Here is a 72,089-nt window from a genome sequence, read left to right on the forward strand (position 1 = left end):
GCAATGTAGAGTGTGGAAAAGAGGTGTAGAAAGTAGAAACGAGTGCAAGCAGGTTGGAATGGGTGGGGAAAAGTGTCAGGTGTGATGTGTGATAGGAAAGCATCAGCAAGGTGTACAAGACAGTGGTGAGACCAGCTATGTTGTATGGTTTAGAGACTGAGGAAAAGACAGGAAGCAGAGCTGGAGGTAGCAGAGACTAAAATGTTGAGGTTCTCTCTGGGAGAATCAATCAGGAACGAGTACATCAGAGGGACAGCGCATGTCAGAGGTTTTGGAGATAAGCCAGAGAGGCCAGACTGAGATGGTTTGGACACGTACAGAGGAGGGATAGTGAGTATATCGGTAGAAAGATGTTGAGGTTGGAACTGCCAGGCAGGAGGCCTAGAGGAAGGCCAAAGAGAGGATTCATGGATGTAGTGAAAGAGGACATGAAGTTAGTTGGTGTGAGAGAAGAGGAGACAGAGGACAGGGTGAGATGGAGGCAGATGATTCGCTGTGGCGACCCCTGAAGGGGAAAGCAGAAGGAAAAAGAAAAAGAGGGTGCTGCATTGCTGCTCGCTATTGGGCCTAGCTCTTTAGCCCGGCTGGTAACGTATGCGCCTTCCGGATACATGGGTCCCGGGTTCGCCTCCCGGCCTAGGATACATTGATGGCAGAGTTGTGAATAGTTTCCTCCGTTCGTTCCTACAGACCTAATGCAGCATACCTAGTCGACAGCACGTTACTTGCCTGGTTGTGGAGTTCCCCCCAGTCAGTCGAGCCTAGCTCCTGACTGGCGCGCATGGATGCGCTTCCAGGTAAGGGGGATGACTGACTGTTTCTAAAACGGTTAGTCCCAAATTTCCCAATACTTGATTCTGATTGGCTGGTTACCGTTGTAAATCTCACGATAATCCACACCTTCAATCACTTTATATCATTCCCAGCTGATCCCGCAACGCTGTAGCTGAACTGGGGAAGGGGAGCACTTGATTGCCTTACACACCCGGGCCGTGCGGGCGTCTAAGCATCAAGCGCCTCCTATTCCCCCGTCACAGAGACTGGCCGAGTGAAAACAAGGAAGTGTGGCTCGCTCTGGTGGGCGCAAAGCGTAGCTACTTTTGTGAATTTAATAGTTTTATGAGGTTAATATTGCTAAATGTTTGTAACCGTTTTAGAAAAGCAATAAGCCACGTGAGGTGACTGAGGTCCCAGCTTACCATGAATTTTATACCGGCTATTTTATAATGGCTGAGAGGCGTAGTGAGACCCGACGCATAGCAGCGACCCTCTCAGCCATTATAAAATAGCCGGTAACCTGACACCTCTTGTGGCTTAATTATTGCTTTAGTAGACTATAGGGTGCTACGTTTTTGCTCGCTACTGGGCCTGGCTCTTTAGCCAACTGGTATCGTATGTGCCTTTCGGATACATGGGTTGCGCTCGTCCTCCCGGCCGAGGCTACAATATAATTCATCAATACACAACCATACCGTAATTAATGGCCAGACACTAACAGGAGTTGTAAAATCCTAATCAATACTGAAATCAGTTTGCACCACTCATATAAGGATAATCTTAATATAAGATTATCTTCTCTATCATCTTAAACATGCACACACTATAATTTTTTAAATAATAGTGCATCACACATATACTGGATTTAATTAAGATTATCGTGCCTGGCTGAACAACCACCTCACATGATCTCATATGATCACATGCGTGAAGCAGATGTCAACAATGAAGCTGATTAAACTTGCTGTTGTAACAATAGTAATTGTGATAGTATCTAAGTCTAACATTTTGTCGTTCTTGCCCCTTATTGACAAGCCTCAGCAGCTATCGGTCGACATGTCAAAAGTCATTTATTTCATGTGTACACTTCTTTCCCTTGGCCGCGTAAGACCAAGGCTTCTGCCGTCCCACTCAGACAGTATTGTAATCATCAAGATAGATATCATGGCAATAACATAACATGTTAGAATGATCTGTGCGGCCCCAGGTGTCTGTGAGCCCGACTCAGAGGTTTAAGATTGGATCTTTGGGGGGGTGGTAAGTCAGTGGACCAACACCATGCAGATAAGGTCCCCAAACTACGGCCCGCGGGCCGTATACGGCCTGCCATGTCATTTTATGTGGCCCGCCTGCCTCAAGCAAAAAAAATTGAATAGCTGCTCATTTTTATTCGTGGAGTTAGCGCAAACTTTGAGATGTGCGAGGAGCTGGCAGGCCTCCAAAGTCTCAAAGGGACTACGACGGGGGAGGATATTTTCGGCAAAGTATGCCAAACAATGGAAGAGTTGGACCTGGACTGGTCAAAGCTGGCCGGCATCACGAATGACGGGGCTCCTAGTATGGTGGGCGCGTCTTGGGGTCTAATAGGACGCATGAAAGGGAAAATGGAAGAACGTGGTCTCACCGCCCCGCCCACTGTCCACCCAGAGAGGGTTATTTGGTTATTATTTATTTCATAAATAGTGTTATTATATATTTCCTGACTTTATTTTCTCTGTGAAGAACCCAGAGAGGGTTATTTGGTTATTATTTATTTCACAAATAGTGTTGTTTATTTCCTGACTTTTTTCTGTGAAGAAGTACGTGCACTATGCAGCCCTGTAGTGCTGCATGTACAGTACAAGCACTATGCAGCCCTGTAGTGCTGCATGTACAGTACAAGCACTATGCAGCCCTGTAGTGCTGCATGTACAGTACAAGCACTATGCAGCCCTGTAGTGCTGCATGTACAGTACGTGCACTGGTTATTAATATTTGGTTATGTGTGGCTTTCTGGGAAAAAAATAATGTTTACGTTTAGGCACCCCTGCGATCGTCACACTTTTTCTGTTACAAACTGACCCCGGCCCCCATCAGAGAAGGGAAAAGTTATGTGGCCCTCACAGGAAAAAGTTTGGGGACCCCTGGCCTAAATCATCACTGTGTTTGGTCATGTCCAGAGTCTCAACACAACCATCTATTATGATATTTTACAGCACTGTGTGCCTCCGTACATTGACAAGCTTTATGTTGATGCTGATTTTCCTTTTCCAGCAGCACTTGGCACCTGCCCACAGAGCCAAAACTACACAGTGATGATTTAGGCCATGTTATGTGCATGGTGTTGGTCCACTGACAGTGAAAAGTTAACAACGTTTTCAACACAGCCACCTTTCTTAGTACATTGTGCTTCAGTATGTTGACAAGCTTCATGGAGATGCTAATTTTCCTTTCCAGCTCGGAGAGCCCACAGAGCCAAAACTACTAGTAACTGGTGTACTGGCCATGGTATTACTGTACTTAACTGACCAGCCAACTGGCCTGACCTGAACCCCACAGAGAATCTAGGTTGTATTGTCAAGAGGAAAGTGTGAGACATAAGACTGAACAATACAAATTAATTTACGGCTGTTATCAAAGCAAACCTGGGCTTCCATAACACCTCAACAGTGCCACAGACTGATCACCTCCATGCCACGCCCCATTGATGAAATAATTTCATCAAAAGTAGCCCAGACCAAGTATTAACTGCATACATTAATATACTTTTCAGATGGTCGACATTTCTCTAAAAAAACATTTTTTTAGTGGTCTCGTAAAATATTCTACTTCATTGAGATAGGATTTTTTGATTTTCATGAGCTGTACGCCATGCATAATCATCAAGATTAGAGCACTTTTTGAATTATATTACAGAAGAAAATGAACTTTTACAAAATATTCTAATTCAGTGAGATGGAGCTGTATATAAGAAAGCTAGATGGCTCACCCGCGCTCTGGCCAATGGAGAGCGGCGTTGCTGCGTGGCGGCCATCTTACCGAGGGGCAGCATAACATTGTGTCTATGGGCATGTACTAATAACCATAACTTGCTCAATTTTCAACCGATTTTCATTTTATACATTCATATAAAAAACTAAATTATGGTATGGCTATCCCATATCTTGCAAGTATGATCGAAACCTATACAAACCCTCCCGCGCACTCAGATCAGCCAACGCAGGGAAGCTGGAAGTACCCTCACTAAAAACACCGGGACAACGCTCCACACGTCCCAAACTCTTCTCCCTTCTGGCTCCAAAACTTTACAATCAGAACTGCAGCCTCACTCCCAATCTTCCGCCTCCATCATGGCCCGTATAGCACTGACTTAGATAGCATTTGATACAGACTTATATAGCATGTTATGTAGACAGCACTAGAATTGCATTGTATGTAAGTCATAGCACTTCATAGTACATAATTATGTATAGCATAGTATAGTATATATGTATAAATGGTAAATGGTAAATGGTGCATTTATATAGCGCCTTTATCCAAGGCGCTTTACAGAGATTGTGCATTACATTCACCCATTCATACACCGATGGCAGCGGAAACCATGCAAGGCACCAACTAGCACATCGGGAGCAATTAGGGGTTCAGTGTCTTGCTCAAGGACACTTCGACAGTAACTTTGGGGGAGCCCGGGTTCGAACTGGCAACCTTACGGTTACCATCCAGGCACTCTACCCCTGAGCCACCGCCACCGCCGCCGCCGTATAGTTTATATGTATAGTATATTATTTACATATTCCACTGTTACGTTCTTAGCTTACGCATGTTTCATGATAACTACTTTTTATACATGTATTGCCATGCTTTTTGTTCTTGCTTAACAACTCTGGATTAAGAGCGTCTGCTAAATGCCTAAATTGTAATTGTAAAACTATATTTAAACAATAAACACTAATACTATAGATTTGATTTGAGCACTCATAAAATGCTATCTATACACGTGTACATTTAAGTATTGACCTCAAATCCACACACATACACTGAATTTATAGTCACACAAATAATAAAAGGAAATAGGGCAGACAGACAGACACCTCTAGGGCCCTCACGTACTCTAGGATCATCCATACTAGGCTATTTTATATTTTAATAATATAATTGGTCGAAACAGTAAACCGTTTTCTGCTGTTTATATCCCCATAGTAGTTCAGCGGTAGCGCCAGGATGTGGAATGTCCACTTTTAAACGGTTGCAAAGGGATTATGTTGCAAGTGGTTGCAAGAACCAACTGGTTGCATCAGGAATCATTGGTGTGTGTGTGTGGACTTTCAAGGCTCTGTTCCACTGGAAAGGCTCTGCAACAGAGCCTTTTCAGCGAGTCAACATGAATAACTGCGCGCTGCGGCACCCTGACTCTGTTTGACCTAACTGAAACAGAGCCTTAATTAGTATCTCGATTAGTTGCTCGATTCAGTATTTAGATATTTGATGTTAATTTTATCAGACACAGACCCTTCCTATAGAAACCCATTCCCACTCCCACTCCATTGTAACTCCATTGTAAATAAACATTGTAACTCATTGTCATTAGTTCTGGTGACTAATACTATAAGTGAGGGGGACGTGTATGGGCATCGCGATATACAGGGTATATAACCTGTTGGATGTTTTCCCACAGATCACAGAATGGATGCTCTTTGGCCAGATGTGCATGGTCCAGACGCTGTCCAGTCTGGAGTGGGACTGTGGGACTGTGGGACCCTGTGGGCCACTGTGAGGCTTCCTCACTCCTTTTGCAGATTACACTCTTTAAGTCCCTGGTCTAGTTGAGGATTGCGTCTCACCTGTTCTCTCTGATCTGTCCAGCACCAGAGGTGATCTGTAGGCACAGCCTCAGTTGTCTCTTAGAATGGTCTGGCTTATCTTTTATTTTCTGCGGATGCAGTCTTGCCAAGTGAGTAGTGTACCTGAGGGGAGCATTTCTCCAGCAGCTTTGTTACAGCTGTACTGCAGGCCGTGCTTTATCTAGAGGTTCACCAGTCCTTATGCCGTTTATGCTCATGATATCTCTCTGTGTCCGTCAGTCCTTTTATGCCCATACATGGAGATCAACGGCATCAGTATGCCCATATGGGCATGCACCCGTTTGCCTAATTCTCACCTCAAATGTTTTCAGGAATATAATTTGTTCAGCTCTGAAATGAGATTGTGTATTACAATGTCACAATGACAGTTACAGCGAAACAAGAATGAAGCATACTGCGCTACGAGGCATACATAACTGCGATACAGCAGATATTTTTGATGTGAACCAACAAGCCTGACAACAAACACTGTGAAGTTTCAGGTAACAGTATGTTTACTGGCCTGGGCCATGGCTCAGTTTATGGTCCAGGCTTAAAATATAAAATAAAGGCGAAAGCCACAAAAAAACATAAAAAGAAAAAAAAATGTATATTTACTGGTAAACTCAGATTCATTTAGGCAGGCATAATGTCAAAACGAGATAAGAATTCGATCCATGGTCTGGTGAACAGGCAAGGGCTGTTCTGGAAAATCAGTGGACAGATTCTCTCTCTCTCTCTCTCTCTCTCTCTCTCCATGTATGTACGCACACGCACACACACAGAAAAGAGTTCACGCCCACCCATCTGGTGAGATCGGTGGTCCGTGTGCCTTTTCAAAGCACGTTTATCTTAATGATCAATCAGTCGATTTTGTTACGGCTTCTTTGCTGGATCAATGAACAACAGCATGTATGCCAATGAAAGACTCACTTGTCAAGGTTTTACATTTAAAAAAATACCGCAACATTTTTCTTTTACATCATTGAAAATAATGATAACAATTAGCATTACAATGTTACTGTTTTGTCAATTAGTTTTGGCCAACTTGCAGGTTGAGAACAGTGGTGGAAAAAGTACACGCAATTACTTCGTTATAAGTAAAAGTCCAGAATTCAAAATGGAGTAAAATTATAAAAGTATTGGCATAAAAATGTACTTAAAGTACTAACAGTAAAAGTACTCATTATGCAGAATGTCCCATTTCAAGTTTTCAAATGTATAAACATCTTTTGAAAATAGCAGATCTACAAGCTTGTCGATCAGCTATTTTCAAATGGCCAAAATGTATATAGGATTGAAGTGCAACTGTATATTTTGTAATAATAATTGAAATCTACTATAGTAAACTATAGTAACTAAAGTGGTCCAATAGAGTAGAAGAAAAAGTACTGAAATGTTGACATACTCAAGTAAAGTACAAATAGAAATAACTCAAAATTGTAGTACAATGTAAGTACAGCACTTACATGCAAGTAAAAGTTACTCTCCACCACTGAGAACCGCTGCCCTAGACCAGGGATATTAACAATAATCACTGGAGGATTGACAGGGACAGATCAACAGGCCAGGCTAGAGGATCACCTCCCCTCCCCCAAGATAAATACGCAGAGATGTGGTCACACGCGTCATTAGCTGACACGGACTTCACTTTGGAACTGCAATGTCACGCACAGCTGCTTTTGTAGTGAAGTGCTGCTTTTTAACATTCTACATGAGATTCGTATAGAACAGCAGAAATTAAACAAACTATTTGAAAACAATTTTGGTTGACCTATAAAGTAGCCACACTGTAAAAAACGTGAGTACATCAAGTTGTGAAGCATTTTCATTGGCATGTAGTAAGATTTTACTCCAAGGCCAAAATACATTAAAAGTTGGAGTGCCACATAGCTAATTCCTCCTAAATAATCATCGTTTGGGTATTACTGTATATCCTGATTTTATTTTCTTCGTTTTTTAAATAGTTTTTTGGTAAGAATATATTAAGGTTGCTTCTATAATTACACTAGTAACAACTTGATCAGGGTCCCATAGGGCTCAAATACTTCTTTCGCTCCTTTGATCCACCAAATAATTTCCCCGAAAATAGCTGATCTACAAGCTCACAGCATGTCACAGGTAGCTTGTAGATCTGCTATATTTTGCCAAATGTTCAATCCAGAATATAGGGAGTAGTGAATAGGAGAGGATGTAGATCAGAAGTCCAGTCTGTTCCTCTCCACCCATTCATCAGACAAAGCTGGCAGCTTGTTGTGACACACAATACACAAGTGTTCTGAAAGAGTAATGCTGATTCCTTGAGCAAAATTCAAATAAAAATCAGAACTTGTCTGAAGTGAGTGGTGCAACAGCGCCCCCAGGTGGTACCCTAAACATAGGGACGGACGGACATTGCTGGTTCTAGGAGTGGTTGCACCACTCAAATAAATCACACCAGTGTGAAGTGAGGGGCGATCTTATCCTCATACAACATCATCATACAGTACATCATCTCATTCAGGCCAATGAGAATTAGCGTCCTCACCTTTGTCTTCAATGTTTGTGTTACACAATGTTTGTGTTTACACAAACACTCAAAATTGTTCATTCACTGTCAATGGGATTTAATGTTTGTGTAGGACAAAGTTTGTGTTAGCACATACACTGAAAGCTGGAAATAGGAGATGTCCCCTCACTCGTATGAAGTGAGGGGCGCTCTTATCATCAATTCATCTTACATCGTCATACATCATACATTCCATGCTCAGCCAAACAAATCATCACAAATGTCATTCCGGCCAATCACTTTTGGCGTCTTCACTTTTCTGCCCTCACTTTTTATCCTCAATATGTACTTTGCTCAGCCAATCTAATCATCGCTAAAATTGTGTAGTTGCACCAATAAAATGTGTTATTTATCAATATCCTAACACACAAGCATGCACACACTTCTACACACATGAAGAATGCAACCCACATATCACCATCCATGGTCAGTGGAAGAAAGAGACCCCGGCATAGACAGACAGATGGTTGTGATCTACACTCTCTCTCCATATTTCCCCTCTCTCTCTCTCTCTCTCTCTCTCAATGGGCTTTATTGACATGACAAAATATACATTTACATTGCCAAAGCAAAAACTCAATATAAAAAACACAATGTATGTATGATTGAAAGTCAGAATATCCATTTCTACGTATCAAGGTCAGATGGTGCAGTGATTCTCTCTCTCTCTCTCTCTCTCTCTCTCTCTCTCAGCAGCAAGCATGCAGCAAAGGGATATATGATACTATATGGATGGTTGGAAATTAACCTGCAGCAGTCCCTGAGGATCAGCACCATGAAGAGCATAAGGCAGTCCGATCAGCCTGGGCCTTAATCCATGGCTGAGGATTAACACATACAACAGGAAAAGCTTTTGAGTAAAATAAAGTATCACAATAATTGGAAAAAGGCTTCAAAGTGCACTTTGACTTAAGGGTGCTGCTGGAGTAAAAGGCAGCGGTCAACCATGGGTCCATGGCAATCCAGTGTATCCACCAATTACATTTGGTGATAATGTTGTGTGCATAAATGTTGGCCTAAGGGAGGTATACCGGAAAGGCCATGGGGTCATCAAAATCAATAGGGGTCAGCATGAAGGTGCGTAGATAATTCTGTGGCAGTCCGGACAGTGGTGTTCTATAGATATCTTGTTTGGGAGTCAAATGTGTGGCGTGCAAGTGGACATTTTGGCCTAATGGTGGCGCTACAGGAAAGGCCATACGCTAACCCTATGGGGAGCATGATGGAACCCTGCATGGCAATCTGGACAGAAATGTAAGAGAAATATTGTTTGGGAGTGACCAAAGTGTTGGATGGCCGAGCGACAACATCGTCTACATTATATATACGTAAATTATCCAGTCATTGTCAATGGCGTTTAACCCATTCTGACCGGGCACCCATTTTGGTGTTGGCATCATGTTATGCTTTAGCTATTGAAAAATAGCAGATCTACAAGCTCATATCGCGCCACCGAGTGGCGCGATACGAGCTGGTAGGTCTGCTATTTTTTGAAAAATCGAAGAACGACTGACATTTTTTAAATCTGATCTCAGGTCAGAATGGGTTCATCAGACCAGTGTGTGTCCAGTGGAAACCTCGTATGAATCTGATCTCAGGTCAGAATGGGTGAATGTTTGTGTTAGGACAAAACAGCCAGACAAATACAGTATGACGTAAGTTCTACATTCATTGTCAAAGGCATTCAATGTTTGTGTTAGGACAAAAATCTACACTATCACACTTGTGTGAAATGAGGGGCGCTCTTATCATCAAACATCATCATACATCACATTCTGTGATCAGCCAATCAAAATCAAATCATCTCAAATGTCATTCTAGCCAATCACTTTTGGCCTTTTCAATTTTCTGCCCTCACTTTTATCCTCAACATGTACTTTGCTCAGACAATTAAATCATCGCTGTGGGATGTCCAGCCAATCAAATCATTGTGTTTGTGCACATTGCACCTCAAAACATTTATAAAAACATGGGTCCTGAGTGATGATTTTGTGAAATATTCTTACTAAACTAATGCCACAGTGTGATATTGATACACAAACATGTTCCTGATCCTGTTGCTTTCAGATTATAGCAGCCAACATGAGGGAGAAAGCTCACAGCTTTACTATCAGTGGGGATTTATTCCTTAAATGTGGGTTACAAACAATTTACCTTTAGTATAGTTATAACTTACTTGCACCACACATTATGGAGATTTGTTGAGAGTGAAGTCCTGCATTTAATTTGACGTGTTTATTCTTAGTCTAACAAACACAGAATGCTCACTATAGTGCCAATTGATTAAAAATGAATTCTTGCTTCAGTGAACATGTTGTTGCAGTCCACTGCCTTGTTATGATTTCACTTGTAGAGTATAACCAGAACTTTATAGTCTCTTTGAAGCTCCGCAGGGTGCAAGCTAGCCCATGTTTGCTGCAGGACAAAGACAACATCACAGTAGAAGCATGTTAACCTAGCACTGTAAGTGTAAAATGTCAGCTCAAACTGGTTTGTGAAACGCTTAAAGCTCTGTATTGCATTCATTGCTATCTGTGTTTGTTCAGTAACATGGGCCAACCCATCTCTCTCATCAGCTCTTTAATAAACAGAAAATACACTCAGGTGGGTTGCCAATTTCAGTCAATCAGGAGAGAGAGTCCGTTTATCAGTTTCAATGTTCCAGTTCTAATTTGATCTCTTACAATTTCACTTGTTTATGCTGCATCCTATGAATTCTCTCTCCTGATTAGATAAAATTGGTATCCTGACCTGAAATTGAACAAACACTCCGTAGGCTCGCAATGATACTTTCATGATATAGATACATTTAACACTTATTTTATCCATGAAATATCATTTTACACTACCTTTACAATCAGGTGTTGGCCCATGCCTAATTTAATGTGCGTGAATCTGATCAGCGACTTGAAAACTTGAGGGCTGTACCTAGCAACCACCAAGTAGGCCCGGCACTTGAGCAGAAACCATATTTATATCCTCATGTTGTACCTGCCAAGCCAATACAAATGGAACAAAGAAGGTGGGTTGCAGAGCTTTGCTTTCTCGCTGTAGAAGACCACACAAGAGAGCCTGCAAGCTACATGCTGCTAGAGCGAACATTCATGGTAAACAATTCATGTGCAATTTGAGAGGTTTGAAGTGCCACAGGTGAAAGGAGTTGGCCTCATTAGGCCCACTGGCAGAGACTGACCAGAGCCTTTTGTGGTGGTTCTTGAGAACCGTGGGTCCGACCGACTCGATAACGGGCACTGCACTCCCCGTGGGGGTGTGGCACACGTGTGTCGAATGTGAAGTCGGTGGGTGAAACGGTTCTCGAGTTACGTGCATTACACACACACACACGCACGCAGAGACGTGGCACATTTATAGTAGGATTCAAACAGCGGCCATTTTGCTACCAAGTTAATTCTTCCGTGAGAGCAAAATGGCCACTATGTGTGAATATAGACAATTGCATGGTGCTATGTTAAGTTTAAGACCTTCACCCGACAAGCCACAATAAACATAAAGGTCCTTTTTGTGTGTGTTTAACCTACTGTAATATGATTATTAGATGTATTGAGGTGATGTGAATGGTAATGTGTGAAAAGGTAGTCCGTAGAACAAAACACTCCCTTGCAGTTATGCTTCACAAATGTTAGTGAGTCACATAATATAATATAATATAATATAATATAAGACACTGTTTCATTGTGTCAGTAAAGCTCAGGACTACAAAGGGGATTCTTCCCTCTCTGTAAAATTATTATAGCTTTAGCAATCACATATTACTTAAATCAATCCAATTTGTATGTGAAATAATTCATTAAGTATTTTATCTTCATATTTAATGAAATAAAAATAAATAGGCCTAATGATTGAATGTATCCATTATCTACTAGGCAGAACAGATTACCCACTGTGCTGCCTTTAATCAACATGCATAACTTGTTAGCTTACTGTTAAAACACCATGTGGGTGTAACTGTCAACTGTAATTTACTGCAGGTTATTATGAGACCCCAATAAAGTGTTTTCTCCTTTTTTTTTCCTTTCTTTTTTTTACCCTTGCTGGTTCAGGATGATTTATAGGTAATAGATGCCACAGAGGAAAACTGCAACATGTCTCAAAACTGAACATGAAATATAAAAACCAGAATGAGGCAAACTACAGTAAATGAAGTAAAACACCACTGAGACGTACACTGGATAGAACTAGTTGTTAATTTGTTAATATAAATTGATGCAAAGGTTAACATTGTCACATCCATATCTATATCCAACCTAAACGAATCCCATACCTATTTTGTTGTACAGTAAGGCACCAATGCATTGAAACAACACAACCAGAAGAAATTCTGACAGCCCTTCAGTATAATGGTTTATAGTGCAGTAAACCAGAGCAGTGTCCACGAGCACTGTTGCCTATACTGACCTGACAGATGCAGGCTTCTTTGACACTAATAGGCATCAAGTCAATATAAGGAAACATTATCTAAGTCCAAGTTCAAAACAAATAATTTGGTGGTTCAATCCTTTTCATATCAAATCCCATTATATATTCAGCATTTGAGCCACGGACCACCATTTGATGAGAGTTACCCTCTCAGACCCAAAACGAAATAATATTTTGTTGTTGTCGGATAAGATTGTGTCCACAATTCCATGCTGTATTGATGTTGGTACTACTAGGAGAGATAACAGGCAAACATTGATCAAAGTAACAATTCTTCTACATTCTCTAATTGTGTAGACTTATTCTTCGAATGCAGATGTTTAACAATAATGTAACTCTTGGGAGTGAAACCAGAGGCAAGGAAGCAACCAGGTGCTCAGGAGGTGTGCAGTTATACGAAATATAAGAAATATGAAAATAGTAAAAAGGTGCTCCTGAGATCCGGGCACACTTAATAGTTAAAAAGGAGGAAAACTTTATTGAACCGACATGTTTCGACCTATACGGTCTTCATCAGGGCGGAAACCAATTGGACCCATAAAGGTCTCCATTTGGTTTCATGTTACACTCTCAAGAGTTAAAGTTATATAAGGGTTAAATATCTAATAACCACCAGGAACCCCTCAAGGACCACTGGTGGTCAATGAGCCAGTCGTTAAGAAGAGAACCACTGATTTAAATTCAAATTAACTGGCAATTTATTCTAATAAAAACCTGTAGAGGATAGAGGGTGAAATAGCATCTATAGAGCGTCGCAGTCCCGCCCCCTTTCATGACGACGCTAGGCCCAGGAAATGAATCCCAATGCATTTTCCCCATAGTATTTATTTAAAGACCTTTTAAGCGTTGTACGAAGCCAACTCGATTCGTGACAAATCAGGACAACAAACACAATATTTTGGACCAAACAAATAATTACAAAGAAGAAAAACAACCTACTTTCTAATTCTTTGTTTGGCCCAAAACATTGTGTTTATTGTCATGATTTGTCACGACAAGAGTTGGCTTTGTCCGCGGCGTAAAACGTCTTTAAATACTTTCTGAAAAGTCTATGAGGAAAATGAACGGGGATTTCTTTTCCGGGTCTCTCGAGGGGGCGGGACTGCGACGCTCTATTGGAAATAAGAATGGACCCCAATGCTGTGGGCCTAAAAGCCATGGGATTGATCCTTAAGTGCATCCCCAACAAAATACAGGCCATCATTCAATTTGATCTACCTTATGCTGCTCACAGTATTCCACATTTATAAGCTATTTAAATGAACATAATTCCCAAACTGTGTGCTAAGAAAGGCATTCAGCCCGTTGTAGTTTGACAGCAGCTAGGTTTATGAATTCAATTCTGAGGGTTCTCAGGCAACAATTCTGCTCTAAACTTAGTGGATAGTGACATCAATGCTTATATTCCACACGGGCAGAGCAAAAAAGAGGCGCAATGAACCCTTAACCCTTAAGAATGATGAAATATTTATGTTTCATATATACTGCACCTTCAGAACAAGTTCAAAACCACCAGAAAATGAAATGCAATCAATCAACTTCAAAATTTGCTGATTGTTGTCAGCCTTCTTGCTGTGCTTGCAGACTACAGAGTGCCAGTGGTGTCCCCACTGGCTGAGGAGGGCTTCCAGTCCTGCACCAAGGACAGTGACCATTCAGCAGTGTGTTAACCACTTGAACCCCAGCTTCCCTATTCTGGGGAGAGCATTTGCCCCCAAAATAGCAGATCTACAATCTCACAACACGTCGCAAATGCCACGCCTTGTGATCTTGTAGATCGGCTATTTTTGGCAAAGAGTGAAAAAAGTGTTTCCAGTACAGTTGCAACTCAGGTTTCGCTAAGACAAAGGGGCTTTAAGTGGAAGGGCTCCAGCAGACTGTTGCCTCTCGCAATTTTCAAATGCTTCCGTCATACATTCGGAGAGTGTGGAATAGTTGTCTGTCTGGCTGACAGACAGACAGACAGACAGACAGACAGACAGAGACTATAGCACCACACAGACAGACAGACAGAGACCATTCAGTGGTGACCCCACTGCTAAGCAGTGGTGGAAAAAGTACTCACATTTCATACTTAAGTGAAAGTATCAATACTATGCTAATACTACTGTTACAAGTGAAAGTTCTCAAATGTATTGAGTAAAAGTACAAAGGTATTGTTCAACAAAATGTACAACAAAAGTACCAAAAGTCAAAGTACTCATTATGCAGAATGTCTCATTTCATGTATAAAGATCTTTTGAAAATAGCAGATCTGCAAGCTCACAATGCGTCGCATTGTGAATTTGTAGATCGGCTATTTTCAAATGGCCGAAATGAATATAGGGCAGAAGTGGGTAATGTATGTTTTGTACTGTAATAATAATCAAAATCTACAAAGTAACTAGTAAGTAAGGTTTCAAATCATTATAGTGGAGTAAAAGTACAATATTTGGATCCGAAATATAGTGGAACTAATGGAAATTGGAATCACTCAAGTAATGTACAAATACCTAAAAAATTTACAGTACTTAAGTAAATGTACTTAGTTACTTTCCCACCACTACTAAGGACTAAGGACTGACTCCAGCACCAAGGACAGTGACAATTCAGTAGTGTTCCCACTGGTTAAGGAGGGGCTTCAGCACCCCGGACAGAGACCTTTCAGTAGTGTGCTGCACACTGGTTAAAGCGGGGCTCCAGCACCATGGACAGCGACCATTCAATAGTGTCCTGAGTCACTCCAGACTGCTAAGGAGGGCCTTTTGCAGCAAGGACAGAGACCATTCAGTAGAGTTTCTCCACTGGCTAAGGAGGAGGAGGAGTTCCATGCAGCACCATTTAGCAGGATGCCACATTTCCTTTCTTTCCCCCAAATGTACTTTGAGTCTTAAAACTATAAGCCTCTTTTGTACAGTTTTGCGTGCAAACACTACAGTTACATTGTCGACTATATGAATTAGAAACATTATAGCGTGTTGGTCATTTGCTTAGTGATGACCAAATATATGAGCTATGTTAGGCCTTAGTCAGATAGATATTTATTTTAAGTAATAACTATAAATGTGTTTTTGTTCCTTTGTGACCTATAGCACGTGCATTGACCAGGAATCTGTAACTCCTAGTGGATGCCGTATGTGGCAGGATGTAAACTGGATTTTCAGCCTTGCTGCTCCGCCACAGCTGATAAGTTCAGTGTATCTAAACCTCTTCCATTCAATTACTGTGTCCCGCCAGGACATGACCTCTGCAAAATAAGCAGACTGCTGAGTACTGTTCTACAATAGCAGGTGTCAGCTCTTTGGCAGGTGCTGACCTGCTCTGGTGGGACTGGAAGTTGCTGGCCTGTCTTCTGGATTTCTTCATCTTTAACCTCCGATAGCTTTTCTCTCTTGCACCTATAGATAACTCTATATAATGTATTCTGCATTCTTTACCTCCACCAACAGAGTTATAGAATAAGGTGGACGGGGGTTTATGTTTTCATCCCATTCCGTTTCTTTGTCTGTTTGACTGACTTGCAGAAAACTTTGTGGAAAAGTTTTTGAAATTATGATCTACACTTACACACAAATCTACACTTTTTTACAATAGTATATTAATACATTGTAAAAATATCTATGTCTCTCTCTCTCTCTCTCTCTCTCTCTATATATATATATATATATATATATATATATATATATATATATATATATATGGACATCAACACACTGCCTTCTTGGCAGAGGTCTGTGCTCTATTGCACATATTCTATTTCAGTATAGCATATTCTCTTATTATGTCAATAAAGTGTGTATCATTACCTATAGCAGCATCCTGTTATAGTTTTTACTGAGATGCATAATCACAATAATTGCATCTGTTCTCTCGTGCAGGGTATTTTAATCAAATTCCAAGATTTTTCTCTAATTGTGCCCAAAGGCAGCAAGACAACCCCTCTAACCTACCCCCATTTACCGCTGCGCGCACACACACACACGCACACGAGCACACACGCACACGCACACGCACACACACACACACACACACACACACACACACACACACACACACACACACACACACACACACACACACACACACCCCAAATCCCTATATGCCACTTACAGTACGCATTGCCTCCCCAAATCTGTTCTGAATGTCCACATATTTTCTCACATTCCCCTGTCTGTGGCACAATGCCCCACTTCTTCCTCTCTCAGGGGTTTGGTTGATTAAAAGTGAAGAGCATGGATGGATGTCAAAAGAAGGACAGTGTTTGCCATGATGTTGATCCCATTTTTCTATGAGGCAGACAGTATAAGTCTGGTGTGGTCCATCACTCCCAGCGTGATGCCAAGCTCTGCACTCTGGGTGGCACAGTACACCATTTTTCATGACAGGAAAGATATTCTGTTGCATTGATGGCATAACATCTAGAATGTAAAAAGACTGATATTTGCAGAGAAAACAGATTAAAAACTCAGCAGGATAGCAAGCAACCTTCTGTAGTAATCCTGCTGTTTGAAAGCCTTAAAGTAGTTAAAGACCATGGGATTGATATCCTACGTGTGTGTGTGTGTGGGGGGGAGAGATAATCTCTTTTCTATATTTTTTTTATCCGTAAATGTGGTGTTTGTCCCCTTATCCCGGCCACTTAGTCTCTGCTTTGGGTAAGTGACGTTAAAATGCACTTAGACTGTGAAAAGCAGGTCAATATAACCACATGTGTTGCCCGTGGATAGCCTTGGGATTATTTCTCACAAAATGTCTTAATTCCTCTGTTCGCTAATGATCCCCAGAAAATGCCCTCTAATCTCCATTCCATTAATTAAAAAGAGCATGAGCCCACAGAAAGCCATCTGCTGCAGTTTCATTCCAGCAGACAGATTGTGTTTTCAGCTTTAAACAAGAAAAACTGGGTCTTTTGTTTTCTTCTCTCTCCCTCTCTCTCTCTCTCTCTCTCTCTCGGTCTCTCAAAGAGCAGACGTGTGAGTCGTGCATCAGAGGTGGACAACGAGACAAAACCACTATAGTATTTGCATCTCCATCCCATGTTTTATTTTCAGACATTAGACTTAGATTAGATTAGTGATGTGAGGTCTTTTGCATATAAATTATATTTCCTGGTCATTAGGCTACCTTCCATGATTGGCAATTTTATTAAAACAGGAACTATATGGCTCTCTTCAATAGTGGGAAATTGAGTTGCCATGTAGGCCAACACTCAGCTGTCAGTCTTAAATTGTGTAGCCCATCTGACACATGGTTTTGAGCCTTTCCTTTATTCGGGGAAAAGAAAGTACTTTACCTGGAATAAAATATTTCAGAATAGTCTCTATACACAAGTTTATTCTTTAACAACTTCATCAAATTCGTTCTAGGCAAGAGGAATTTGCATTAATATTCATTCAGATGCTGATCACTTTAGCTCAAGTCTGTCTATATTTTCACTATACAATTATTTTAATCCATTAATAAAAATGCATGTTCTGTTCGACTCTGGAGTGGACTCCAATGTGTTTTAATGTTTTTCTACTATATGAACTGTAAAAGGAGGTCCTTCAGAAATTAGGGATAGGTTGGGGGATTTTTCTACTAATAAAAAAGCATGATATTTCAACATTCACCAGAACAACCCATGTGTCAATCCTCCTGCTTTGGTTGGCTGTGTGGAGATCAAGTGACAAGACAAACCTTTGGCTATAATAGTAAACTAGTCCATTTCACCAACATTCTGAAAGTATATGACACACTTTAACTTGCTTCCATGCACCACCCCTTATTGTTGTTTTTTTTAGTTGACTTTGTAATGTGTGTCACCTCCCTTGTATAGGCTATTGTGTTTGCCTATTATTTTATCTGTAAAAAGGAAGGGGAAAAAAGCTCAAGTGTGGGAATTAAGAGCTTTGCTTTTATGTCTAAGCCCAGAGGCTGTAGCATGAATTTGATCGGGCTAGTAGGCAATGACAGATTATGGTGCATTGTGTTCAAATTGGAATTGGAGCAGATGTGGTTTTCTCCTATAGGAACAGTACGGGGCCAATAACAAGCTCGCGCGCGCACGCTGCCCACACCGCTAATCAGAGGAGTAGCCTTAACTCCTGTCCACACTCCGACCGACACACGCATAGCAGTGAGGCAGTGAGACAGTCACAGTCATGTTAACTTGTACAGACTATTGTTTTCTCAAAATCTTAACTTATAGCCTAGTTGAGGTTCGCTCAGTTTAGAAAAGGTCTGGCGTAAGGATAATATATATAGGCTATAATAGTTTTTAACTATTGTGGAACTGGTGCTTAAATGGATATACGAGGTGCGAAACGCGAACGGACGGGGAAATGGCAGGTAATCTGTCTGGCGTTTATTTCATGTTTGTTGGACATAGTTTGTGGACAGATCCGCTATTCAATCCCCGAGGAACTGGAACACGGGGCTTTTGTTGGGAACATTGCCGAGGATTTGGGTCTGGATGTGGACAGGCTCTCTGCGCGCAGATTCAGAATCGTGTCGGGCACAAAAAAGCAATACGTGGAGGTTAATTTGGAAAATGGCATTTTATTTGTCAACGAGAGGATCGACCGCGAGGAACTGTGCGAACAGAGTTTGTCCTGTTCTTTTCATTTGCAAGTGGTGATCGAAAACCCTTTGGAACTGTACAGAGTCGAGATGGAGATTTTAGACGTGAACGACAACTCGCCCAGTTTCCCGTGGACCGAATTCAACCTGGATATATCCGAGTCCGCCGTGCCGGGCTCTCGCTTCCCTTTGGAGAGCGCGCAGGACCTGGACATCGGCACCAACGCGCTGCGCTCCTACTTGCTGAGCGTAAACGAGCATTTCGTGTTGGACATACAGACGCGCAGTGACGGGAGTAAATTCGCAGAGCTGGTCCTGGAGAGTCCACTGGACAGGGAGCAGCAGAGCGCGCATCAGATGGTCCTCACGGCCGTGGACGGAGGCGCGCCGGAGAGGTCGGGCACGGCGCAGATCGACGTCACGGTGCTGGACGCCAACGACAACGCGCCCGTGTTCGACCAGTCGTTCTACAGGGTACGGCTCGTCGAGAACGCGCCCAAAGGCACGGTGGTGATTAGACTCAACGCGTCCGACTTGGACGAGGGCCCCAACGCCGACATCACCTACTCGTTCAGTGGCCACGCGCCCCTGAAAGTGCGCGAGCTTTTCAGCGTAGACTCTCGCACGGGAGAGATCAAAGTCAAAGGGCTGGTCGACTACGAGAGGGCCAGGATGCATGAGATCTATGTCCAGGCGAAAGACAAAGGGCCTTCCGCCGTGGCGGTGCACTGTAAGGTGTTGGTCAACGTGCTGGACAGCAACGACAACCTCCCAGATGTCATCCTGACCTCCGTGTCCACACCTGTCCAAGAGGACGCGGCCCCGGGCACCGTGATAGCCGTCATCAGCGTCATGGACCGGGACTCCGGGGAGAATGGCAACGTGGACTGTGAGATCCCACATCACGTGCCCTTTCAGCTCCACTCCTCTTTCAAGAACTACTACACGCTGGTAACTTCCGATTTTCTGGACAGGGAGGACGCGGCCGTGTACAACATCACTATCACAGCCAGGGACATGGGCTCTCCGCCCCTGTTCACCCGGAAAACTATTCTAGTCCATGTCTCTGACGTGAACGATAACGCGCCTCAGTTCAAACAGCCTTCCTATACTGTGTATTTGACGGAGAACAACGCGCCCGGCGCCTCCATTTGCTCGGTGACGGCACTGGACCCCGACTCGGGTCAAAATGCGTATCTGTCTTATTCCATTATGGAAGGCAGCATCCAAGGAATGGCGGTATCAACCTACGTGTCCATTAACTCGGATAACGGCAACCTTTACGCACTGAGATCATTCGACCACGAGCAGTTGAGAAACTTTCAAATCAAAGTTCAGGTTCAAGACGCAGGCTTTCCGCCCCTGAATAACAACGTCACTGTCAATATCTTTATTCTGGACCAAAATGACAATGCGCCAGTTATTGTATCGCCGGTGCCACACAACGGCACGGTGCCCACCGAAGTGGTCCCCAGGTCGGTAGACGCCGGTTACCTCGTTGCCAAAGTCACAGCCATGGACGCAGATGCGGGTCAAAACTCGCGTCTGTTTTACCAGATGCTCCAGGCAACAGACCCCACATTGTTCAGCATCGCGCTATACACAGGCGAAATCAGGACAATACGCCGACTGGTGGAAAGAGACCCCATAAGGCAGAGACTGGTCATTCTGGTCAAGGACAACGGTCAGCCACCCCTCTCGGCCACGGTTTCCATCATCCTGTCAGTTGTTGACAGCGCGCCAGAATTACAGCCTGATTTCGGCGACCTCGCACTGAGCCCACATTACAGCTCCAACTTCACTCTGTACTTAATAGTGTCCCTGGGCACAATCTCGTTCACGTTTCTAGTGGCTATTATTGTCCTGCTTGCAATAAAGAGTTTCAGGGGCAGACATTCAATCAGGGAATACAATTTCTCCGTCTGTGGCTGCTGCCGCTCACGGCCAGAGACATCTGCAGCTGATATTTTCAAAAAGTCTAACTTAAGTGTGCAATTACCCGCAGGCACTTCGAGTTGTGCCGAAGCAAATGGCAACGGCACTATCTCCCAGGTGTACTGTTATAAAATGTGCCTGACACCGGAATCATCCAAAAGTGATTTCATGTTCCTCAAGCCATGCAGCCCAATAATGGCCGTTCCACAGAATAATGCAAAGAGCACAGACTATCTGACATCTGGATGGAGCACACTAGACCGCAACGAGATCGTCAACAACAGAGCCACAACTCCAAATGAGGTATAACTAGAAAAAGTGCCCTTCTGGGCACAGGTCTCCACCAGGAGGATAGGAATATTTAGGAGTAATATAAACATGTTTTTTGTTTGTTTGTTCCAATCTTTGCCAATCAGGATGGAATATGGGAAATGGTGCAGATCCGTGTTGATGGCACGCATGCACAATCCACCTGTTGGTGGCGCTATAACAGGGCAATGTGAAATGGGTGGGCTATATTCCTCAGCCTAGTAGGAAAGTGCGTGAAAGATTTCACGTGAAATTGCACGCTGCGTTCATGATTTGAGGTTTTTTGTTCAAAACAGGCCAATCCTGCAAAATTTGAAAGCCAATGTTAAGCCAATTAGGATGGAATATGAAATATCAGACACATCCGTCTTGAGCACATGACTATGGAGATACTGTGTAACGATTTGCGGGATTTTTGGACAAAATCTGTAGGTGTACTGTGCACAAAACTTGTTTTGCACAAAGCGGCCTCCTGGTGGCGCTATAACAGGCCGTTCTGGAAATTTTGGGGCAGAGGTTCATCGTTGGCATCCAGGGAGTGTGTGTGCAAAATGTGGCATCGACCGGGTTAACGGTGGCCGAGATTAGCTTGTCACGGACGGACGGACGGACGGACACACGGACACACGGACGGACGGACGGAGTGCAAAACATACTCTCTCCCCATGCCTTCGGCCTGGTGGAGACAATTACGGGACAGAGACGAAACTAAAAATAAAACACCACTATAGGGTGGATAGGCAGGCACACACACACACACACACACACACACACACACACACACACACACACACACACACACACACACACACACACACACACACACACACACACACACACACACACACACACACACGTGTGTTTCCCAGGACAGTAGGCCTATACTAGGCTTATACAATATAGGCTTATTAGGCTTAGATTGCTATTTTGATTTTGTTTTTTATTGTTCAACTAGCACGTTGTGAGCTTGTAGATCGGCTATTTGTACTATTCTAAAATGTTTTTCAAAATAGTAAAAAGTTTATGGATAAGGGGTAAGGGGTGCCACAAGATATATAGGCCCTTGTCTACAAAATAGACGTGGCTGAATTTGCATATTTTGAAACATCTCTTGCATGTGCGAGGCACCTGACTATATGCACCAAGGCCAGCAAGCATGTACCATAAGATTGTAGCCTACTTTTATTTGATTATGCTCACTGAAATTCCTCATGTTTCAATTTTACAGCTTAAGAATGCAAACAGGGACTGGACTTTGACAAAGAACCAACGAAATCTGGAATACAAGAGGTGAATACATGTAATAGCAGATGCAACGCATTGTGAGCTTGTAGATCATACTAAATGGCTAGATGGCCAAAATGTATATGCCATTGCCAGCTATAGGGCTGAAGTTTTCAAGTAATTGTAGTGGAGTAAAAGTTCAATATTTGCCTTTGAGATGTAGTGGAGTAGAAGTAAAAGCACATTTGGAAACACTTGAGTAAAGTAAAAATACCTCAACATAGTTGTAATTAAGTGTAGTACTTGAGTAACTTAGGTACTTTACACCAGTGTTAAACCAGGTATACATTGTTATGAGTATCACATCTAAACGCATACTTTTCTTTCTATTGTTCATAGGTACAGTACAATAAATCTAGAAAGGACACTTCCTCGTCCACCTAAACACAATCCAGATGGGTTTTCTTGTCCTGTGGCACCACAGTATTGGACCTGGGGGAATCACATGCGTGGTGGTATGTATTAACTAAGTAGGTTCCACTGAAAAGACATATAGGCATATGATTTGGGCCTGAGTGCTTGTCATTGGTGCTTTAAATGTTGTATGCTTTCCTATTATATTGTGTACACAGCAGTGTTCATTTTGGAAGCTAATTTAGATTTAGTCTTAGTCTTGTGGACATGAATTATTAGTTTTAGTCACATTTTCATCATTTACAAAAATCACTGATCGTTGACAGTCGACAAAATCTAAAAAGGATTTAGTGCCTTTTTTAACCAATTCAATTAGGCCAATACAAGTATTGGATTTAAGGCATGACTGTGTTAACAGTATTATCATAAAATATATTATTTCAACAGCTTGAATTACATGTTGTATACTCAGCATACAACACAATTAAGCAGCTGCTCAACAAAGAAAATAATCACACCTGTGTGAACTGAGTGGTGCAACTCCCCTCTCTCTCCCCCCCCTCCTCTCTCTCTCTCTCTCTCTCTCTCTCTCTCATTAGCAGGCAACAGTGCAGCACTGTCTCTCTGTTTCTGGCACAACAGCGCCCCTACTGGTACTCAGTCATACTGGTGCTCATTAACGTCACATAGGTGAACCAACACATAGGCGGACACATAGGTGAACCAACACATAGGTGAACACGGACAATGCTGTTCCTTGGAGTGGTTGCACCACTCAAAAAACGTTCCTATCCTGAGAGAGAGAGAGAGAGAGAGAGAGAGAGAGAGAGATAGAAAAATGGCCATGATCGAGGAATAGGCCTAGATTTTGCACCCAAGCCAGTCATGATTCATGAACCAATAAGTCAACATGTCACAACTACAACTACCAACCTTCAGCATCCACAACACAACACACATATTCTGTAGATCCACATCTTGTGTCAACTTAAGTCTTCAATTAATTGGCATACAGCCATACACACATACTGTTTTCTGTTTTCACTTCACCTTCAACGGCAGACATAACACATACAAACCATAGATACTATAACATTCAAATCCCAGAGCGATATAGTCACTGAACATGATTCATTGCCACCCAAATGACAGCAATTGTACAGCAGCTTGAATCACATTAGTATACTATACACACAGCATTCAAGCAGAAGCAGCAGCAGCAGCAAAGAAAAAAAAAAATCCTACCTTGAGCCGTCTTCTACTCTGTGTAAATGATGGCCAGGGTCAAACTCATGGATAGATGGTTCATCCCCGGCTGGGCCCCCAACGGCATCTCCAGTCATCTTGGTGTCTCCATACATCTGGCTAGTTTGCCAGTATATTATATATATTCCGGGTCAATGGCACCGCCACAGACCAGCCTCATTCTCCTGGCTCCCATCTTCCCACGCAGCCACGGCTTATATTTAGTATTGCACATATTTCCGGTGTAGCACAGTGGCCAGGGACTTCTGTAGGGCAGGCTTCAGGGTCCACCATTTACAGCTTTGTAGGAGAACAGACTCTACAGGACGGAGAAGCAGGAACAGAGCTTAATATGGTGGGGGGAGGGGAGGGGCTGCTGGACTTTCACAATAGTTGGTTGACAGTGTTATAATTAGTTTTATATTGGATAGTTTACAGCTCAACCACAGAGCCATGAACAAAGTACCCAACTTGATTTGTAATTTCTTCTAAACCAAATGAGATATTGACACTCGCTCAACAAACTCAACATTGCGCAGAGGGACCCTTTAGATTTCTCATAAAAGTGTATTTTTTACATTGTTTTAATTAAATTGTGTAATAAATACTGCCACAGTTGTAGAACTGCACTTACTGTACAAAAGAAAATGATAGAACAGTTGTTATGCCTATACAGTAGACATATGTCTACTGTATAGGCTATAATAAGTTGTTATGCCTATACAGTAGACATATGTCTACTGTATAGGCTATAACAACTGTTCTATCATTTTCGATGATTTCATAATAGCTATCTCCATATTATGTAGATAGGTAGACCTATTATGAAATCGTCATGAATTCCATATACACAGCAATAGATCCTCTCCTATGCTGGTGAATGACATTAAATGTTGTGGCACTGCATATGTCAATATAATAATAATAATAATGCATTGCTGCAACATGGAGTCAGCTATCGTCCTCTATTTTAATATCAATTTGAAAGTTGTGGCATTAAACGTGTGTTTAGTAAAATACCTCCACTTTTCCATGGGATTCACACGGATGGCAGTCATTACCCCAGGGGGTCCAAATGATTGCAGAAAACATCCAGGAGCACATATGGGGCACACAGGTTTGATCAATTACCCTGCAAAAATCGCAATCCCAACCCACCTGTCATTTATGTTAAAAGGCTGGCCAAATGGCCACAGACTAAACCTTTCACAAAGGCCCTGGCACCGCTCCCCTGCTGTTGTCTCTGTCTAGCCTCAAGTTAGCCCCTCTCGGAACCCTACATAAAGCTTTTCTGAAATTCTGATGAGTTTTATGTAGGGTCCTTGTTCATGACTATATTTTCGTATGGGAATTCTGGAACGCGGACATAAACATGCTCTCTAAGATCGAATCTGCAGCGTTTGACGGCCTTTTTTTGTTTGCGTTATTCTGAATTCGGGAACTTTAAGTACCTATACATCCCGCTGCGAATATCTCCTGTGGCGCGGAAGCCGTTAAGTATTTAGTACTTTAGTACTTAGTATTTAGTACTTTGTTTGACCGATTTGGTCGCTTTATTTCTTCTTGTTTGTTTACCGTTTATTGTACCGCCTCCCGGTGTGCGGTTGGCTTGTGCCGGCTACGTCCCTGCCTCTGATCTGCTCTGTCATAGCTATAGCGCCACTAGCTAGCCAGATAGGCGGTACAATGAGGTGTCAATAAACAAGGAAGGAAGAGAAGAATCAAAGCGACCAAATCGGTCAAACAAAGATTAAAAATACTTAACGGCTTCCGCGCCACAGGAGATATTCGCAGCGGCATGTATAGGTACTTATACTTCACATATTCAGAAACCCTCACACGAAAGAAATTCGTCAAAGAGCGCAGACAGGCGTTATCCATGTTGTTTATGTTTTATGTATGTCCGCGTACCAGGTGGCAGGATACTGCTGGAACAGGACCCAATGCACTGGGTCTAACAAATGTCAGAAACTTCAGTAGCATTGGGTTCTGCTTGGAGGGCTAGCCTCAAGTGAAACTGAACACCCCTCAGTAGCATGCATAGCTTTAAACCATATCATAATCAGTAAGTGGTAACCCAATTAACTTAAACCTGGCTAACTAAGGACCACACACATTACTATAAATCATGAAGTACTTTACAAAGTCAGCTGGTTGTTTCTCAGGCGCCAATTCATATACACAGTAATAAATAATTCAAAAGCTGTTAAGAGTGAGTACGGATGAGGACCCAAATGCAGGCGACAGCAGGCAGAGCAATAAACTTAGAAGGATTTATTAAATAAACTGAGGTTCTTCCATAAACAGGGCAAAGAAGGCAGGAAACATCACAGAAAACATACAGGAACTCACACAAAAGGGAACTACCAACAAGAACAAAATGCAAACACAGGACTTAAATACACACAGGATAACAGGGCACAGGTGGAACCAAAATACAATCAACACTAGGATAGGCTGGGGGACTAAAAGGCACAGGTGGAAACACTGACAAATTACAAGGTAGGTTAGACAAGGTAAGTAACAGTAACTACAGTAGGAAGACAGGAACACTAGGCACAATACTACAAAATAAGATACACAACACCAGGGCAACAACAGAGTAACAGAAAACCAAAACCAAAGAGAAACAGTCAGGAATACAAGAGCAAATACATACAAAACATACTGACACTGAAACAACAGTGAAATGACAGAAATACATATTAAAGTCCAATATCAAAATAAGGACAGTCAAAGTTCACGGTCCAAGGAGCGGGCCGTGACAAAAGCATGATACAAACATATGAACAAACACCCCTTCTCCTATACAGTGCTTGGCACCTTCCAATCAACAGGAATGCCAGCACTGCAGAGGAGAGGCAGGTGAAGTGACCAATAAAGAATTAAATTACTTCACACTATCACACAGTGACATTTAAAAAACCCTTTCAGTCCTTGTGTGAAATGTCAGATGTCCACTGTAAAGAAAACATGCAACAGAACACTATTAAACCCAAACCTCCCAGCCGGCTTGAGGCAGCAGTGTAGTGTGTGTGTGTGTGCGTGTAGTGTGTGTGTAGTGTGTGTGCGCAATGCGCATCCATATGGTTCCTCAGTACTGTCTATAGGGCAAGGGCTGCCCTGTGAGTGTGTGTGTGTGTGTGTGTGTGTGTGTGTGTGTGTGTGTGTGTGTGTGTGTGTGTGTGTGTGTGTGTGTGTGTGTGTGTGTGTGTGTGTGTGTGTGTGTGCGTGTGCGTGCGTGTGTGCGTGCGTGCGTGTGTGCGTGCACGTGTGCAGGAGTATATGGGGTAGGTTTGGGGGGTTGTCTTGCTGCCTTTGGGCACAATTAGAGAAAAAATTTGGAATTTTATTAAAATACCCAACGAGAGAACAGATGCAATTATTGAGATTATGCATCTCAGAAAAGACTATAACAGGATGCTGCTATAATGATATTGACATAATACAGTATAATGTCAAGAGAATATGCTTGGTATTTGCCTACTGAAATAGAATGTGTGCTTTTAACTTTTAACTGAAAGGATCAACCTTTGTCAACTTTATTATTTAATATGTATGCTCAGATTATTAGAATCTGGTGGAGGAGGCCTGACACAAGTATCGTAAAGTGTAATGTATTGTTTTAAATTAATTCTCAAATGCATTATTCTATTTTGTCGTAGTTTGTTTAAATATGAGGACAGTGCAGTAGGAGATCACTGATGCTATACGCATATAGAAATTAAAGCATTGGAAACTGTACCTACAGTAATATTTACATCTTGTGTTTCTTTACAGAGTGCAAAATGCCTCTTCAGGAGGGAGCCGTTCCTAACTACCCATGGACCCAAAGGTATACCCAGCCTCAGTCTACGCAGCCATCACCCGACTACCAGCACAATGTCTACATCCCTGGCACCCCATCTGGCTACTGCACTCTGAAGCCACCGTCCAGAGGTGAACTAGATGTGTACAACTCATTCTCTACTTTTGGGAAGAAAAAGAAGTTCCACGCCTCTCTGGACAAAGAGGATGACCTCAGTGATATCTTTAAATGATACACTTAAATTGAGACTGAACATCGTGTTCTTGAGTATGCCTACAATACTATTTAGCCACTTTGTCGCATGACCCTCTAGACAGAAAGACGTACAGTGACTGAAAAACGTATGGACATGACCTGCGGCCATGCAAGAAAGTATAAATAAGACTTTAGTGGGGATTCTATGGCATGACCTGACCTGCTCAAATATATTCTATCCTTTACACACACACACACACACACACACACACACACAAAACTCTATTCAAGAATTTATGTTTTAAATGGCTAATTTAATATTCTGAGGTTTTGTGAATATAGCCATATCTGAAACAAGAATACAGGGCTAACATGTCATTTTCACACCGTTTGCATTTATAGTAAATGGATTGAGGATGTATCGTACTCAAATCAATTGTCCAAGTTCTTGATACAAGGCCTGGTGATGTAACAGTAAGAAAAAGGTGTTAATGTTTTGAATTCATGTTTATCTTGTCCTTTGGATTATTGTGAATGCAGGGGCATCAACCTAATGTAATGTTACATTAGCAAGTCAAACCTGTACATTGTTTATTAATTCATATCTATATATTATAAATATAATTATATAAAAATACAGTGCAGTACGTTTTTGGTATTCAAAGTTTGATGAACAAACTAGACGACTTTACTTTATCTCAAGGAGTAAAAAATAGCCTACAGGTTTGAGAATACAGGTTGAATTAGCTATAGGCTAATTGAATTACATTTTTATTAAAGTAAATGGATCCAAATAGCTATGTATATAATGAATGCCAATAAAGCTGTTTTCAAGTTGGATTATTAAAAAAAGGTTTACCAAGCCTGTTATTTAGATTTATGCGATTACAGCGTGTTTTGTTCTTATCAACATCATTGGGTGGTCACTTATTGTAGACTTGAATATACAGAGCAAAATCCAACCTCTAATATGCATTCAATGTGTTCTCATTCTCATGAATGAGAACCCTCATTCACCCTCAAGGCCATACAGTATTGGAAGGGATTTATTGACAGAAAAGTATCAGGTAGCAAACTGAATTTGTGTACAATCTCGTCCGTACAAGATATTATCTCGTCCGGACAAGATATTATCTCGTTCGGACAATATATTATCTTGTCCGGACAAGATAATTATGATCTTGTCTTGATCTTGCACTGTGCACATAACTTTGAACTAACTGTTATTATCATACACATTGGCTGTAATATGACATTCCAATAGTGGTGAAAGTGCATAGTGTACCTCCTGTGGAAATATCTTTTGGATTATGGATTGTGGATTATATTACTTAGTGTGTTGTATAATAACTTTGCCCAAGGCAGAAAAGTGTTCACATTTTTTAACATTGAGTGTCATTACTATAATAGCACTATTGTTCAATTGTTCAAACCTGGTGCAAGCTTCATTATGTAACTCCTATTTCATGATGTGGAAAATAGGCTATGGATGTATTAATGTATTATTGGCCCTATTTCTGTTTACCTATATCCATCCATCCATGACTTTTGACAACCACCCTTTTGTGGACCCTATTAGTCCCCTTTGTCTCCCTTGGTCCTATGTGCTCTTCATCACCATTGGCAACATGCATCATGATATTAATTTCCATTGGTCACTGTGACAACAACCTATATGTTGTTCCATCCCCAGGCCCAAACTTCCCATTTATATAGAAATAGTGGTCCCGATCCTGCGCCACCCGTGATCCCTAAACGTATCTGCATTTTTTCACTATTTTGAAACATATTTTAAAATAGTTCAACTAGCCGATTTACATCGCGCTGTGAGCTTGTAGAACGGATATTTGGACTATTTTAAAAGGGTATTCAAAATAGTAAAAAATGGCAAATATTTTGTTTTTTTGGGGGGGGTGTGACGGGTGTCATGGTAACACTATAGGGTTGTGTCACTTCATCTGCAGTTTTATCCACTACCCTACCATCCAAAATAGCGGATCTACAACGACTCACGTTGCAACTCGCTGTGAGCTTGTAGATCGGCTATTCTTTGGTGAACAGATAGGGTTATAGGGTTCCATTGGTAGCAACATGTTGCTGTGGAGAATCCTCTAAATTGCTTGCAATGACAACATGAAGTTGAAATGCATTTGTTGTTGTTCCCCAGTCCGCGGAGCACTGGTAGGACCAAATCTCTGATTCTAGGAATATGAAATATTGGAGTATTAATCAAAAAGATTAGTTTCATTTGTATCATTCATAACGTTTAGAATGCTGTCCCCCTGGAATTAAAAACGTCTGGCTTTCCGAGGCTAGTGAGTTCCTATCAGAAGTCTTGGCTGTTTGCAGAAGCGAGCCACTGGGTGGTGCTGGTGCACTGGAGCAACATATAATATCTGCGTTTTAATTGGGCTGATACTGTGTAGGTCTTCAGAAAGGTAATCAGTCAATCCCCATCTCTCTGTTCTCTATCTTGCAGTGAGACTGGAGCCATGACACAGTCTAAAAATATACAGGAAATGGTGCAGAAAGACTGAATTCTAAACTGACCGAACGGCGAACTCAACTGCTATGAAAGGAGTATGAGGACTGTCTCATTTTGGAAACACCATACAGGACATAATTTTAAGCTATGTATTACAATTGATAGAGGGTATATGCACATGCATAAAGTGAGTGTCAAATAGATTTTAACGTCGTTTAACGTTGTTTAATGCAGACGTTAGTACAGGACCTTTCTGTTTAGATGTATGGGCTGTCAAGGCCAGAAAGTAGTTTTTTGCCACTTTTACCACTCCTTCTGGGTATGATGATGTCACGCGCAAAATCCGCAAATACATCTATATGCCTATAGATTATTTTGTTTGCACTTATTTTGTTCAGCGCTTGCTGATGGTAATTATTTTCAGTTAAACTTATTAGTATTAGTATTATTAAACACATTGAGACTCAGGTTGTAACTTAACGTCTCTTCAGTAAACGTGGTTCATTAGAAAAAGGTTACAGGTGTGTGCACGCAAAAATATTTTTTTATACATTTGCAAACTTGTGAAATATTGGACATTACTTTAAGTAGGCCTACACTTTCATAGCAATGCTATACTTTTACTCAAGTAAATTTGAATTCCAGCCTTTTGCTTGAAACGGAGTATTTCTACATTGCAGTATTGAAAACAATGTAGTACTTTTTCCACCACTGGTGGGGATAAGAGGACAGCAGGATGTTTGGACAAGTGATTGCAGAACTGACTGCCGCGTCTGCAAAATGCACAGGGGAGAGCATCCAGACAGAGGCTCCCTTTGTCCCTTTGTTCAATACTACTTTAGGGAATTATCAGTGCATGTATGCACGCCACGGGCATTTCATACATTAATGTGTGTTGGGTACGCACAAAGTTGGGAACTTGCCTACATGTGTGTGTGTGTGTGTGTGTGTGTGTGTGTGTGTGTGTGTGTGTGTGTGTGTGCCTGTCACCTCCATGGCTCTGTGGCAGTGACCTATGTGACCTACCGTAAGGGTGTGTGCGTGCGTGCGTGCGTGCGTGCGTGCGTGCGTGCGTGCGTGTGTGCGTGCGTGCGTTTATGTAAGTTGGGGGTGCTGTTGGGGCCGGGGGTATCTTTTGCGTAAGATATGTGTAACTGTAATATGTTTATATTATATGAAGAGTCATGTGTGTATGTGGGAGCTGATGTGATCCAGATGTGTGTGTGTGTGTGTGTGTGTATGTGTGTGTGTGTGTGTGTGTGTGTGTGTGTGTGTGTGTGTGTGTGTGTGTGTGTGTGTGCGTGCGCGCAAATATTTTTTTTGTTGCAAACTTGTGAAATGGGACATTCTGTACAATGTGTACTTTCTACTTTTGTTACTTTAAGTAGGCCTACACTTTCATACCAATACTTTTGTACTTTACTTGAAACAGAGTATTTCTACATTGCAGTATTGATACTTAAATACTTAAAGTAAAACATTTTAGTACTTTTTCACATCACAGCTGTCACTCGATCCTGTAGGTTCACACTCTATAACATACGACGAATTAGACCGTTCCTCACCCAGGAATCAGCCCAGCTCCTAATCCAGACAACAGTCTTGTCAAAACTCGACTATTGTAACTCCCTCCTTACTGGCCTACCAGCATGCGCACTTAAGCCTCTCCAGCTGATCCAAAATGCCGCAGCTCGCTTGGTCTTCAACCAGCCAAAATTCTCCCCCTGCTCCGCTCCCTCCACTGGCTCCCGGTCGCTGCCCGCACAGAATATAAAACTCTGATGCTGGCATTCAAAGCAACCAAAGGTATGGCTCCCCCATATCTTGCAAGTATGATTGAACCCTACAAACCCTCCCGCGCACTCAGATCAGCCAACGCAGGGAAGCTGGAAGTACCCTCACTAAAAACGCCGGGACAACGCTCCACACGTCCCAGACTCTTCTCCCTTCTGGCTCCAAAACTGTGGAATGCACTTCCCATTGCAGTCAGAACTGCAGCATCACTCCCAATCTTCCGCCGTAGTCTGAAAACCCACCTTTTCAGACTCCATCATGGCCCATAGCACTTACCCTACCCCCTTAGATAACACTTCCGTAGACTTAGATAGCATTTGATACAGACTTATAGCATGTTATGTAGACAGCACTATAATTGCATTGTATATAGTCATAGCACGCCATAGTACATAGTATAGCATAGTAGTATATATGTATAGTTTCATTATATAGATATTCCACTGTTACTTTCTTAGCTTACGCATGTTTCATGATAAATGCTTTTATGTGATGTATTCCCATGCTTTTGTTCTTGCTTGTTAATGTAAGTCGCTCTGGATTAAGAGCGTCTGCTAAATGCCTAAATTGTAAATTGTAAATTGTATACAGTATGTATGCTCTCTCATGGCTGAGCCAGGTGTAAAAATGCCTATACAGCAGTCAGAGCAGTGGTTGGTTTTTAATTTCAAGGACCCCCAGTTTGGTATGCCTTGGATCCCCATAACTCCCAGGGTCCATTTGGTTTAATTTGTACACTCTCAGAGTCACAGACCTAAGGCTTAAGGCCGGGTCCATTTGGTTTTCATTACTATCAATAATTTAATCGGATCCCTCGGAACCCCCTCAAAGACCCCTGGGGGTCCTCGGACCCCACTTTGAGAGGCACAGGCCCAGCATATATAGATTGGCTATTTTTGGCAAAGAGACCACTGAGGACCTCAGTCAACTATAGGGTTTAATTTGTGTCCTTACATAATGTGTCCTATTATAGCCTACTGTAATGAGAACAACTGCTAATGCAAGGCTGACACATTAACCTAAAAGGGGGGGGGGGGGAATCAACAGTTATGACATCTTTGTTAATACAGCTTTATATATATATTGGCTATGTGCATTGAATCATATTTCTTAAAATCACACAGAAAGAATGGGGGACTGATGCTTCGTCCATCCCTAAGTTAAATGGGGCCACCCACAGTAATCAAATCCTAGCGACGCCTCTGCACAGCACCGCTGGAGATCATAGCATCCTTTGGCCTACTGCAACGCAGCATCAGTGCCACGCGTGGAGATAAAGACTGACAGCATTTGAATTCATCAGCACAACAACCCGAATCAAACGACAACCTTATATAGTTCAATTATATCATCGTTAATTCGTTTTGAGGTGGGGGAGAAAAGGATACATGATGGCATGTATGAGGGCATGGTGGGTCGCTGGTCTTTATGGATTCATGGTGCTATGGGGATTTGCTTCCTCTATCACTCGGTACTCGATACCAGAAGAAATGGAAGATGGGTCTTTTATCGCTAACTTGGCCACAGATCTGGGACTCGATATTCGCAGTTTGGTGCAACGGAGAGCGAAGCTTGATGTCGTACCAAGTAAGAATTATTTTGACATTAACAAAGAAACAGGAGAGCTGTTCATACGTGAAAAGATAGACCGGGAAACCATATGCACCAGCAAGACAACGTCTTGCTTTCTGAAAATGGATGTCATACTTGAAAATCCTATTCGTATTTTTAACATCGAGGTAGAGATAATGGACATTAATGACAATGCGCCGGTGTTTCGGAGAAAGACAATGCACTTGGATGTGTCTGAGTCAGCCGCTCCCGGTGAGAGGTTTTCATTGACAAACGCCGTGGATGCAGATGTTGATACGAATTCTATCAAGACATACTATCTCAGCGAAAGCGAGTATTTTATCATTGACATACAGACGGGGAGTGACGGCTCCAAGTACGTTGATCTGGTACTCAACAGTGATTTGGACCGAGAAAAACACGCCATTCACAATTTAATTTTAACAGCTGTGGACGGCGGAATCCCCGCCCGCTCGGGAACAGCCAGCATCATAATTAAGGTTCTGGATATCAACGACAACGCTCCCCTTTTCGCCCAGCCGATATATGCAGTTAATGTCAGTGAGAATACCCCCATTGGAACAGTCGTAATGGTTTTAAACGCGACCGATTTGGACGAGGGTCTGAACGCCGAGTTAATATATTCATATACGCTGTACACATCTGAAAAGACACAGGACCTATTCACACTGGATCAAAACACGGGAGAAATAAAAGTGAAAGGGGTGCTCGATTATGAGGAGAGTCAAAGCTTTGACATGTATATACAGGCCCATGATAAAGGACCAAACCCACTGTCAGGACAGTGTAAAGTGATGGTATTTATCATTGACCTGAATGACAATTATCCCGAGGTGACCATTAAATCTTTAAAAAACACAGTGAAGGAAGATATTGCATTAGGAACATTAATCGCAGTAATAGGTGTCACTGACAAGGACTCTGGAGTTAATGGTGAAGTTGACCTCACTTTGAATCAACAAGATACATTGCCATTTGTTCTGAATAAGTCATCAGAGGATTACTTTCAGCTACTCGTCTCAAAGCCACTGGACAGAGAAATAATCAGCAAATATGACATCACACTTCGAGTTACAGACAGAGGTTCACCAGCCTTATCTGAGAGTGAGACGATCACCCTGGAGATTCTGGATATCAATGACAACGCACCGACGTTCCCACAGCCCTTCTACACCATCCACGTCGTGGAGAACAATGTTCCCGGGGCACTACTGACAACTCTCAGCGCTTTTGACCCAGATCTCAATGAGAATCAGTACTTGGTTTATTTCATAATGGAGAGGGAGATTGTGAACACGTCCATGTCAATGTTGTTCTCCATCAACCCAGAGAACGGTAACCTCTATGCCCTCAAAACCTTTGACTACGAGAGAGAGCGAGACTTCCTTTTCCACATTGAAGCACGGGACTCCGGCGTCCCTCCGCTCAGCAGCAACGTGAAGGTTCATATAATCATCCTGGACCAAAACGATAACAGGCCACTCATTGTGTCACCGTGGAGGGCACAAGGATCAGTGATAGAGGAGGTGATACCAAGGTCAACAGATAAGGGACACCTGATCGCCAAAGTGATCGCCATTGATGCAGACTCTGAGCAGAATGCTAGGGTCACCTACCAGCTCCTGCAGATTACCGACGCATCACTATTTAGCCTCGACCAGTACAACGGAGAAATACGGACAACGAGGATGTTCAGTTACAGAGACCCACGCCAACAGCGACTAGTTATAGTGGCTAAAGACAATGGTCAGCCCGCTCTCTCTGCCACGGTCACCATCAAGATCACTACTGTGGAACACATGATGTCATTTTCTGAGACAACAGAGGGGCCAGTCGAGTATTATGACATCTTCACGGACATTAACCTGTATTTGGTCATTGGTTTAGGCTCCGTGTCCTTCCTGTTACTGATTACTATCTTGGTAATTATAGTGCTGAAGTGTCAGAAGCCAAAACCAAAGCCTCTCAAGATGCCCCCGGGAACAATCAATAGGAACAGTATTATCAGCAGAAACAGCATGATCAGTCAGAGGAGCTCCACCATTGCAGACTCCACACTCATCTCCAGTGACGCCTACTGGTATAGTTTGTTTTTGGCCGAAACCAGGAAGGGCAAGGTGGTTGTGAGGCAGCCCATCGTACCCAAAGGAGCCGGGTACTTTGTGTCCAGTATACCCAGGAGTGGGAGCTTAGGGCCAACTGAGATCAGCGACTCCAGAGCATCTACACTACAGGTATGCAATTATGCTAAGATGTATGAAGCATACCATCGTCAAACACTGGTTCAGAGACTCAGTTGTGATCTGATGTTGTTAGGACTCTATGGTGGTATCAGTAGATGATGAAGGTGACACAATGTACTGTTAAATAATGGGTGTTTTTACACTAAAAAACATGTGCACACACCCACCCAAGAATGTTTAAATATGAAGACAGGAATAACAAAACAGGAGCTGAAGAATTACATTCTTCAGGCCTTTTGTTGTAGTGTAAACAGGACATAATTGTCCCCACATTTTGGCATGAAGACCCTTGATTTTGACCTACCAGTAATACTAGTTTACAAGCCAATGAGCCAGGAGCACAGAGGCAAATATTTGACAAAATGTGACACTTTAGTATATTGTTTTGACATTGTTAAATTACAAAATAACAAAAAATAACTATTTTTGACTGATTACATGATACATTTATTTTACACAGCACTGTATGATGGTAACAGGATAGGTGGGCACCTTCGACATCTGGGCACCAATTTTACATCGAGGTGCCCAGATGTCCAAGGTATCCTGTATGATATATAATGTTTGTTTTTCATGTTCATATCCACCCAGTGAATGTGCCTACCACATTTGGTGCTTTGAGACATTTAGCCATTATCTTAAATTATACTGGTATACTAGGCTGATGCTTTTTGTGAACTGGCCTAATTGGGATCGATGTAAGTCATCAAGGTTGGAATGCATGCATCATTTGATTATGCAATACCTGTGTACTTGTCATATGCTACAGCACCCATTATCATAGTACTCAGAGGCTTATGATCACAGCACACAGGGACCTCCATGTTGGTATAAAAATAACATGTGGCACAAATGTGCAAAGCTTGGCCGGTCCATCAAGCCGATGGGTTGACTTTGCCAATCAGGGAAGGCTGACACAGACGGAGACAGATGGAGTTTCAGTCCTGGACAACCGTTGCTAAATGATGATAGCTAAATGTCTCAAAAATTCAACATATCGGTGACATTCAAAACAAGGTTACACATTTTCAAATGAAATGCTGATAAGTTTACAGTAGATTAACGTTTTAATACAACAATTCCAATATATTATTACGACATTTCTCTGGGGACCGCGTGAAACTGCCTCAAGGACTCCTGGGGGTCCCCAGACCGCACGCACGCGCACACACGCGCACACACGCACACACACACACACACACACACACACACACACACACACACACACACACACACACACACACCAATGAATCTGTTTCTCTTTCTATTCTGAAGTACTCAAAATGAAAGGAAGTCCATTCTACAGATGGAGGTATGGTGACTGCAAATTACATGTTGTAGGGGCACTGTGATTGTGTAGAAGAATTGTGTCTCCCAGTTTTTTCTGTTTTGGTAAAAGTTTTCAGTTTTTCCTCTTAAGAATTGGTTGTCTAAATGTTACACTTTTCAGTGTGAACTCCCTTTAGTGACCACACTTTAGCTGTCAGAGTGAGTGCAAAACTGGACCCGTGTGGGTCCATTTCTACAGGGGGAGTTAACTGAGGATTTTACTGTGTGGCTCCCACATACTGTACACTTCATACTCTCCTCCCCTTTGTCCTTCACTGTATCGCTGTGAGGTTTGAATTTTAAACTGGCCAATTTCTAAAATGAGAAATCACCTCCAGTGGAGTTGAGATTAGCACCACATTGGCTCTGGTCAGAGCTGTATTTTTGCACATCTGGCTTGCTTGCCAGAGACTCAGTGATGACACGGATTGAAAGGCATTAGTGTGCACTGTGATGAATAAGGTCTCTGTGTATTCTATGCCTGAAAGCAAGGACTTTTATACCACTTAAAGATCTCATGGCTCATCATGGTATACTATACTGTATGCTGCTATATTCTAGTTTCATCAGTTAGCATCCCCAAATGAACGCTATTTTCCTCCCTCCTCGTCATACTGTAGTATAATGTGTTACAGTTGTTGCTCTGTAGTAGCAGTTGTAAGTAGTACACAATAAAGTCCTCTGTGTTATGTAACCATTTGTAACTCAGAGTGTATACATGTAACCAAATGGACCCGAAAGGGTCCATGGGTTCGATTTATACACTCACAGAGTTAAATGAACACTCAGGGTTTTGTGTAAGTGTAGTAGTTGTAACATTGGGCCACCAATCTTGACACTGTGATGCCTGCCTGTGCATGCCTTATTGGTACCTGTCTCCTTTCTTCTTCCCCTATTTCAATCATTTGATTTGACTTGTTACTTTGCCTAATAATGCATAATCCATGGATGATTTCTAAAATAGATTTTGGCACTACAATTTGGATGTTAAAAGAGAATGATCTGAAATAATATTTGGGGCGAATGATAACAGTGGACTTGAAATGTGAAAAACCCTCTGGCATGATTTTAATTTACACCCAATATCTAAACCCCCGAGACCCACTGGTATTTCATTAATGGTGGCAGTAACCAGCCAGGTTCCAGTGTTATTACTTTGACTACTGGTTCACTGTCGAGTTCATTTCCTGTCCGTCTTTAATTCTGTTTTCTGTTTCTTGGCAGGGATCCAGTCGAGACCTACCATGATATCAAGAGCTTCATGGATGTCTCTGGCTGGAAAGATTCCCTGAAACTCACATTGAGGATGTAAAAACAATCACCATCATTCAGTCCCCTGGGTGTCAACAGCCATCTCTTTTCAGTTGTTCCTGTAAAGCCTGGTTTATTCGTCCGTGCAACTGTGTTGCACACCAAAAACAGCAGATCTATAGGCTCACAGCACACCATGATGCAATGCATTATGAGCTTGTAGATCTGCTATTTTTGGTGTGCGACATATCGTACGGCGGCGGATAAATTAAACATAACTTTCGACACCTGCACCACCACCAAACGACTATCTTCCTTCAAGCATGAATCTGCATGAGATGCAGAGTGTGTTCAAAAAAGAAGATACAAAATATTAGTAAAAGGAAAAAATAAAAAATAAAATAACCATTATCTAAGCATATCTGGAGAAAACTGGAATGACCTCATGTAAACCGCCATCTCAGTAACATGTTAGAAGCAGTTTGTACAGTTTGTAAACAGTTTGTATGGAAAGTTTCCATCTTGTCATATTCAAACGCTCTGTGACAGAACTAAAAATCAAATGCTGACATTATGTCCGGGTTCCCATAGGGTTGTAATTATTCCTCAGTAAAATCCTCAGTGTTCATTTATTTTTTTACACTGTCACTGAGGGTTTTATGGTGCATTGGAGTCCTCGGTAGCTCTACACCGTGTTGGAACGATGGGTTTGTAGGTCAGCACTGTTGCAATCTCTTCAAGTCAATCAGGGTGAAGCAGAAACTTCCATAAAATTATTCAAATGTAAAACTGTAGCTTTTCATATTCAATGACAGTGGCATTTAACATTTTCTATTGTCTCAGCCATTTCACAGATAAATAATTGTAGAAAACAATGTTTCAGAATGGTTTTACAGTACTAGTTTTTTAGTTACATTTCTTACCCAGTGTTGTACAAGATGGTCAAACAATGTAAGATGGACTGTCTAAATTCTAAATCTATTGGGATTACCTTTCAGATTTTCAAAACTTTAGTAAAACATGTGAAATGGGTAATGGGCAATAACTTCATACAGGGTGCTTAAACAAAAAGACATATATATACAGTAGAGGACAGTGCAATACACTTATCTAAGGTGGGGCAGGTGTAGAGAGCTTACACAATAATTGTCAGAAAAGCTAAAGATTTCCAGAATTCCGACTGCTATTTCTACAATCAACATATGAAATTATTTAAATAATGGTTACAAAATTCTGAATGTTTCACAGTTAATGTCCAAAAATCCTATTTATGATTGAGTATGTGAGTCCATGTACTCACATATAATATAAAAGTTTCAACATTCAAAAAGAGTGGTCACATTAGGGAAACTAAGCTAACATTCCAATACATTTCCGAATTTTAACTTTGAAACATTCATAATCATTGGTAATTAAATAACCTGAAATGTCCAAGAAAATGTTCTTGTACAAGAAAATGTTATTATACAAAATATCTGGCTGATGAGAATGACTTATTACCAATTTGATAATGCAATCCAAAGAATACGTTTTTACTGGTAGAAAACTATCTACATTGTTTACTCTCAAATATCATTGTAATTTTGCCTACTATATAAAAATAACTAGCCAATGTGTACATGATGATGATTGTGAGAATGTTGCCCCTTATTGCCTAGAAATGTCAGGCAATTCCCAATTGCATCATAGCATTTAGCTCTCTAAACCTAGCGCTCACTCTATTACATTATAATTCAACAGAGATGAGCTGTATTCATATTGTGAACAAGATTTAAAAACAGATCAACCATTGCAGTGATCAGATACATTTGGAAAAAATATGTTAAGCAAATGGATGCTGTGAGGATAAGTACTTTATAAGAATTAGACTGTTTAAAATATAATAATGAAATGTATTTAAGTTTACCAAGATGCACTGGAATACATGGCCCCGGCAGGCCATGTATTTAAAGTTTACTATGTTTTATGAATATTCATGTTTTTATATGCATAGTTTATGTAATTATTCTTAATGCCGCTTTTGTGAGCTTCTTTAAAGAATACTTTTGTTTTAGCATATTTGTATTTCAGTGGCTCTAATGTGGTTTTGGTAGTGTAGAGAAATATAAATCAAACGGAAAGGGAAGTACTTTTATTGAAATAACCAGTGAACTGGAAGACAGCACTTTGGCAGTCTTGTGATGCCCAAAGAAGAGTAGAGCCCGACCGATGCCAGATTTGTGGGGTCTGATTTGGGAGAGTCCTAGACCAGTGGGTTCTCAAACTGTGGGTCCAGATTTGTGGGGTCTGATTTGGGAGAGTCCTAGACCAGTGGGTTCTCAAACTGTGGGTCCAGATTTGTGGGGTCTCATTTGGGAGAGTCCTAGACCAGTGGGTTCTCAAACTGTGGGTCCAGATTTGTGGGGTCTCATTTGGGAGAGTCCTAGACCAGTGGGTTCTCAAACTGTGGGTGCAGATTTGTGGGGTCTCATTTAGGAGAGTCCTAGACCAGTGGGTTCTCAAACTGTGGGTCCAGATTTGTGGGGTCTGATTTGGGAGAGTCCTAGACCAGTGGGTTCTCAAACTGTGGGTCCAGATTTGTGGGGTCTCATTTAGGAGAGTCCTAGACCAGTGGGTTCTCAAACTGTGGGTCGGGACCCCTGGGCGGGTCCCCACATGATTTTCTTTATTATTATTTAATACATACAAAAAAAATAAAGAAAAAAATAAAACATAATTTAAAAGACCATTACGGCAATCAAATGTAATCAACAAATGATACTATGAAAACTGGTCAAACATTGGCCAAATTGTCAAAGAATATAAGAAAGAGGCAAACATTGTGAAAGCTTGATCTACAAGTAGATAGGGTTGGGGTATAGGGTGGGGGGTTCCCAGTTAAAAAATGTATAAAGTCACTGCCTGAAAAAGTTGAGAACGACTGTCCTACCTATATAATTACTGATGTTTTGACTGATATTTTGTCAAAAATGGCAAAGTTTTTGTAATCGGGCTCTACCAAAGAGTTGCCGTTTCAGACACAAGGAGTTACAATGTAAAATCATCAGTGTTAGTTCAACTTTGAAAGTGAACAAATGTTACCAAATAGACATGCAAGGCTCCATTTGGTTCCATTTATCAACACTACTTTACTGTGTAGACTGAACAACATTGTGATGCTCAGAGGAAAGTAAGACGATAAGCTAGAGTGAATATATTATAGTTATTATGAATAAGTACATTGGCATGAAAAGGAAAAAACAAGATTATAACCACCCTCTCGCTGCACATGGGAAATAATAAAGATTAAGCAAACTGCAATCTAGCACAGTTACTTAAAAGAATCACGATACTGAACTAAAACCATTGCAGCAATTCTTTTAGGACCCCTCCCCCCAAAACAATACTATTTTTGGCCGTGCAGAATATTCAGACTGACTAAACAACAATCAGCATTTTGTCAAGCACGGAAGTATTATCTGCCAATTGATATCACGGTACAGTATTCAACAAAGAATAAAGTATATTTTTCAATCAGTATTGTGCAACTTGAGCAAAGAGTCCAGATTTGGTTGCAACAACTCAAAGCTGTAGAATGTATCACAGATTTCCCTGTATAATATATTCTGACAAAAACAGCGTCTTCACCATAAGTATAAATGTAGATCTACAACAAAAGCTTGTCTGTTACATTTTGTAAAGCAACATGGGATCTAACTGCAAGTGCATTGTATGAACTTGTATAGTTAAATACAAAAGTCAATTCATATAGAAAATAAATAAATATACAGATTGTAATTCTGATGTGCTCCTTGTGTGCCTTGTGCATTGTAATAAGGTATTGACAAGTTATAAATTATATAATGGTGCTTAAACAAATATCAAATCATAATTATTGTCCAGATTCCATCTGGACTGATTTCACAATCCAAACATTAGACGTGGACTCTGGTTTTATAGATTAAGCTGGCTGACCTGAAATTCTGAGCACTAATTTGTAACAACAGATGTTCTATATGAGGACCAGCGAATGCGTGTAAATCTGGCAATGTATAACTGCTTTATACTTTGTGATTTTTTATACAATATGCTTTTTGATATCTGCTGTATTCACTGTGACTGAATGGCACAGGAGGGGTGTTTGTGTCGCTTGCCTGCTATACAGTATGTGTATCTATGTGTTCTTTCTTTATTATGTCAAATGCCTTGTTATTATCTGCATTTTTTTATTGTCAGTCAGACTGTGTACAGTATGCATATGAGCTGCATAAAAATGCAATTCTATGACTCAGTATGTATCTTTGATAGTGGATCAAAATTAAAAACAGTATAGGACAGAATGGCCTTGTAATTATTTTTAAATACAGTTTAATATGAGTTTCTCGTGTTGCTTAGTTGGCTTAAATGTTCTGACCGATCATGCAGATTTGAATAAAGCTTTTTAATCTGTTTTACTGTTGTGTCTGTTTTGAAAGAATTTAAGTTCTCAAATCTGAACATCTGAACACAAACGCATTCAGAACTCTCATGCACACATTTTGACCCAGTTTTCCCACTTTGGTGCTTTGTACTAATTCAGGGAGATTGAAAGCAAAATAATGGAGACATTCCTGCAGTTCAAATCACCAAAGTAGACACAAATAATAGCTCTCTCATGCAGCATTATTCTGTCATCCTTAAAAGCCCGGTTTCTAAACTGCACAAAGTCTAACCCTAAAAGATTCTCTCCACTATTACTGCAAAGTGCTTCCTGCCTGCAGTCCTGGAGGAGATACATGAGTGATGGCTCAGTAAAACTGCCTGGTACCTAGGAAACAATTACCATGACAACCACGCTCCCTTCCTATGACAAAGAAGGTAAACGAGAATGAACACAGTCTGCAGGATTATGGATTTGCTAATGTATGTTGTACTGTTTGTCATTTGCTGCATTTGAAGGGTGAATTCACCCCAACAAAGCAGCGTGTAAACTATAAACCTTGCAAAGTTGTGACTGAGACGTAATGAGAAGTAATAGTTTCTATTTGATTTCCTTGTGACATCAACCTCAGAACACTTTGAGTTCATACTGAAACCCGAACATACTGGTATGTGTCTGTCCCTCTTGTGTCTGTCCCTGCATGTACTGTATGCAAACAACATGCAAGTTCAAGATTCGAACCCCATCGTCTCCCACGTGGGAATAATAACATAATATGACTTTTCTTGTAGCCACCGTGCTCTGACTTCTTCTGGTGCGCTATCCAGATCAACATCAATAAGAAATAAAGGTACTGTGGGCAAGAGTGAATTTTAACTATTTTTATTTTCGACATCACAAATTAATGACAGACGTTTCGGCTAGCCAGCCTTCATCAGTGTCAAGCCGAAACGTCTGTCATTTATTTGTGATGTATAACATTTTAAAAGAGTTAAAATTCACTCCTGCCACTGCATGTGTCCCAGTACCTTCCTTCTTAATAAAAACATATTAGCCAGCACTCCGAAGTCCGAAGAATAATGGTGCTTTTACATTCTCGCCACGTATAATGTAATGTAGACCAGCTCTGTCAATTATAAAGGGACCTGTGAAACACAGAAATCACTCCGTCGATAATCATCTAACAATGCATGCATAACACACTGAACACATGTAGTCCCCATACCCCTTTTGGACAGAGGGCTCTGACACAGTACATGAATACAAAATACAAGCAAAAGGTTTAACTTAAATATAAACAATATTCCCATTGACCAAGTAAAGGAGACTAAACGTTTAGGAATTTCCTTCAATAAGACTTTATCATGGTCGCATCATGTTGATAGCACTGTGAGTAAAATGGGAAGGGCTGTCTCAGTCACTAGAATCATTTCTAGAGGTCTGCCACCAGATGTCATTAAACAGGTCTTAAATGCTTTAGTTCTGTTCTGTCACAGCTTGATTATTGTTTTGTCATTTTGGTCTAGTGCCTCAATGACATAAAGAAATGACAAATTGTTCAAAATAAAGCAGCACGTTGTGCATTACATTTTTCCTACAGAACTAATCTAAAAGATATGCATGACAGATTAAGATGGCTGACTGTTAGTCAAAGGTCCACTTACTGTTTAGTACATTTCATCGGAAACATAAAAGTCAGATTTCAGCATTATGAAGAGAAATATTCAAATCCCTAACATAATATAAATTATAATGCCCCATGCATGGCAGAAGGACATATCATGCATTTTCTCATATTATCCTGTTACAGAACACTACACCCCATCTATCATCAGCTTACTTTCTGTTTTTCTTTTTGCATCCCTCCATCATCCAATTCTCCTAATCACTCTCATCTACTGTAGAAAAAACCCAAAAGCTCAGTAGGGCATTTCGGTATAACTTTTGGTCCACCCATCAGGGGTCTATTTCTCCCCTTAATGTGAACTCTATACCAAGTCATCTTTTGCTTTTGCCTTTATTAAGTCTTGCAATAAATACATCTGGAGTATCTTGAACATGGACAACTGGTGGGCAGTTCTCCTCTAAACACTGCAGAGGGCAGAGCAAACCATGCTGTGCCATGGGCTTTCTAGTAGAATGGAGCTCTCTAGTGCCCTCTGTCTGTGTGTGTGTGTGTGTGTGTGTGTGTGTGTGTGTGTGTGTGTGTGTGTGTGTGTGTGTGTGTGTGTGTGTGTGTGTGTGTGTGTGTGTGTGTGTGTGTGTGTGTGTGTGTGTGTGTGTGTGTGTGTGTGTGTGTGTGTGCACGTGCACGTGCGTGCGCATAGGGGTCAGAAGGTTGATGGAGTCAGTCTCTACAATGTAAGATTTATCCGAGTGTACAAATGTAATAATTTTATTCACATTTGTACACCCTTGGGGTTACAAATGTATGAATTAACTTAATTAAGATTTTACTGTGCATGTTTTGACAACAACCATATTTTAAAAATATAGTTACAGTACATAGCAGTACATGGAGTTACAGTACATAGCTGAATGGACCACAGCTTGCATCTTTAAACCTGAAGCTTACACTGTTGACATTTTTATTTTGACTTTTGTCTTTTAACTCACTTTGTTTAAGCGGATTAATCTCAAAACCTTGTAAACCTTTTCAGCAAGCCTTCTTTTAAACGTTTCTATAGTGGCCCACCCTCATCTCTGATGAGATGCTATAGTGTCAGGGCATTTGTAATTGCACAGCCATGGTTAGAAAGTTAAACTGTCGTTGTATTGCATTAATAATAAATAATACCATACATTAGATTTAAAGGTATATTCAGTGATTTCACTCAAAAAACCTTAGGTTTCGTTTTTGGCTGGGACCTAAGCCTTTCATCCAATCAGGATAGAGAGCCAAAAACGAAACCTAAGGTTTTTTGACCCCCAGGGGTTAACTGGGGACAGGGAGGAACTCCTTATATGGTCAGCACACTCTATAGTAGAGAGGATTATCACAACAAAACAAAAAAATAAGTGATATTTGAATTAAGTGAAATCACTGAATATACCTTTAAGTCAAGAGTTTGCCCTAACATTTAGACATAGTATTTCTGTACAGCATATAGTTTATATGTATTTTATATTTGTTTAAATTATCATCCAAGTAAAAATAATCTTTCCAAGTCTCAGAGAGTATCTAGTTTTCAATAAATGGTGCATTTATATAGGGCTTTTATCCAAAGCGCTTTACATAGATTGTGCATTATATTCACCCATTCACACATACATTCATACACCGATGGCGGAGGAAACCCAAGGCACCAACCTGCATATCGGGAGAAATTAGAGGCTCTTGCTCAAGGACACTTTGACACTAACTCTGGGGGAGCCCGGGATCGAACAGGGAACCTCGCAGTTCCCATCCGGCCACTCTACCAGCCAACTCTACCCCTGAGCCACTGCCGCCCCAGTCAGTAAATGTTATCGTCTCTCATGCAGTAGTTGCGTAACCGCAATCAAACTGATGAGGTCAGTGAATTCTCATTTAAGCCCATGATGGATGGCTTTCCCTGTAAAAAGAAATCTCGCCGTTTGAATTGTCGCGACTTCTTTCGCTCATTGAAGTACTAGCAGTCAAAGTGTGATCATGTCAGACAGGCTGTGAATATTATGTCCAGTGACCTGTGACTCAAAGCATTAGAGAAGAGACACATGGCACAGTCTCATTACCTATAACCTCCATGTCTGTTCCACACTGAAAACAGCAACTCTAAAAGCTCTCAGCACATCAAGTCTACGACGTGCTGTGAGCGTGTAGAGTGGTTGTTAACTTGTTTTCAGTGTGCGGCATTGCCATACTGCATGACAAATATAACCCAGGCTGTAGGCTGCATACAAGGGACGGGAGTGAGGTCATCAGTACGTTCCTGAGTTGTGGTAGCCACTCACAAGGAGAGTTGCCTGTGTGTCATTTGTCATATTTCCCTTCAGGCAAAGAGCTGTTGACTGGGTGGAGAGATAAAGTGTAATGCATCATCACCAGAAACAAATAAATAAAAACAGGTTGTCAGTCACTCTCTGATTTAGAGACTCAGACTGGAAACTTAGAACAGGAGGTAAAATGTGTTGCAATTGTACTTCAGGGCAGACAGAATAATACAGTGTAAGAGGGTGTATGTATATCAGCAGGCAGAATGCAGTTGTGAGTGCAGTCGTCATTTTTAGGGTCAGTCATGAGTGAGCGATGCCTGTAGCAGGTTGTTGTGCTATGGGGTCACTGCTGCATTAGATTGTACCAAGCACTGTGTTTTGGTTCTTTCAGATGACTGCACCCAAGCTAGAATCTAGTACGCTTACATAAGTGCTGTGAGGTACAGAGAGAAATGTGACTCCATAGTGGAATGAGGATGACATTTGGAGCCAGAATATTGGGAGTCAGTCAAGACAGTGTTTTAGATTTCTGAGGTGATTGACACAAAGGGTGGGTCACAAGGAATAGAGTTTAACCTGTGATGTCAGTAATTTTTGGTGTTTTTTCTGTTCATTTGGTCATTAGGGTCCACAGAATGAGAGGCCTGCTCTGCCGGAAACACCACGAAAAAAGGTTATGGCCATTTTTGTATAACACCATGGACAACCTATAAAGGCAACATTTTTCAAATTTCATTATGATTTAAGTAGCATGTGACATGTCAAACTAGAGGTTTTCATGATTCTGAATCCATTCCAAGCATGAGTTGTACATGAAAAACACTCCTTTGTCTAAAAACAGCCATAGCCACTTGCCCAAATGTGCCCAAATGTGCTGACCTCATCACATTTGTGATGACGGCTAAGGCCGTTTTTATCCCAAGGAGTGTTTTTGTGCAAAACCAATGCTTGGAATGGATTCAGAATCATGGAAACCCCCTAGTTTGACATGTCACATGCTACTTAAAGCATTATGAAATTTGGAAAATATTGTCTTATATATGTCTATGGTGTATACAAAAATGCCTTCTTTTCGCTATGTTTCCGGCAGAGCACGGCCTCTACTTATTCTGTGGACCCTAATGACCAAATTAATAGAAAAAACACAAATAAAAAGTATGGCATGACATCACAGGTCAATTTTGGGCCTGTGGCTCCCCGGCTATATACATGAACTTGAAGCTTCACTATGCATGTTTTCAAGGCAATGCACAATATCAAACATGTATTCATGTATTCCAGGAGGGGTTCCAGCAGCATGGAGAGCGACCAGGAGTGTTTCAGCACCCAGGGCAGCGGCCATGAAGTAATGTTTTCACACACAGGTTATGGAAGGGTTCCAGCACCATGGAGAGCAACCAGGGGATTCAGCACCAAGGGCAGCGGCCACGAAGGAATGTCTTCACATACGGGTTAAGGAAGGGTTCTAGGTCCGTGTATTTTACGGCCATTTGAATTCTAATTTCGTATTTGACGTTTGGTGTTCTGAAAACTGTTTGTCAAAATATATAAATGGTAAATTAAAACATAGAATATGGTTCGTTTTCTGAATACTGTTTAGAAATTGTTCATTCAAAACTTAGAAATAGGTATTTAAAACGATTCTCGATTTTCGTTGGTGTCGTTCGAAACAGATCAATAATTCAAAACAAGACGCACCGCGACCTGTACTGTGTTCTCTGGTTCATTTCTCTGCTGTAACGTCCCTCCCTTTCCCTTAAAAGGGGACGCAGGCGTGGCCACGGCCGTCTTGAGTGACAGGCAGGCTGTGCTGCTGTTACTGCAAGCAGATACAGGCAGCGCTGTTGACATCATGACAACGAAGCTATGGAAGTAATTGAAGTATAGCCTATGAATAGAGGTAAGGTAACGCCTCGGAAATAACAGGATATGCACGGCTTGGGAAGCCGTGGATATGCACGGCTTGGGATATCCGATATGCACGGCTTGGGATATCCGTGGGTATGCACTGCTCACTTCACAGGGGTGTGATTTTTATTATTATTACAGTATTAGTTTTTTTCTTATGAAAGCAGAGAGTCTTCTGTTTCATACGGTATATATTATGTACATGTCGCTATAGGCCTTATTTTGTGAATAATAGTTGTTCAGGTCCATGCCTTCTCTAAAGTTCTCTCTGGTGGGCGCAAGCTGCATTCAATAGCCAATTACTGACAAACTGTACATGGGATCAACGTGTATATTGTCTTCCTCCTAAAAGTAGACATTCAGGGCTTTCATTCAGTGTATGGTATGTATAGGATATTATTTGTGTTCATATGAAAAAACTGAACTGAAATGTCTGTCAACTTCAACCTTCCATATCTCTGCTGTTTTTTCAAGCAAGCAGAGTGCAGGCAAAAGCAGGTGTTAGAAAAAGGTCAATATCTCTAGAATGGAAGATGGTAAAATCGTGATTTTTGAAGTGGACAAGTTGGGCTTTCTTTTGATGTATGCGGTGTGATTCTCGCTATAAGAGAACAGTTTGCTGTGGGCCCCGAAACAGTTCCTTCGTCCAATGTTCAATCCCTTAGCATAGCCCAAGACAGCCTTGCAGAATAGTCTAGCAGCAGGAGTGTTAAGGAAGGGTTCCATTCCCATGGAGAGCAACCAGTGGTGTTTCAGCACCAAGGGCAGCGGCCATTGTGAAAGCTTACCGTCCCAGGTGCATCCATGCGATGTATTTTTTAGTTATAGTTATTGTATTTATAGTGACTCATAGGAATAGACTATGTGACAACCAGGTATAGTCTGGTGACCATCGGAGAGACGGTTGACAGCCGGAATGTAGACGGCACCCGGGTGAGCAGTATGGGTTAGCGCCCCAGCCTGTGTCCTCCGTGAGGAGGAAGCCCAACAAACCTTGGTGAGGCCTTTAGGAGGGCCATTATAGTCCACCACTCCTAAATGGAGTGCCTGGTACTGGGAGTCTGGTGCAACGCACAGGTCTTGGGCCTGGTGAGAGCAGGAGTGGACCTGGTGAGACGTAGGAGGGGCCCGGTCAGGAGTAGCAACGGATTGTGTGGCCTTGCTCATTTTCCTGATGAACTGATCCAGGGTAGCTACTGGGGCGTAAGTCTGGATTTGATCAACCCCGGCTGGGTCGCCTGAGTGAGGGGTATGATGTTGGAAGACCCGAAAACCCGTTGACCTCAGGAAACATCAGTGAAGATACGTCCCAGGTGCATCCATGCGATGTATTTTTTAGTTATTTTGTTCCAAATTCTTGATGATTGCTGGCAAATTATTGCGGACAATGCCGGACATGGTGTATGATATGAAAGTCATCCATTTATTTCAAAGCACCCTAAGATGTAACTGTGTGGGCGTGTTGGTTTGAAATTCATATGTGAGGAAGAGGAAGATGGATTAAGAGGAACCGACTGGAATCAGTTTCCGTGGTCCACATGAAACAAACCCAAAAACATAAAACAAGACTATTGAGTCTAGCAGCCCCTGGATGCTGTGGTGATCCTTATCATAACAGACCTAGCCTCGATACCCAGGCTTTCATTTCGTCTGCGCGAAAGATGAAAGCCTGGAAAAAGCTGTGGGCTGAACCAGTCTAAAAGTGGGAGTCAACCCTTCCGGGTGGGCGTCGCTCTAAATGATGTGACGTAGCGCTGCACTAGGGGGGAGAGGAGGGGCCGGGGGTGACGGACAGATCGATGAGATCCAATCAGGGTGCGCGCTTTTCTGAGGCGCGACCCGCCCCTCTAGACGAGAAATGTCTCTGTTTGGGTCAGGCTATAACAGACCAGACAGAGACTTGCTGACATTGCCATCCATTAAGAGTCCTCTGCTCTCTAGTGGGGTTTTAAAAAGGGAAAAAGAGAAAATAAAATAAAATACAAAAGTTGTCATAACTGGCCTGGGGGTGGTGCTAGAGGAAATACCATGGGGGTCACCTAAAACATTTCATCATCTGGGGTGCATGAATACACTAATCTATAACATGTCACAGGTTATAGATTATAGTTGTCATACCAAGACACCCCAAACTCAATGCATTGGGACTGGAATACCAAACTTGACAACATGACACACAATGACAGCAGTATAAAGTTATCTTAGGGTTCATGAGCTCATCTCACAGGCATGACACATGTGTCATGATTGTGTCACATGAGTCTTGTGGACACCCCTTTAAAATAATACATTGTTATACCCTTGCATTCTGGCCAATTGGGTCGCTTAAACATAACCATTGTTTATTTATTGTTTATTTTATCTCTTGTTTCTAATGAAGGCTGCTTTGTTCTATTATAATCTTCCAATTACAAAACAGTTGCCAGTCTTATTCATATTAATTACAGTAGTATGATTGTCTGACAGTTCTATAGCTGCCTCTGCACAGATTATTCGAAGGTGCCTTTATGGCAATCCTCGATTAGACTCATTGACCCAGTGATCTACAGTATAGGCTTATCTTGCTCAAGGCGTTGTGGTATAGTTGATGCCAGCTGTTGTGACCGACTTACAGTAAGCTTAATTTATACTCAAAGATGAGTGTTGCTCAGCGAAAACATATTTTCAAGCTAGTGACACTGTGTCGCATTCTTAGCTTGCACATCTACTGTTTTTTTGTCAGGCAACACCGTTATGCAGTGGAGTATAAATACACTTCAGGGCCTTTCTTTTGGCCAGAGGTCTGTTTGGATATCAGTTCCATCAATCTCTCATAGCACTGGCATTGATGTAGCACAGTATAGTCTGGGGATTTTGTACCCCATATGATCCCCATTACATGACTCAAGTATGTGTAGAGGCTATTCTGTTATGATGTTATATAATCCCAACATCCACTCATGTTACTGTCACAAGGCTGCTGATTATTTGATCATTATAACAACCGTTTTCTTTTCATTTTCTTTATTTTTCTTTGTGCTGAAACAAGCCACACAAATGTATTTATTTAACCTGCACTTATTTAATCCACAGGATGTTGTATAATTTAGAAAATGTAATGTAATGTAAATGCTGCATCTAGAAGGGATTCAAGCATGGAGAGGAGACAAATAAATCTCCTTTGGGTGTTTGATAGGAGATCTTTCAGTTCAGAGTTATCTATAACATTTCCCTCTCTCCTTATAATTATATGCTTGTTTGTTTGTTTTGTTTTGTTCAGATAAGGAAGCTGCACAGTTTAATATAGTTTTGGTTATACAATAATGGAGTTCAACCTTCAAAGTAGGCTACATGGGAAAACTGAGAAATCACTGCATAATGCATAACACATAACTGTGCCTCTATGGTGTTGAAACACTTCTTAACCGCTTTTGTACTGTTTTGTTGCCCCAGGTTATTGGGTATTTAAGCTCAACTTTATTGAAATGGTAATATGATTTTTTTAACTATTAAAATTTTAGGATGAAAGGCCTTTATTCACTTGAAACATTTGGCCATAGTTGAAAACTAAATTGTGCTAAAAACTAAAATATATAAAAAATAAGATGATATTGGCTTTACTAAATAAATAAATAGGTCTAATCAATGAATAAATTAACACATTCATAAATTCGTATAATTATGAATTAATGTATTTATTAATTTATTTATTTAATTTGTTTCTTTGTTAATGTATTACTTAATTCAGGAAGCTAGCCTATAACTCAAATGTAGCCTACTCATTTCCTTCAAGGAATATTGAGTTATTTGAGTTATTATCGCTTAGCCTACATATAAGCAACATGTAGGCTAATGATATGCAGCAGCGCCTTCATCAATGGGCTATAAGGCTACAGAAAAAAGAAATGAGACGTCTGCGTTATTGCAGCACGGTATAGGTTATCTCCTTCTCAGATACGATGATTCGAGTTGACAGTGTGAGGTCTAGCAGTGACACTGATCACTGTGTAGGGAAGATTGTGATTGTCAGTGCAATGCCTGCAGTCTGCTTCTCTGGCAGTCAGTCTGCTGTGTATTTACCCAAATGGTTGCCATGCGTGTGGGTTGCGCCCACTCGCCCAATGCGCTGCAGTCAGAGTCGCTACAGGCAATAACATGCGACTCCAGTTCAGACAAAGGAAGACAAATAAGTCCCCAGTCTATCAAACGACTGCACATGTTTGATGCGCTGGTGACACAATTAGGGTAACGTGTTTTAGACATGGCTGTGTGGTGCATATTGCAACACCAAGAGAGCAGTATTCTTCAACTGGTATAGAGACAGACAAAGCAATTATGGCTATAGTCAACGTTTGATAATTATAGCTAGGCTACCTGTCCTATACACCATGCAGTGTCCATTACACTGATTAGTCATTCGGGGTCCCACGAGTGTATAAATGACAAAATAATAACAACAATAGGCCTAATAATAATACTAATATGCCTAATCATAATAATATAATAGGCCTAATAATAATAATAATAATAATAATAATAATAAATGAGAGCGTTTTGGTTGTTTCGCCATTCAATGTCTGGGGTGTGTAATGGAGGAGAGGAGAGGAGAGGAGAGAGACGGGTGGGGAGGGGAGGGGAGCTTCTGGCTGCGCCAGTGTAGGAGACTGTGTGTGCGCGCCAGGGTGGGAGACGCAGCTCGAGTGGAAACACACCCGTCAGCCGCGCGCAAAGCAGACAGAAAAGGCAGCTAGCACGGACAAAGAAACTATGGGTGCGCTGGAGACTCTGGGTTCACCTCCGACGGTCAACGGGATGCATGATGTGCCACTCCTGCTCCACCCAACGGGAAACTAATTAGCCCACTTTAATGCGGTGGTGGGATGAGAGATATTGCGAGCTAAAAAGACGGAAAGTGTGTTTAATCCGTCTGCGGATTCAATGAGCTTGCAATGGCTTTTGCCGGGATATCATGTAACTGTATAGGAAATCACGTGCCTTTTTATTTTGTTCTATTTTTCTTATGTTGTGGCCTTTCGTTTGGACAGTTAAAATACACAATTCCGGAAGAATTAGAAAATGGAGCACTGGTCGGCGATCTCGTGCAGGACCTGGGACTGGATATTCGAAAGCTTGGAACCCGAAAAATCAAGGTAACCTCCAGCAGCGGTAAACGATATGTGAATGTCAGTCCCAAAAACGGGAGATTGTTTGTTAATGAAAGGATCGACAGAGAGACACTGTGTGACATCAGCGGCACCTGCGTCCTACATTTTGAGGTGCTTCTTGAAAACCCGTCCGAGGTGCACCATGTTGAGGTGGAGATTCTGGACGTCAATGACAATGCGCCGCAGTTCCCCAGTGACGAGTATCAACTGGAAATCTCAGAATCGGCTTTACCGGGAACTCGTTACCCCATTGAAAATGCCCAGGATCCAGACATGGGGTCCAACGCAGTACGCGTTTATCGACTTAGCCCCAACGATCACTTCGCTCTGGTTTCTAACAAACCCTCCATGAATGCAAAACACATTGAGCTGGTGCTCAAAAGGCCCCTTGATCGCGAGCAGACGCCTTACCACCAATTAATTCTAAGTGCTGAGGATGGTGGGACGCCAGAAAAAACGGGCTCGGCCAGAGTCAACGTGCGTGTCCTGGACTCCAATGACAACGTGCCCTTGTTTGATAGCTCCGTGTACAAAGTGAAACTGTTAGAAAACTCACCAAATGACACGCTTGTGATTAAACTGAACGCATCGGACCTGGACCAGGGCACCAACGGGGAAGTTTATTATTCCTTCAGCAGCTACACGCCAGAGAGAGTAAGGCAGATGTTCTTAATGGACACCAACACTGGGGAGATTAGAGTACGGAGCAATGTTGACTATGAAGAGACAAACTCCTATGAAATGTACATCCAGGCAATGGACAAGGGCCCAGGGGCTGTGGCCGCCCACTGTAAGGTGGTGGTGGAGGTGGTGGACGTGAATGACAATGTTCCCGAAATAGTGTTGTCATCGCTGTCCAGCCCAGTGAGGGAAGACGCTCGTGCTGATACAGTCGTGGCTCTGATTAGTGTCACTGACAGGGACTCAGGGGCCAACAAACAGGTGAGCCTGGAGATCCCCGCGGGCCTTCCCTTCAGAATCAAGTCGTTCAGAAATTACTACACTCTCGTTACCTCAGCGTTCCTTGACCGCGAGACCACTGCTGCCTACAATGTCACCCTCAGCGCCACTGATGGTGGAAACCCACCCCTCTCCTCTAAGAAGACCATACAGGTGGACGTGGCAGACGTGAACGATAACCCGCCGCGCTTCGAGCAGACGTCGTACACTGTCTACGTGACCGAGAACAACGCCCCCGGGGCCTCCCTGTGCACTGTGAAAGCGCAGGACGCAGACATCAGCGAGAACGCGCGCATCACCTACACTGTGCTCAACGACAACAATCACGGCATCCCTGTCACCTCCTATGTGTCTGTGAAGGCTGACACGGGCGAGGCATACGCCCTGCGAGCCTTCGATTACGAGTCACTCAGGGAGTTTCACTTCCAGGTCAAAGCTCAAGACGGAGGCATCCCCCCGCTCAGCCGGGTCGCCACCGTCTACATCTACATCATGGATCAGAACGACCACGCTCCGGTGATAGTCAACCCCAAAGCCAACGGAACGCGCTCCATCGAGACGGTGGTGAAGAACGCAGAACCCGGTGCCTTGGTGATCAAGGTGGTGGCGTACGATGCCGACGCGGGCCCCAACGCCTGGCTGGACTACATTCTGGAGCAGGCCACGGACATGGACCTGTTCAAGGTGCACGAGCACACCGGAGAGGTCCGCACCACGCGCCGCGTGCTCGAGGACAACTCCACCTCCTTCAGCCTGACCGTGCTGGTGAGAGACCATGGCCAGCCTGCTCTCTCGTCCACCGCCACCATCAACGTCGCCGTCATGGAGGTGCCGCCTAAGGTCATCCCTGACCCCAAGAGGATTATCCGACCTCACAGCTCGTCGGTTTTCTCCAACGTCACCCTGTACCTGATCGTGGCCTTGAGTGCGACCACCTTCGTGTTCCTGGTCACCGTGGTGGTGTTGGCCATCGTGCGCTGTCATGCCTACTGCTCCCAACCGGGCTCCTGCTCGTCCTGCTGCAGGTCACAGAAACCGCCCCTGGATGGCGGGAACGTCAGCGTAAGTGGCGCCGGAGGCCCCGGCGGCGGGGGGCAACCCAACAACAATGTGGTGCTGCGGAGGGACCTGAAAGTAGAGCCTCACTACATTGAGGTGCGCGGCAATGGCTCTTTGACCAAGACTTACTGCTACAAGACCTGCCTGACAGCCACCTCTGGCAGTGACACTTTCATGTTCTACAACACTGGGCGTCCCATCAGCGGCACCTGGGGCAGTGGTGGGGGAGCGGAGCGTTTCTTCACCAGCGGAAGTGGATTTGTACGCCGGCTGAGTATGCCTGATGCATCACTGCAGATCTGTCCAGAGGTGTGTAATACTTTTTTCCCCATGTTTTTTCTGCCCCCCTTGCTTGGTGTCACTGACTGATAACACAGTAACAATAACACACAACCATTTTAGCCATTCTAAGTCACAAATCACCACATTGATTATGTCAGTAAGCCTGTTACACAGAAGCATATTTTTCGAGGGCCGCTAGCCCCTCCTATATGTCCAGCTTTGATTTTTCATAGTGCCATTATTAGCTGTCAGTAATTATGTCCACAATACGTCAAGACAATGAGAATATGTCAGGTTATTAACCATTCCTATTAACTGCTGAAGTGAATGATTTTGGGCCCTTATTCTCTTTGTTCTGTGCACCCCCCCACCCAGCTGAGCACTCACACTGCATTAGTGTCAGTACTGATGTGTTTCAGGAGGCCTGCTTTATTTCTGCTGGTTCAGGGATTTATGTTTCAGTTTGATGTTGTCATCACATCTACTCTAAGGACAGCTCCGCTTGCTTACTCTATGCAAAATGGATTTGACCTCATCTCACTTTGTTCTCAGTTCTCACCAGTTTGACGTACTACCAGTAGTACCAGTATGAGCTGCATGTGAGTTTGTTGTGTGGAGTATAGAGGGTATGCGCATGCATAAAGTCTGTGGCCAATCGAGTGGCAAATCGAGTGGCAAAGTGAGTTTAACATGATATAATGCAATCAGATAGGACTTTTCTGTTTGGATGTACAGTATGGGCTGTCAAGGCCAGAAAGTAGTTTCTTTGCCACTCAGTAGGCGTTCCCGCATAACTTCCGGGTATGATGATGATGTCACACGCATAGCCTCTATTAGTACACTTTCTCAGCAATGCACTGCTTTAGATTAATTATTTATACAGTTGTACAAATTCATACCTGGAAATAATTCTGTACCTCGGATTGGTTCACCACATGAACCTGAACCTATTCTGAGCATGTAAAGGGGTGAAAATAGCATACAAGTTCGCATTCAACGCATTGCAGAATGGCACATTGCGAGTTTGTAGGCCTATGTCAGCAATTTTCTTCAAAGAGATTTGTGTATAGGGAAAAGGGGAGTGGGTCTAGGATAGGCCCTGGTCGGGTCATTCAAGTAGGTTTTGGTGGTTAAGCTTGACAGGACATTAACTGCATGTCAAGTTGGAATTAGAACAGCTTGGTTTTGGATAGAAACATTCTGGTTTCTCTTTTTCATTTTGTCATAATATCATATCTGGCAGATGTGTCTTTCACAGAACCAGAGGTTTGAGGTCGCAGTCAACTAATCTGCAGATTATTGCAGTACTTTTAAGGAGGGACATACCATATTCAGTTCATGTGCGCTTTAGTTAACTGGGCTGTGCAATGTGCATCCATGGGATTTCACTGTTTGTAGGATTTTGTCTGTTTAATTGGCGTGAACTCATGCTTACAACAACTAGAGGTCTGGGTTGCCTGCTCTAATAATATAAGCTTGTGTACCAGTTTTGTAGGACTCAGATGTTGGCTTGTGTTAACTGTAACTGTATGGTTATCTTTTGACACAGTTCATTGTTGTCACACCATCACTCTATCACTAAACACCTGCCTGTAAACAAACCTAACTTCCATGATGTCACTGAGCATCATGAAGGTAGTAAAAGACCTATACCCACCTCAGACATCAGCAACATTATGAAAATTACCAATATATAATTGTCCGGGTGAAAATCACCCGTGTCTAGTGTTCTAGGGTTAAATGCATTTCAAAATGTGGATTGATTTGAAAAATCTTATTATAATAATTACATTAATTAGTACCAATGTTGGACAATGATTTTCCCACTTAAGAAAATACAAACAAATGCAAATAAAATCAATACAAAATAAATAACATGAAAATGATATTATGGTCTATGCACGTGAGCTGCAAATTGATCAGAATGTATTGACGGTAGAATGGCATTTTAAAGAATACTCAACTAATAAACTTTGGTCCTGGAGTTATTTGTCACTGTGGGTTTTCATTTAATATTTTCCCTGAAATGTAAGCTGAATGATGAATCACACAAGATAATGGAACTTAAGTGAATATCTGTAAATTATCTTAATTTGGAATAACTACAGTACACAGCAAAAGTCTGTGTACAGTACACAGCAAAGGTTTCTAGACAGTGTAAAAAGGAATTGTTTTTTTTTTACACTCCCAGATCATGGTTTTAAACAAAAAAAGAGCACAAATAAAATTAATTTTGTTTGTCGGTATTGCATACAAGCACAGAGAAATTTGAACTCTACTTGAACCCGAGTAGACAACGTCTGCAACATGTCTTTGTAAATGTAATCTCCGTCTGTTGAAGGTTTCAAGATTGAAATATTTTGTTCAGTGTCAGGTCATTGGCACGATAAGATCAGCAGTCTACATCTAGATGAGTCATTAACAAACATACGAGGGCATAAGTCATTAGTAGACTCTGAAACCCAGACGTTTTTAGTCATTAGTAACACACTAATAGAATTATTGGCCAAGAGTGCCCATGAAAATGAAATGAACCTCTAGCATCTGTTTCCCATGCCCATGAATTTGATTTACTCATAGGTCTCCCTGCAGAAAATACTCCTCTTCTAAATTGAGCACTGGGACGCAGCTGTTGAATTACTATTCTTTCTTTCTCAGAAACATTGGCTGTGTCTGTGTCCAGTACAGTATATGAATACCACATATGAATACCACATGTTAGCAATAACCAATGGTAAACAATTACTATTAATGAATACCTCTGAAATACTGAAAATTACTTAAAAGTAGCAAACAGCAGCAGAATTAAGCACTACTTGATAAGAAACAATTGACCAGAGAATTTCCTAAATCCGATATATCAGACACATTTGTCTGACATTGGGAACAGCACACATATAAATGTTACTTCCTTCCATTGCTGTCAGATTTCAGTTTGTCTGACCATGCACAAAAATAAAGAAAAATCTACATGTAAGATACAGACGAACACATCAAATTGCAATATAAAAGATAACATACATGGTTACATTGACCTATTTAGTAATAACCAACAGTACATACAGTTAGCAGCATCTAATAGTCCATGTCAATTGTGGTGTCAGATGTTCGAACATTAGAATAATTAATTCATTCATGACTGATCTGAGACAGCACATGCTTCATTCACCCCGCTAATACAGAGGTGGAGGATGTGGTTGCCTTGGTGATGACAGAGGGCTTCCACTCATTGGAGCAATAATTTACCAGGGTGCTGTTGGGTGTTCCTTGCCCATAGCACTCAACCCATCCCCATGAAGAGCAGGCAGATTTACTCTCCTTTAACACACTCACAAGGCTGTATAACAATACATTTACTTATACCGGCGTACAGTACTTGAGTATACATTTGTGGTGTATAGAGGTACATATCTACTGTACACTGTATCTGTACATTAATGAGTTAACCACTAAAGCCCTACAATCTCACAACCAGTGTGTGAGATTGTAGATTTTCACAATTGTTGATGTTTTAGGAAAAGTTCTGGGGAATGTTTAATTTTTACTTAGTAATTTTGTATTACTTTTTAAAGCATGTAACCTACTTTTGATTTTGAATAATATAGTATTTTTAAAAGCCCCACTGAGGCACATCTACTCTCACGTTTACAGAGAAACAGGAAAGCAAGATTGGGTGTCTGTGGATCCATCAATATAGCTTTCAAAGTCCTGACCCTTTTAACCACTAAAACCCATAGTAAACTAATACTTAAATGGCCAGGGTCGGCTCTGTACTTGGTCCGCTCATTACTCCCCCAAAACACCATCATGTCTTTGCTGAACATATCTGATTACGATGCATTGTGAACTTGTAGATTTGGTATTCTTGCTCAGAATAGGGATGCTAGGTTTCAAGTGGTTGTAATCTCTCCACTTACGTGTGCGTGTGTGCGTACAGTATGTGCGTGCGTGCGCGTGCATGCATGCATGTGTGTCTGTGTGCTTGCGGCTGGCCAACTGCAGTGCTTATATCAGATCCCGGGCTGGGATGTGTGGAATGATTTATTGATGAGACCTCAGCCTAGCCTGGCTTCACTTTGTATGAGATCAAACTAATCCTTCCCTCTCTCTCTCTCCCTCTCTCTCAGCCCAAAGCCCCCAATGCTGACTGGAGATACTCCGCATCTTTGAGGGCAGGGATGCAGGGGATGCAGGGGTAAGCACTTTACCCCCTATTTTCGTTTCTCCCCCCTCCCCCTAACCTTTAACTTTTTTGTGACTTTGGGTCTTTGACAACAAGAAAAGAAAATTATGCAAAGCCACACTACAGCACATCCAGAGTGCCATTATATTGATCAAGGATGAGGACTTTGAGCCCTTTCTGAGACAATAGATCATCTTTAGACCATGACACAGCAGAACTGCTCACGCATGCAGTAGCTTCACTCCACAAACACACACATGTATCTTTAGACACAATGTAAGATCACAGATGAGCAATTGCCACTGTCAGTCACAGCTAACCAGTCTCTATTGGAGTATCAATGGGTTCCAATTCCTGTTGCTCTGCAGTGTGATATTATATAGGTCATCAACATTCTGCATGTCCTGTCCCCCCCCCCCCCCCCCCCCCCCGGTACAAGAAGCATGAAGGACAAATGAGCCGACTATGACCTTTCTCAGATCATCGTATGCACACACATGCACGCACACAGTATACATTGCACTACTACCTCTCCAAATCCTTGCAGACTGCAGATGACATTTGTTACCCCCCTATAGTAGATTTGTTGATAAAACACTTATACGATTTATATACTTTGTCCTGTGACGACGTTGCAAGGCCAAAATAACTGACAGCTTCTACTAGATCTGCTATTTTAGGAAAAGTGTTTGAACATTTTTCAGCTATGATGATATGCCCAAAATAGGGATGTTTGCTTGTTAGTTTTTTTGGTCAGAATAAGAGTATTTCATTACATTTTCATACCATAATCACGAATGAGTTCTTAGTATTATATTTTAAATTTAAGTTTTTATTGATTGTTGTATTCATTTACGTCTCACATTACTCTTCCATACAGCCCCTTCCATTTTCTTTTTTTCTTTCAGTGATCAATACTATGTATAATTAATTAGGCATGGACCACAACAAAATACTAACTCTGGTTATTATCAGAAATGTTGTGTGCAGTTCTTTTAAATGAATTGTTACAGTGTGAGAACAGTTCCATATTATTCCATCCAACTCAGTAATTACTTGGTATAATAAAATAAAAATCACACCCGTGTGAAGTGAGGGGCCCTCTTATCATCATACATCACATTCCATGCGCATCCAATCAAACCATCACAAATGTAATTCCGGCCAATCACAATTTGCGTCCTCACTTTTGTTTTCAATGTTTGTGTTTACACATTTTTGTCTTCAACATTTTGTGTTTACACACTTTTGTCTTCAACGTTTGTGTTTACACAGACCCTCAAAGCTGGACCTAGTAGCGCCCCTCAAAAATTCTTACTCTTACTCTCTAGTCTAACTGCTCAAAAAACAGTTATGACAATAAGTCTACAGAAATGAGCAGGGCAATTGAAAGCTTCCTGGCCTGGGGTAGGTGCAGCATCCAGTTAGTGCACGGAGCCGTGAGCAGCCGAGTTCCAATCCAATCGCACTCTTGTCTTGTCTCACACATCTCTGTACTCTCTGCCCTCTCGTTCCTGTACTCTGGACTAATAGTAAATACATGTACAATAAAAGCCTTCCTTCATTGCCGTTATAGCCCTGATGTGGACTGTGGAGTGATAGTACATTATGTGTATCATCATGTCATACTATAATCATTGTATGATAAATTAAATGATCAATAGGTTGAATTGCGATTGACCAATAGCTTTTAAAAATGATAGCTCCTCTGCATCCTCTGCAGTCTTCACCTCCACATAATGTCCCACACTGCACACAGTCAAATAACAACCCTCCAACATCTTACACTCCAAGCATGATAGCTATAACTATCACTATTGTTTTAGAAATGGTTCTGGATGTCATCGTCGACACCACAACTATACTGTATAACAACAACAACATCAGTGTGGATGTTAGTGTTAACATAATTACACTTAGTTATTGTGCTTGGTGTGACGCCTCGTTAAGCAAGCACAAGTAGTGTAGTAGTGTAGATACAAGACCTTCATTACTGAGCCCCATTCCTCATTTAGACAGCCAGGGTAGACGTCCTATTTCTAAACTTGCCGCACCCAGGCTGGGGTGGTGATTACTACTGTATGCCTCTGTATTATATTCTCTAACCTTAACTCTCTAAGTTAAGTGATCTTATACTACTTAACTATATGCTACGTATCCCTTCTCATTTAACTGTTTGCTACTTAATTCCCTGACTTAACGCCGCTTAGAGTGCATTTGACCATTTTGAATGTTATGTCAAATCTATCACCTCAAAAAGACAGAAAGAAAAATGGAAGATTTACAGAGACAGGTATTCTCACACGGACAGCATACGAACATATATTATATAGTGCTGCATTGCAGAGGCCAAGGCTAGGGTAGCTACAGCTATATAAGCCCTACAGTATCTTCATTTTCAATGTGTGGACAAATCTGTTTTTCCTCGATTGTATACTGTTCACTGTTCTGTTTTGCTTTTCAAAATGGAGATAAACATTTACATTATACTGTAGGAACTATCTGGTCATAATGATGTATATGTTATTATCTGATGTTTAGTAAGGGCCTGCTTGTACATTTCACTAATACCTTGTTGACAATACCTTGTTAATGCTATGATAGCTGTGGTTCTTTCCCCCATCTGTGCTCAGAAATGATACTTGAGTAAAGTAAAGTTGTGTAACTGCTTTGGCATCTGATCAGAATTTTGTCCTTGACTCGCCAGCAGCCAATACATCGCAGTTGCACAACGGCACAATGCAGTGGTGCAACAGATGCTTGGCTGTTTCTAATGCACGTCTGGGAATGTGTGTTTTTGTGTTCCAGCTCTGTCCACATGGAAGATGCCTCCTCCATGATGCAGGGCGCTATGCAGGGAGCCATGCAGGGAGCCATGCAGGGAGCCCAGGGAATGCTGGTTCAAAACTGGCCCACTGTTTCCAGTGCTGCAGGTGAGAGCAAGCCTATCACGCAGGAACCACGGGGACGGTGCCAGCTGAGACACCAGAGACAGGCCTGGGGGTGGTAGTGGAGAGACCATGATAAACAATTACACAGACATTCACCCAAAAAAGATGTCAGCCATAAGACGAAGTGGCACAGATTGAAATAATCAGCCATGTAAAAAAAACAAAGGAAGAACAATATTTACAGCAGTGATACGTTCAAGATAATAATTAAGTGAATGTATAGATACTATTTAAATTGAACGTAGAAAGGTAGTGAGGCGAGACTTTGAGCCAATGGGTGGACAGTGGGGTGAGTTGTGTTGCTGTGCTCCAGTGAGAAGGCTTTACTGCTTGCCTAGGATGTGCTCACATTGATTTTCTGTCCACCATCTGGAATTAGAACGTGGGTATGAGGGACTATTGTGGAGGACAGCACAGTCACCCAGTCAGTCAGTCAGTCAGTCAGTCAGTCAGTCAGTCAGTCAGTCAGTCAGTCAGTCAGTCAGTCAGTCAGTCAGCCAGTGAGAAGGAGTCTGATTGAATCTATATGGGAAAGCTTCTCTCTGTGGGAAAAAGAGGGTGAATGGAAAGAGAGTGGAAAAGTTTGTCTCTTGACTTGTAAAGGGACTAGTAAAGGTAGGAGATAATGCAGTGTACTGAAGGTTTAGCATTGAGGCTTCATTTTAGAAGGGAGCCTTGTGTAACAGAAGAGGAGTGGCTCTGTGTTGCAGCCAGGTTGATTATTATGCAGCAGTGCTACATTTCCATTAATGTTTCGTGATGGCAATGAAGTTGTGTGTTATACTGGAGTGCATTTTCAAAAGGAAGACTGTCATTTCGTACATGGATTTTATTGCATGAGACTTGTGGCACTGTGGAAGGTGAGGGGTGATTAAAGGATAATAATGGAGTTATATAATGAGGATTGAGAGAAGCTATCACATTCAAAGCAATTTGGGAAAGGAAGATGAGCGCAGGAGAAATGCAGGCGCGCGAGAGAGAGAGAGAGAGGGAGGTATGGGGGGATGGAGAGAGAGAGAGAGAGAGAAAGGTAAAGAGGATTGGCAGGTTCCTGCAGTAGTGTTGTTGCTAGGGAACGCCATGTGACCGGTCGCTAGGCAACACTGTCTAACTGAGGGATTGCTGCAGCAACCGCACCCTCCTTCAGCAGGGAGTGGGCGAAGGCAGTTCCCATGGCAACCAGTCATATCTCTGAATTGAAGATTTAGAGACAGAGAAGGGGGGGGGGGGGGACGGGGGAAGGGTTGTACGACAGGTGTTAAGAGGAAAAGAGGGGGGTCATGCAGTACATGCCCGGAAACAATGCATACACGGATTGATTTGGAGTTATACCTCTTATGTGAGTGAAATCCTGTAATACAATGTGACATGTGCTCAGCTGTACGGCGTTTGACACTGCACGCTAAGATGGAAACGTAACAATGGACAAGTCTCACACACATTGGAGCACTCAGAATGTAGGACATTAGAAATTAGGTGTTACAGGGAGGGAGGGGGCTATATTGACCTGCTTACCAATGATTAATCCATCAGCCATTTCAAAGGGATGCTTGCAGTGAGACATGAGCTACAGTATGATCAAGCATAACCAGTGCTACATATAATCCTCCATATTAGCAGACACAATGACACTGGGCAAGCAGAGCATGTTATAGCTGCAGCACTTTGATCATTACATCCCCCCCCTCCCTTTAAACGATACACAGGCATTAATACGAATATACATTGCTGCAAAATAATCTAATGGGTTAAACGAAAGATGGAAATGTGATATGATATTGCAATGATGGATGCTTGACATTTTAAACTTGGTCACAGAATTTGGTAATACAAAATGTAATGTAGGATTTAATGTATTGACAAACTGCATGCATACCGGGGTGCATGTTTCTCTGTTCAGTCTTACTTCCCATGTAGTTGCATCACTTGCATGATTAAACTCTGTAACTGTGTACAGTACAGACACCTGCTTTACATTTACTGCCCATATTATATACATTGTTTAAGGGGGGGGAAATGACACTGATCACATTATGTGAGCTGGTCCATAGACTCAAACATAGACCTACACATCATAAATCACAAATTGACTTTCTCTAAGCGACAAGACACTTTGCATTCAACATTGTCTTCTCTGCATGCTTATCAGCACTATCTGACCACTAGAGTTTAACGAACGAACGCACGCATGCACGCACGCACGCACGCACACACGCACGCACGCACGCACGCACACACGCACGCACGCACCCAGTGGACAATTTGTTCACACTATCCATGTTCAATTAAAGGATCTGTCAGACACGGTATGGTCTGCATGTAGAGTCACAGTCACACATGGTTTAAATGCAATGACTTGTTGACCAGTTGTTTGGCAGCCTACACTACTACTCGTACTGTACAGCAGGCCGACTTTTCATTTAATAACGCACGCACGCAAACACGCAAGCACGCACACACGCACGCACATTGGACAATTTGTTCACACTATCCATGTTCAATTAAAGGATCTGTCAGACACGGTATGGTCTGCATGTATTTTTTGAATAGTCTACTTCCCATTGGGACGTGAGAATTCATTTCAGCACTCCAGCTATATCATAATCATAATTAGCCTACAAATGGGAAGAATCCCTTTTCAAGGGCCTGTGTTTGATCTAAATAAAGTACAGACAGAAAGTAGGTCAATGCAGAGGGAACTGGTGTGGTGGGCCTGAGAGCGACCACGTCTGCCCACCCCTTTCTGTTTCTCTCCATACATCTCTCATCTCATCTTGACTCTCTCTATCCATCTACGATCATCTCATTCTTTTTCAGTCTGTCGCTTCTATTATATCATGTTTTCATGAAATGTCACATAAAAGCTTGTCATAAAAGCTTTGTATCATATTTTAGTGTCTGAAGCTTTGCCTTGGTATACAGTCACTTTAAAGACTCTCTATGTCCCGAGATCCCCAGCACTGTCCTGCGAGGGTAGAATTACTTGCAATCATTCCAACAAATAGATACACACAGTCATTTTGCGGTGTAAAAAAAACAAACCTAAAAAGGTCAGATTCCCTCTAGTGTTACCTTCAATAGCATTACTGTCTGGAAATGATTTGCTCTCCATAACACTGTCCCCAATGTTCCCACTGTGTGTTTTTTCTTTGGCTTTGTTGTTATGTGTTCTTTTTACTGTATGATCTCGCTGTTGGTTGTGTTGCAGCATTACAGTGTATTCAGCTTTTTTAACCTTCTGTATATACGGCACTTTGTAAACCTTGAGTTGTGAAATGTGCTATATAAATAAAGTGGATTGCATTGGATTGATCCCAATGACACTGCTCTGCCAATGGTTCTTCCAACCTTGACTGACCCTTATAATACAGTACAAGGGCCAATCGAGGTTAGAACCTAAGCTGACATTAACCACTTAACCCATTCTGACCGGGCACCCATTTTGGTGTCAGCATCATGTTATGCTTTAGCTATTTAAAAATAGCAGATCTACAAGCTCATATCGCGCCACCGAGTGGCGCGATACGAGCTTGTAGGTCTGCTATTTTTGAAAAATCGAAGAGCGACTGACATTTCTAGAATCTGATCTCAGGTCAGAATGGGTTGATCAGACCAGTGTGTGTCCAGTGGAAACCTCGTATGAATCTGATCTCAGGTCAGAATGGGATAAGGAACTACTGGGAATGTGAAGATATACAGTTACAGTTAAATGAGTAACATTACATTTTCTTCTTTTTGCTCCCACATATGACCCGAATAAGATGGAGAGGGCGGGGGGGAGCTGTCACCTCCAGTGGGCGCAGGGATCAACTGTAACAGCTGGCAATTCCAGTATGGAGCCAGGGCGGCCTATGGTCCACCTCAGGCACTGAGACAGGCCGGAGAGATCCCGCCCGAGGCCTTCATCATCCCCGGCTCCCCGGCCATCATCTCTATCCGACATGAGCCGGGCGCCGCGGACGACAAAGGTGAATTCATAAGCTTCGGCAAGTCTAAGGACGACGCCAAGAAGAAGAAGAAGAAGAAGAAAGAGAAAAAGGAGAAGAAAGAGAAAGGAAAGGAGGATGAGGAAGAGTAGAGGAGACGGGGTGATGATAAAAAGAGAGCTAGCAACAAACTACTGTCCAAATTACTGAGCCTGAGAATGAAAAAAATCGCCAAATGCATATTTTTAGAAACAAGGAATCCTCCTTGGGGCGTATTTGCATAGACACTGTAAAGTGGCCATGCCCCCATTAGAAGACGTTTGGCTTCACTACACTATCATTCTGAATATGCCAAACAAACACCTCTTTGCTTTTCTTGGCCTGTTTAGGCCTATGACCTGAAGCCCAAGGCTCTGGGTAGAGAAATTGTTCTTAGCAGCCAGATATCTTCTATAGAAGGAAATGCAGGATCAAATCAAACAAACAGGAAGGATTGTATTGGGATAGAATATATATAGCCTTTCTGTGGCAATTACCTTCTACCCCACCCCTTCCTGAAAAAAAAACACCCCTGAAAAGGAACAGTATTTGTATCCGAACAGTATCAGCTTAGCCCCCCCAGCCCCCCCACGCACACGCACCCAACCCCTCACTCCACTCACCAATAGAGGTGAAGAGGATAGCAATCCTAAAAACGGAAACTGAGGCTTTCATTCCACAAGTAACATGGAAGCCTTTTAATAATTGAGAAATGTGACTTTTTGTACAAAATAACAAAAATAAAAAAGTAGCGGGGCACCTGACGATGTATGTACAGTCCATTGAGATTAGCATTACTATAGAGAATGTGGTACATTCTACATGGGGCATGTAGTTGACCACTTACAAAGATCTCTGCTCCCAGTGAAAAATAGCACAGTGCGGAGAGGATCTGGACCAGGTTGCACCAGCTATGCACAAGTTTGTTCCTAAGTTAGGGCTTAAAGCCCTTAGAAATTACTTGAGTTTGCGATTAGTAAGTTACTATATTGGGTTTTTACCATCAGTTCCTAACTATTTTTGATGGAACATAATTACAAAAATAGGCTGGCAACAATTCAAATTTTAGACTTGTAAATGAACTTTGTATGAGGATTGAGTTATAAAATGGTATGGACTTACTGAAAAAACTATGCTGTGTGCAGAAGAAAAAAAGACATGCTTTACTGTTAGTGCAATTCTGTGACTTTATATCATTTGCACCTGCTTTAGAGCTTGCTTGAATATTTAATTGTTACTTAGGTTTAAAGCTGCATTCTGTGACACAACACTGATAAGCAAGTGGAAGTACCACAGCAGGATGCTGTGATTCAAAGCCAGCTCTCCCCCTTCCTTGCGGCACCTAAACATTCATACAGCGCAGACATACAGTATGTTGTCATGGCTTGAGATATCAAAACGTGTTGCACAATGCAGCTTTACGTTTTCCAAACTTTTTCGTGGTGCCGCTGCTTGTATTTGGGTAACGCTGAAATCAGGACGTTGAAAGTCACTATACTTGCATTGTAATTAAGGAACCTTAGGGCAGCTGATTCAACCAGCCCCCTGACCTTGCCTTCTCTCATAGAATATGGCACAGGTCTTTGGGGCCATAGAACTACAGTGTATCAGAACACACTACAGTGTATCAGAAAACACTACAGTGTATCAGAACACACAGAGTCCTCCAGAACACAAAACGCTACCTGTCTTTATCTCCCTCTCTTCCTTAATCTCTCTCACACCGAAGAAACAAACGCACGCGCACGCACGTGTGTGCGTGCGTGCGTTCACACACACACACACACACACACACACACACACACACACACACACACACACACACACACACACACACACACACACACACACACACACACACATCTAACCTAGCTGCCAAGACTGAGGCCTATAACATTGCCATCCTTTCAGTAGGAGTGTAATATATGGCTGGGACACAGGAAAGTTGCGTGTTGCTTCGTTTCTGTTCAAGTCTGATCCTTCTGCTTCTGTCTCTGAATGTTAAATAGTTGTTCTTAAAAGCCCCACCCCACTGCCTCACCTGCTTAAGTGCTTGTAGGATTTGCTTGCCCGCTGCCTGTCCCCCCTTAACCTTACCTTAACCCCTCTGCTCCCGTTTCTTCTAATCAACATGGTTGGAAGACATCTTAACTATCTTCTGGTGATTTGTTCAAGTGAAACATGTTAAGGGTGTGATTTCACATTTATACTGTACATGTTGTGCACGCACACACACACACACACACACACACACACACACACACACACACACACACACACACACACACACACACACACACACACAACACACACACACACACACACCCAAGTGAACACATTGCATCTTCAGTATCAGTGCTTAAAGTGACCATTCAAAGTCCTAGCTGTTGATGGCAGATCAGTGTCATCTCTACCATTACCGTTTTGATATTGAAATGTCGCCTTACAGGACCTCTGAGAGGTCAGCAATAAAGAGGACCGAGTATAGACTGTACCGTTAAGAAATATGAGAGAAGGTGGTGAAGGGAAAGAAGAAACAGGGCTATGAAGTAACAAACCAGGTAACAGCAGGAGTTGAAGTTGACTGAACTCCTCTTTCAACATAGAGAAAAAACAAGACTAAAGAGTCTAAAAGTCCTGCTAGCAGCCCCTGTGCTGATCCTTATACCCCATGTGAACTACAGTAAGTAGTTTGAAGCATTTGGCCAAAATTGTCTTCCTTATATCCCTGCGCTCGGCCATTAGATATTGAGGTTTCTGGTGTGCGACGTTTGGGCTAAGGGTGGTGCTAGAGGAAAAAGGTCAAGGAGATACCAAAATCAGCAGGGTAAGGTTCATCTTCTGGGGCACATGAAGGTGCAGGAAGGTGCATGGCAGTCCTGCCAGATATCTTGTTTGGGACCAAAGTGTTGGAAGGAACAACAGAGTATATCCTTATAGAGCCCCGTTACCAACAGGGATCAGAAACTACAGCTAAATAATTTCAACAAGACAATCCCCCCCCTTTACAATATACGAACCATAACTGTTCGGATATGAGCATGTTCATGATGCAAGTTCAAATGGGTTCAAAAGCAAGTGGAAAATGTTTTCTGGTTGAATTTTGTGTAGATACTGCACATATATTGTTTTTTTCCCCCCTTGTTGAGCTATCACTGGTGAAAAACATTTGGCAACACTCCTGCAGTAATACACATCAAAATATGAGTTTGCATCATCTAACTTGAGCTCTGTCTGAGGATTTGAAATAATGTTGGACGTTAAAAATAAAAAGGTTAGCCAAAAGAGAATGAGCAGTTATCAGCAAGCAACAAAAAAAAGATAAAGATGAGCAGGGTCACCGTTGACGTTGTGAGACGTTTTGACAGGAGTTATGTTGAATAATGTCTCACAATTGAATGGGTGTTAATTTGCATAGAAGGGTCCATTTGGTTCAATTTGTAGACTTTCAGATGAAAAAGATCACTCTGTACTACTCAGTACTGTGTATCTGCCCTCGTTAGGTTAGAGCAGTGGTTCTCAAAGTGGGGTCCAGGGAACCTCAGGGTTCCTTGAGGGGGTTCCAAATGGACCCTTAGAGGTCTGTAACTCTGAGCGTACAAATGGAACCAAATGGACCCGTGAGGGCCTCCCAGAGTTATGGGGGTCCATGAAATGTTCAAGCTTGAGGAACGACTGGGTTAGTGCTGTATGGGTCAGGTATGGTAGAGAGAGACAGTCTGACAGTCGACTTCAGAATGGAAAACTAAAGCTCTATTTCACAAGATCTTACCTTGTTGTTTTATTATTTTTGTATAGGCTGTTGTACAGGCAGTCATTGTAGGGGTAGAGAGGCGGGTTTTAGTGCTGCTATTGGTTTGAATCCTTCCCATAAAACACACACCGTGATCCCTTCAGGTGAACATAACTCTGTGCTGTCAGAATCACCAAGTGGCTGTTTGCATGTTATAAGCAAAGGAAACAGATACTATATAGATAATATATAAATATATATATATAAATATATATACATAGGTATGTTTTTCCACTGGGAAACGAGTATTGGAATATGTACACATCTAATACACACACACACGCACGCACACACACACACACACACACACACACACACACACACACACACACACGCACGCATGCACAGACACACACACACACACACACACCATTTACAAACAACAATTTATGAAAAAACTGGAAATACATTTTCTATCCTGCTGAAATTGAATTTAACCTTACATAATGCTGTAGTGTTATGCTATGATATACCTTTGTTATTTTTTATTTCTACCCTTATGATTTTTATTATTATGAAAATCTATTAATTTCACTTGTGTTAAGCTTTTAAATATTGATCAATTGAACCACTGTATCGTGAA

At 42.0% G+C, this 72,089-nt stretch overlaps 3 protein-coding genes across 4 annotated transcripts; all 3 read left to right on the forward strand.

Annotated features, from left to right (window-relative positions):
* Positions 1-18,846: 18,846 nt before the first annotated feature.
* LOC310853407 (protocadherin-10-like) lies at positions 18,847-28,289 on the forward strand (the record flags this gene model as incomplete). Its single annotated transcript, XM_083757736.1, has 4 exons — positions 18,847-21,360; positions 22,595-22,656; positions 22,990-23,105; positions 28,030-28,289. 4 exons carry the CDS (start codon positions 18,847-18,849, stop codon positions 28,287-28,289), a joined length of 2,952 nt encoding a protein of 983 aa, XP_083613862.1.
* Positions 28,290-33,811: 5,522 nt separating this feature from the next.
* LOC310857880 (protocadherin alpha-C2-like) lies at positions 33,812-41,269 on the forward strand. 2 transcript variants are annotated; one of them, XM_083763843.1, is made up of 2 exons: positions 33,812-36,358; positions 38,921-41,269. In XM_083763843.1, the coding sequence occupies exons 1-2, from the start codon at positions 33,920-33,922 to the stop codon at positions 38,942-38,944; spliced, it is 2,463 nt and encodes an 820-aa protein (XP_083619969.1). In that variant the 5' UTR covers positions 33,812-33,919; the 3' UTR covers positions 38,945-41,269. The 2 variants fall into 2 exon arrangements, with proteins under 2 accessions (XP_083619969.1, XP_083619968.1); XM_083763842.1 differs by having other exon boundaries at positions 38,929-41,269.
* A 12,641-nt stretch (positions 41,270-53,910) lies between these two features.
* LOC310857869 (protocadherin alpha-C2-like) lies at positions 53,911-69,962 on the forward strand. The gene is made up of 4 exons (XM_083763830.1): positions 53,911-56,641; positions 60,742-60,809; positions 63,606-63,730; positions 67,510-69,962. Exons 1-4 carry the CDS (start codon positions 54,098-54,100, stop codon positions 67,824-67,826), a joined length of 3,054 nt encoding a protein of 1,017 aa, XP_083619956.1. The 5' UTR covers positions 53,911-54,097; the 3' UTR covers positions 67,827-69,962.
* Positions 69,963-72,089: the final 2,127 nt, after the last annotated feature.

Source organism: Protomyctophum parallelum (assembly GCF_964188405.1).
Source record: "Protomyctophum parallelum genome assembly, chromosome: 1".
In the NCBI taxonomy this organism is placed as follows: domain Eukaryota; kingdom Metazoa; phylum Chordata; class Actinopteri; order Myctophiformes; family Myctophidae; genus Protomyctophum; species Protomyctophum parallelum.

Coding starts and splice junctions, on each gene's coding strand:
- LOC310857880 (XM_083763842.1), top strand. CDS start 33,920: ATGATGGCATGTATGAGGGCATGGTGGGTCGCTGGTCTTTATGGATTC. Junction 36,359..38,928: donor CCAGAGCATCTACACTACAG/GTATGCAATTAT, acceptor GCAGGGATCCAG/TCGAGACCTACCATGATATC.
- LOC310857869 (XM_083763830.1), top strand. CDS start 54,098: ATGGCTTTTGCCGGGATATCATGTAACTGTATAGGAAATCACGTGCCT. Junction 60,810..63,605: donor GGGATGCAGGGGATGCAGGG/GTAAGCACTTTA, acceptor TTTGTGTTCCAG/CTCTGTCCACATGGAAGATG. Junction 63,731..67,509: donor CACTGTTTCCAGTGCTGCAG/GTGAGAGCAAGC, acceptor GACCCGAATAAG/ATGGAGAGGGCGGGGGGGAG.